The sequence below is a fragment of the Adelges cooleyi genome, unplaced genomic scaffold (genome assembly GCF_023614345.1).
Source record: "Adelges cooleyi isolate 19-005CV unplaced genomic scaffold, UGA_ACOO_1.1 ACOO_flye_CR_arks_rails_tigmint_CR_PRNA_307, whole genome shotgun sequence".
In the NCBI taxonomy this organism is placed as follows: domain Eukaryota; kingdom Metazoa; phylum Arthropoda; class Insecta; order Hemiptera; family Adelgidae; genus Adelges; species Adelges cooleyi.
In genome coordinates this window covers 2,748,439-2,820,527 of record NW_026095978.1, presented here as the reverse complement: position 1 = coordinate 2,820,527, position 72,089 = coordinate 2,748,439, and the positions used below count along the sequence as shown (strand labels likewise).

Genomic DNA, 72,089 nt, shown 5'->3' with positions numbered 1-72,089 from the left:
ACCGCGATTCTGCGTATTATTTACATTAATTAAGTAATATTATTTTACGCTTATGCAAACATTTTCCAATGTGGACTGGAGTTATGGTTCAATTATTCAATCTCCATACACAGTGCTTCTTCAGCTCCTGTTGAAAGAGACATTTGTGATTAGAAACACGTATTCTGCGTTTTGAAACGAGACCAATGACTGCCGATCGGTTTGTGGCAAAACATTTTAAATCAATTAAAGGAAATGCCATACTATTTCGAAGTAAACATCTTAGACATGATTTTGATGATCATCTACTGTCTAGCGTTTCAGTCATCGATGCAGACTCACAGGATCGGACTGAAGAATATGTCAAAACCAATGAAACACTAATTTATTATAATTCTATTCAGATAAATTCAGTCAGAATCTAATGAAGAATCAATTCTAGATATTTGTTCAAGCTTTGAACTAGAAGAAAATACAGAACAGGCCTAAGTACCAAACATGAACAAGTTAGATTAGTGACAAATATTTCACCAGTGTTAAAACAAAAATCAAGAATATCATCAGATAATGGAATGAATGAAAATAACGATTTAAAAGGAATAAAACCTCTTTGTAGTGATGAAAGTTCAACTTTTAATTCTTTAGATGCCTGTGAAAAATTTAAGCCTATGTAAGTGTATTATTTTTATTTGATTAAACTTATTTAAGTTAGTTCAAATGTCTGCTTTCAGTTTAGTTATTTTTTACAATGATTTAACCCATATATTGTGTGTCTGACATACATTACAGATATTTTATCATAAAATTTTAGCTATAACTGACACAGGTATTTGGCTATCAAAGTTAAATTTTATATCAAATGTATTAATATACAATAATTCTCTCTTTAAAAAGTTGTAATTCTATTAATTTGTATTTAATGAATTCAGTTAATCAAGTAAATTATTTATTTGAACTTGCCTAAGATAATTCTTCTAGTTAATTTTATTTATTGAATTTTGATTTTGTTAGATTTGTATAATTACCAACGATTGTTAAAAGAAATAAATTAAATCAGTATTATAGAAGTTGAACAATTTCAAATGTATAGATATTGTTTTTGTTTAATATTTTTGATTGAATATTTTTAAAAATAGTAACATTTGTAATTTTTTAATTTATTGTTGTATTAATAGTTAGTTTATGAATATTTTATTAGTTAAATACTTATATTATCAGACAAAAGAGTATTATTGTTCTTTAAATGTTATACTATACTATATATTTGTTGTTGAAATTTATCAATACAACTGTTTTACTATGTGTTATCAATGTTTAAATTTTGTAAAGTACTCAGTAAAAATTAATGAAAATTGTTTTTTAACTCTTTAAAGTAGGCGAATTGTCGCATACGCATTACAGCAAAATTCTTTTAACCATTATTTGCATCATTAAAGGTAAACAAATATTATTTTTAACAACTATGCATTATAAGTCAGTATAATTGATTTTATAATTATTTGTATTTATACATAAAAATAAGTGTATAAAATCAAACAAACTTATCGCGTACAAATTCCCTAAAATTTAAATCCTTAAAAATGTGTTTTATTACAGAATAATTGTTAAATTTAGAGACTAAAATTTAGCAAAGGCTATTTTTGATTTGATATTGCCACTTTTACATAATCTTAGTAAAACGTACCTATTATAATAGTTTAATAATGTCAATACTTTAATTTTTATAGAAAATAAGGAAATATCAAATAATGGTTTTCTTTTTAAACAACTAAAATCTATTAAGCTTTTAATTTTCTAGACATTAAATAGTGAAGAAAATAATAAAAATAAGAAAGTACTGATTATACATGAAATAAAAAAAAAGCGGATTCAACTGTAAAAGAATTAACTTTTCAATTTGAAATTTTTGTAGCAGACATATTTTTTTATAAAGGCTTTAGAATCACTATTATTATAACATTATATATCTTATAAGTTATAATAATAAATAGTAAGTACTAATAAAAAGATTAGAAACATGTAAACCATTTAATTTAATAGTTATTAATAAAATAAAAAAGACAAGTTCAGATCATTTAATGTTTGCGTGACACAAACACCAACTTTATTTCTGAAGTTTGAGTATAATTGTGTGATTTTGTGTAATTGAGTCACATCCTATAGATCCATATTTTAACTAACCGGATCTCGATAATAAACAACTTGACTTGAAAAAAATGAAATATCAATGATGTTGAAAAATTTACCGTTACAGAAAAATCAAATCTGTTTTGCCAACAGGATAGGGAAAACAGAAAAAATATTTTTTAAAAGTATTTTGAATCACAGTTTGGAACTACCGACTTAAATTAAGTCGATAATTAATACAATTTCAAACTAAACTGTGATTTTGTTGTAGGTTCCTTTATCACTGTTTACATATATCTAGTCTTTAGACAACTTAATCATTTAAACACAGTCCACTTTATTGTATTATTTTATATTAATAAAGTTGTTTATATAAATAAAAAAAAGTTAAGTTATAAATGTAAAATAGGCAACATTTTAAATATTTACTGTAGAATTAAAATAGTAAGCAAATTAAATCCAAAATTCCTTATTTAGTGTAAATTGTTTAAAACAATTATTTGAGCACAGAGCATATTTTGAATAAATTTAACATGACCAGACAAATAACAGTAACGCTTCGCGACGCTTGTCCATTCAATGTATCCACTTATGAAATTGTCAGCCAAATTTTAAAGCTATTGTTTACTACCTATAAAAACTATAAAAATTATAATTTTTATAATGCATAATAATAATCTGTTGCACTGTGCTGTTACTTGTTGAATGTAGAACCACAGGCTATATGAAAACAGATAGCTCACTCGGCATGTAAACAAAAACCAAGACGGCACGTGACCATAAATTAAGTCAGTGTGACCACTGATTTAAGCATAAATTGTCGTTTTTTATATCTAATTTATTTTTTTTAATTTTAATATAATATATATTTTAAGTATTATTACTACTTTAAATTCGATTAAAAATAAACATTAAAAATCACGTGTTACTGGTATATAGTTATTTTATCCTATAAATGGCGAACACATGATATTTTGCTTAGGAAATCAAAGCAAAATCATGTACGGCAAACTACAATTGTTCAATTTTTTTTAAGTAGATCTAAAGTCTCATTCTTTGATCGCTATCAAGATGATGTATTAGGTTGCTGAAATTATGAGAGACTTGAAGTGTTTAATATGTAATTCACAGCATTGAGCAAAATTATTTGTTAGCGGGGGAAAAAAGAGTGTTTAAATGAAAATGTCAAATGTACATAATTTATAATTCTTGTGTAGGGACAATGTATAATGTATAAATTGCGAGAAAATGTTTCGTTAAGAATTTGTACCTAAATATTTGTCTGTACCTTCCCAATGTATAACGTTTATCGAATTCAACATATTGCAGTCGGGTGCACCTCTATTGTGTTAAAGTACAATAGGCTGTTTACCTAGAAATGAATGAAGGTTCTAGTATAGGTATATACAGCTATTCATCCCCATTTCTCCCTCGCATTCCTTTAGGTGGCCTCTTTAGCGTTTTTCACATTATTGTTGATGTCATTTGACTCTTTCTGGTTTTCTAGTACCCACGTGTCTACAGTTCTGTGCGATTTGGCGCTTGACTTGGTGACTATTTTAATTTAGAAGTGATTGAATTATATAGTGATTTTTTAGTACAGTATTAAGTATTTAGTGTTAATTTATTCGCCATTTAAAAATGGAGAGCAGAAAAACTGGATGGCGTTGTTCTGTGCAATTTTGCAAAAGTAGAGCAAGCTCCAGAAATTCAAGTTTTTTCCAATATCCAAAAGACGAACGACTAGTGATATGGATGCAAAATTGTGAGACTGAACACCTGGCTGAAGCACTTGCATTGAAAAACAGTTATAAAGTTTGTGGGGAACATTTTGAAAACAAAATGTTTTTGAATGCTACAACCAAAAACAGACTCGTATTCAATGCTATCCCAACGAAGTTTAATGGTAAGTACTATTTAATTAATAATAACATTATATAGAAATATAAAATGTAAAATATAACGCGCATTCAATTATTACAAATTAGTATATTATTTAAATTTACTTAACAATCATATTATTATTAATACAATATTTAGTATTGAAATACTCTGGAAAAAACATTTCCAAATGATCTTGACTTAGTTTATAGGTTAACAAAAAGTCAAGATCATTTGTTATGAGAGTATCTATAAATATGTTTTTTATACTTTTTGAGGTAATAATTAAACCGACAAAGCCAGTCTTCCGAGTAGACTTTAAGATAGAAATTGTTTGTATTTCATTATTTATATGCTTCATAGTATTACATTTTAGGGATTGTAAATAATTAATTGAGTCATCAATAAAATTAAACACCTCAATTTCATTTTGTTTACAAAGTAGTTTTTTGAACTGCGCTTTGCTCAAAAAATTTCTTGTATTTAAAAAAATCAAAGATATTGTTAATCCTATTACAAAATATAATGGTTGCTTCACATTTTTCGAAAGACTTTAATTTTAAACGTTCAGAACAATACTGTAGAGCGTCTTCCACGCTTGAACTGAAAGTTTGAGCCGCTAAACGCACTTTCATTTTTTCTTTATGGTATTGAATATGCCTACTACGAAGTTTAGTGCCTGCATGAAGGCCAATCTCTTCCTGTATTCTCACTAAGTTTTCAAAAAATAACCACTTTACAGGTTCAAGTTTTTCGGTATATAATACCTTTAAATCGCCTAATGTATTGCGACATAATTTCAACATATGGGCAGCATCCAGTATTATATGGACAACCATCCCTGACTCTTCGTGCTTAAAAATGGCTAAGTATTTGGCATTGATAAATCTGCTCCTAAACACTTAGCCATAGAAAAATTTGATGCAGTTCCATCAAAAGTTAAAGTTTTAACTTGAGCTCCAGTTTGATTTACAAATCCAATACATAAATTAATCAAATTGGCATTTTCAGTTGCCCCTATGCCGTTAATGAGAAAATAGCCAACTGGTACTTTCCACTTTGAATTAATGGCAATAAGCATAAAAACAAGTGCTTGAGTTGCTTTCGGTAAGCTATCGCAATTGTCAGTACCAGTTCCATAACACTGGTCTGCAACAAAATCCTCCTTCAAAAAATTTTGTCATAAATATGAAGATTTTGATGCTCTGAATCTGTTCCCGGTGGTCGATTTTTTCTATCACGTCTAGATTTTTCGATATGAATTTTCGTAATACAAAAGCTGATAACTATCGACAAATCATTCGAGAGCTTCTTTCTGCTTATAAAGCTTTAGGGTGCAATATGTCACTCAAAATTCATTTTTTGGACTCTCATGTAGATTTCTTTTCGGAAAATCTTGGTGCCGTATCAGATGAGCATGGTGAAAGGTTTCATCAGGATATTATGCATATTGAAAGACGCTACAATGGAAAATGGTCAGCCGCAATGCTTGCTGATTTTTGATGGTCGATTCGCCGAGAAATATCGATGGAAACGATGAAAAGGAAAAAACTACAAAATAATTTGAATTATATTACCATAATGAGATAAAATATATACTGATATTTCTATAACTTATGACTGTAAAATTAGCATTTTTCACTGTAAAACTTAGACCGTAGTCTTTTTTCACTTTTTTATATTTGTTGTTACTTTGATGATATTGTTTTTTGATTAAATAGACATGATATTCAAAATCTATGTGCTGTATTTATTTGTATGTTAAATTCCGTGTTTAGAGCACCAAATATATTGTTATCATGCGTGAAAATAATAAGGAGAAAAAAAAAATTTTTTTTGCAGACCAGTGTAATTAACATATCCCGATAACCTATTCCCTTTAAAACTAATGCCTTTCTTAATGTACATTTCATCCATTAATAGTGCACACACATGTTTTTTCCCTTTACTTTCCATTTCTTTTTGTTTTATTTCTACAGCTTTTAACGACTCCGCAGTAAAACCTGGTGTGCCATCAATTGATGAATACCGTTTTCGAAGGGTACTTGGGGCGGGTAGTGCATTTTGGAATGTCTGTCGTACATAATTATATGCAGCTGGCGAGTAAAAATGTAATGTCAGAGCAAAAGTACGTAACTCAGGAGAGTATGCACCAGACTCGTGATGAATTTGTCGCATAATTAAAGCAGTTTCTGCATTAGGTAGACTATCCTTAAAAAAAACATATATATATATATATATTCTTTAGGGTATAATTTTACAAATAAACAAAAGTAAGAACTATACTGTAACCATAAAAATTAATAGACATAACACAACAATTTTATTATTTTTATCACCAATAGTATATTTTTTATTTAAAAAATATAAACATATAAACACAAAGCCCCAACATTATTTTGATTTCACTAAAAAATTCAAAGAAGTTATGCTATTCATACATTATTAAAACGAGTAAAGAAATATTATATTTAGAAAAATGTTCTTCAACGCTAAATAAAATTGTATTACGAGTGAAACTGTTAACAATACACAACGGTCCATTTTGTTTTGTTCCTCAATGAAACTGTTCATAGATATTTAAATATATCTATAAAAGCCATGGATATGACATCACATTTTACTGAAAAATAACAAATTAATACACACAGTCATTGCAATAATGATAAAAATGTTTGAGATAGAATCAGTTTTAATATCAATGGTTCTTATTAGAAATATGTTAGGTAGATAAAAATTGACAATTAAGACGTACAATGAAATTTTTAAAAATTATTTTGTGAAGAACATATAAAATATATAGTAGTTAACCATGTAATGTAAAAAGATAAAGGAGGAGAATATTTTTTGTGATGAGCCATTAATATTACAGTAAAAGGATACAGATCAACGATACTTAAATTCATGATTGGATGTCAGGATTGCATAAAATCCGAGCCCTGTCTTTGGTAACAAATCCATAGAACACTGAACACTGAACGTAACCTTATCAACCAAGCCATTTAACACATACAGCAATAACTATAAAAATTAAATTAAATTAATTTTTTTATACAAAAAATGCGTTTTTTTAACATATATTTGACATTATTATAATATATTTACCTTGAGTAATGAAAAACAATTTTCATTAATTTTCTTTTCATCTTTCAGGTGATCAATCAGCTGATCCAAATTTTTTATTTTTTTATTTAAACGATAATTTTGCTGTCTTAGATTTTGAATTTTACGTTGATGAGTTGTTATTGTCTTTTTAGAGGCAAGCCAATACTTCAAACGAGAATTTGGACTCTCCAATTCTTCAACTGATTTAAAGTCACCAACATAAGTTTTACGTTTCCTGGGGGAAAAAACACTTAAATAAAAACTACAATAATTGTGTAAGAACAGAATACATACTTAGGTTTAGGGGGTGTTATGAATGAGTGACTTGTGCTAGGTTCATTTGGCACAACCTCATCACCAGTTTCAGTAACTACCATTTTACATAAGTCAGATTTTTTAATATCTTCTTCATCTACTAAAATAAAAAAAAACATTAGAAGTTGCTTTATTTTGAGATTTATAAAAAATAAAATACAAAATATTTTCTAAATTACTTGGCATTTCTAGTAAATTTCTTCCTTCTTCATCATCAAAGACTTCGACCATTTCAACATTGAATAATTTCTTACATACTTCTATAATATATTGTTTGAAATTAAATAATAAGTAAATAAGATAAGATAAGAAAAGTAAAATTTAATTAACAAATTACTCTAAAAAAAATTACTTCCATATAGGTACCTACTATTACATAACATTAACAAAATGTGTATACAGTATTATATTTATAAAAAAAATACATAAATTTCAGATTCTATAAAATGACTACTGCATATTTTTGTATGCGTCGTCGGAGTAAAATCTGGTTGAAACATACGTATCGCATTTGCCCATTTTAAAAGCATTTCATGATTTCTAGGCCAGCTTTGAAACAAGTTATAATATTATTAAAATCATTGATTATATGTTATTAGTATATTACTATTAGTAATATACCTATGATCAATATTCAAATGTATAAAAATATAATATAAGGAAATAATGTCTCAACTTACCGATGCATGATGCAATCTTTATTTGATTTTGTTTTGCATGAACGAATGACACATTGAAATACAATTATAAGAAATTAAACGAAATTCAATAATTTAATTACTAACAAGATTAATTAAAATATTTTAATATAAAAATTTCGTTATCGGGTATTATCATATTACTAATTCTCCATGATAATATTATTTCTTCCATGATCAACCTAACAACTCTCTGTCTCTTTTTAACGATGTCGATATTCGGACCTCTCTCTCTACTATCAGTCCATTTCTTTATAGGTCTATGGTCTACACTCATGCTATTTAGCAGTCCTTATCAGCCTTTTTGAAAATTTCCTTTGTTTTCGGCCGAGTGAGCTATCTGTTTTCATATAGTCTGTGGTAGAAAATAGATAGTAGAAAAATATGATAACTAGATTAATGATAATAATATTATGTATTATCATCATAGCAGCAGTTATCAACCAATTGTACCACGGTTTTTGATTGTTGTGGTTAAATAGCCATTCGTTAGCCGCTGTCAATATAGGTCTGTCAACCTATCTGTCATGACGGTATGTTAGAAAACTCGGTGATCTGTAAATATGAATCGCTAGTCAACCAAAATATCACAAAACATTTTATTGTGTTTGGTTATCTGTGTACCTATCGGACAATGCGACCATAAATAAGTATTTTATTGGCTCCCGGTCTTTGGAAAACCAAAGAAATATAACAATATTTAAGAGAAAATGTAATATCTTTACAAAGTCATAGCTCACGACTAGATGGATGAAAATTAAAAATTCAAACGAAAACATATTTTAAAATGTTTCGACTGCAAATGTATGGAATTAAAAACATATGTTGCCATTTGAAAACGCGAACTTAGAACCTTTTTATCGTATAAGGGATGGAGGTAAAAATTTTCAAAGTATTGAAAAATATAGAAAAACTTATATACCTAAAAAAATAGAAAAAAAATAATTTTCAAAATATTCACATTTTCCGAGAAAATGAGTGTCTTACGTTAGTTGGATCACCCTGTATATATATATATTTATTTATTGGCTTCGAGGTTTTTACATTTGAAGAGACGAAAGATAATAACATTAATTATTAAAGCTTGTACCATTATTGAACAAAGCGCATTTTCGGGGAGGTAGTTAACTGGTAAAAAGCGTTACTGTGGTCTTAAAACCTAACCTAGCCGTAACAGTGTTAGGTTAGGTTAACTTACCATAAGTCGGAGTGCTATTATATGTATTTTTCTAATAAATACCTTTATATTATACATTGCGCACATCAAAACTGTATTAGTTTAATTTTTAGATCGTACGCCAGAAAATTAGGCCTAAAAAGTGTAGGGTGTGAGAATTAAACCCGTTCTGAAATTCTACAGACTAGACCTAATAGAGCATGAGCTAATATAATTATTTCGCCTTTGTATATCAAAAACATGTCAATGTGTCATTTTTAATATTATTGGGTATAACAAACACCACCACCTTACCACTAGGAGTAATAGTATCGACACCGATAAAGCCGTAAAAATGATACAAGATTTTCCATCAATTATAGAATTTCAAAAATGTGACTCTTGTTCTTTTCGTCGATCAATTATTAAGCACGGCGTATTTTTAAAACTGTCAAAAACAACATTGAGAACCTAAATGAACTTTTATCAGCAACACTTGCTCCTGATGAAATATTGACGTTTACGACTGTCCTGAAATAAATTGTCAAACATTTATTACCAATACTGTAGAGTTTCCACATCCTTATATTTTTATTGATTTAATTCCGAATTATGAGTTCACAAAATCTTACAATTCTGATATAGGATCTTTTGTGCAAGTTCCACTATATAAATTTCTTACATCAATAAAATAAAAGATTACTGACTATCATTTACGTGATTGTATTTGATTTACGGTTGGTGACAATCCACAATTGTCAACTATTGGTCATTATATTGCAATGTGCCGACGGATTAATAATATGTGGGATAATATTTATAACATCATGCAATCGAAGACCATCGCATGCAACATAAACACGCGTGTTAATGTAAATATAATTATGTACTCTAAAAAACACTTTGTACAAATGTATAATTTTATTTTAATTTAGTTATCAAAAAAATCTTTCAATTGATATAAATTTTTTTTTAGGTTATATCTTAAATAAAACAGTCCTATTTTTATTTGATTTAAGTATTATTTTAGTTGTGTGTATATTATGACATAATCGGTTTTTTTTATTTGTACTAAAATATGATAAATGTTTTCAATTATGAATCAGACTTTTTTTTTTAATACTTTGGTATGAAAATGAAAATAATGAAAATTATTATTACAAAGCACCTGTTTCTTTTACCTATAAATGTACTATTACTGTTATACGTATCTATCGTTTGATGGCCTCCCTTTTGAAAACGGTATAACTTTGGAACGGGGGGAGCACTAACGATGGAGTTTTCGGCACAAACCAGCACTAACGTAGCACAATGCGATGATGTTTAAAGAAATACAAATTTTCGATGTGGGGGCCAACTTAATGGAGCCTAGAGATTAAATACTGATAAATAATTTTTAATGTTCTGGCCAATTAGTTTTTCAGACAGTATATTATATATAACATAATCATAGTGGACATAAGACATTCATACATGTATCCGCTTGTAGTGTGGATACTCAATTTTTTCGTTTTAATTTTTAAGATAAAGCAATTATTTTTAGAACTAATCAAGGTAACCAATTGTTATATACTACTATTACTTTACACAGATACTTGTATACCGCTATAATAAGTTAAAAGGCAAATTTGGGAAATTTTCCCAGCAAAAGCCGATTGTTGATTTGAATAGCAGCGGCGACCGACGGCCGGCTATCAAATTAGCAACCGCGAATGGTGTTGTTATTTCAGAGAAGGAGACGTCTTTTAGACAATCCGGCAACGGGAATCGATGTAGGCGCTAGGGTTACCCTGCGGTTGGTTATTAAGGCCCTTAAGACCACTCCAAGACCGACTTATCGACGGACTTAAAATTTATTTTGTGTGGCCAAAAACAAACCATATTATATTTTATTTTTTTGCTTTAGTGTTAAAACTTTTTTCAATACATGCGTATTGCAAATCTTGTGTAACACCAGACGTTTTATTTTTTCATAGCATCACATAGTCGATAAAAGTTATTGAAGTTTAAAACCGTTTAAAAAGAAAACGAGTACAAATGAATTTGGGACACGTAGACTTTGGCAGAATATTGTACTCAGGATTGAAGGCCCAACTCTGTCATCATGATGGTTTCTTGACGAATTCGCTAACCGGGACAGTCATGACAGTTAAAAAAAAAAGATTGAATCGACTGTGTATACGAAGTATACAAATCCTAAAAACGTATATTTGACTAGAGAATAATTTAAAAGCAGTATGTAAAAAAATGTGACAAATATGCACAGGGCGATTTTTTTATCATGGGCCACTCAACATCGCTCTGGGATTAACTAATAATTACATTTTTTTTTTTTAGTGTTTTCATATAATGTGACCACAATTTTCCAATAAAGTTTATGTTTAACCTACCCCCTTTCAAACTGATTATTTTCATACCATAATTTTGACTGGTCGAAGTTGCTATAAAAAAAAATAAATTTGAAAGGTGGTGAGAACATGACAAAATTTGTGGAAAATTGAGATCACATATAAAAATACAATAAAAAAAAATTATTAAATTATTGATTAAACACAGCGAGATTTAGAGTTGCCCACCATAAAAAAATCACCCTGTACACGTTATTATTTTAAAAATAAATAGAGTTGCTTTTTGTTTACCTTTAATGATGCAAATAATGGTTAAAAGAATTTTTGCTGTAATATTAGTATTTAACTAATAAAATATTCATAAACTAACTATTAATACAACAATAAATTTAAAAATTACAAATGTTACTATTTTTAAAAATATTCAATCAATATATTAAACAAAAACAATATCTATACATTTGAAATTGTTCAACTTCTATAATACTGATTTAATTTATTTCTTTTAACAATCGTTGGTAATTATACAAATCTAACAAAATCAAAATTCAATAAATAAAATTAACTATAAGAATTATCTTAGGCAAGTTCAAAAAAATAATTTACTTGATTTACTGAATTCATTAAATACAAATTAATAGAATTACAACTTTTCAAAGAGAGAATTATTGTATATTAATAAATTTGATATAAAATTTAACTTTGATAGCCAAATACCTGTGTCAGTTATAGCTAAAACTTTATGATCAAATATCCGTAATGTATGTTTAACACACAATATATGGGTTAGCTCATTGTAAGAAATAACTAAACTGAAAGTAGACATTTCAACTACCATAGATAAGTTTAATCAAATAAAAATAATATACTTACATAGGCTCAAAATAAAATAAAAAACAATAATAGTATTATCAAGAAGTGTTCTCTGTATGTAGTAATATGAAATGCATACCTTAATTACTGATATTTTTAAAAATAAATGAAACTGGTATGTGAGTATTATCAACCCACATACCCACATACCATTTTAAGTTAATCACAACACAACACACTTTTCATTCAAATTTCTTAGTATTGATATTATACATTCACATGAAAAAATGTCACATTAGAAATAAATGTTTTATACTTATAATTTAATTTACACCTTGATACATAATTGTAAGGTCTTGGGTCCAATTGGAAAGACATTCCCATAGCAATTGATATGTCATACTCAAAACCAATTTTACATGATATCCTTGGTTTTTAAAAGATGAAATATTTTCAGTAAAAAGCATTCAACCTAAATTTAAAAAGCTAATTGAAATCGTATTGTATTAAATTTACCCATTAAACTTAATAAACTTACCTATTAAATTAATACTTTTTTTTTATAATTTACACATTGATATAAAAATGTAAGGTCTTGGGTCCAATTGAAATGTAATTTCCATAGTAATTGGTATAGCCCATTCTCAACGCCATTGATATTTCTGACGTGATAACATTGGTTTTTAAATGATAAAATATTTTCGGAAATAAAGCATTCAACCTAAAATAAAAAAGCTAATTGAATTCGTTTTGTATTAAATTATCTATTTAACTTTAATACACTTACCTATTAAATTAATGGTGTGTCCAAGAATATAAAGTCGAGAACAAATATAATCAATTGATATATTTATGCAAATATTTCAAAAACTATCAAATAACGAGTTATGACATAACTACAATGAGCATGCTATCGTATTTACTATAAAGCAAAATGTAAATTTACTAACATTTTTTAATTAAGTTTGTAATTTCTCATTTCATGGAAAATGTGTGAACTGTGAAAATTTGTTAGCGAAAGATGTTATGTACAAATAATAAAATATATTATGAGTACTAGTCACTCGATTATTCCGTGGTAACTGATGCATAGTTTAGATACTAGATTGTTATCCGAGATAACCAGCTAATGACTAGCTCCAGCTAGATTAGGTTAAAGTGTAAAGTCCGTTATCCGTAATAGTCTACCTTTCGTCAAATAATGTGTGGTTATTTATTATATCTGATTATGATAGGAATGCGTTAACATCAAATTATTATTATATTTGATGTGATGACCGTCGTAATAAAACTACTTGTCTTTGTCGAATCGAATGAAATTATTAAGAAATATAGACAAAAATTCAAATCTATACAAAGTCATAAACAGCGAACAAATGGATGAAAGTTAAAAAATTCAAACGCTAACATTTTTTTAGATTTTTTGTCTTTATATTTATGGAATTTAAAACATATGTTCCCATTTGAAAAAACGAGGTTCGTACTTCTTTAACGTATAAGGGTTGAAGATAAAATTTTTCTAAATATTGAAAAATGTAGTTAAAAATGTACCTAAAATTTTAGGAAAAAAAAATTCGCAAAATATTCATACTTTCAGAGAAAATGAGTGTCTTACGTTAGTTGGATTACCCTGTATAGACTAATCAAAAATGTATTATTAAAATGTATTATGAAAATATTAGTACAATAAAACCATAAAAATCATAATCATAGTATGGTGGTAGTACAACCAATATTAATTTAAATGTTTTATTATTTTTATGTCATACAAACTATGTAGTAAGTTTTATACGCCATAAGATAAGTAAAATAAACCAGAGGTATATACTTAATTCAATGAGGTAATACTTAATGTAACTTGAAATTTTTACAGGATTTATTTATAAAAAAAAATAATTTAAATTCTTCCAAATTACCATGATAAAGTTAAGGTTTTTTTAAGATATTTTATTATTTTTTATCATACTGAAATCTAGATATTTCACTAGTATGTCATAATGCTGAATTTAGTTTCTAAAAATTATGTTGTATCTTTAATATAATTGCTGTGCTGTCTTTTCACAAATGAGCTTCTCACAATAGTTATAGTATGAACATATCCGGGTAATCCGTAATTATTAAAATTGTTATCAGCCAACCAACAACGTATTTTGTGGGTTGAGATAAATATTACGTTTAATTACAAACATACAAGTACCAACATTGTAGGTTTTAACAATAATACAGGGTGTCCCATTTTAAAATACTAATCGATTTTTCTCTAAAAATACTAATCCAATCAAAAAGTTGCTTATTAGAGACTTTTAGAGTACAAAGGGGGACATTATAAAAATTTAAAAAATAGGGTCCAAAATTCAAAATGGCTGACTTACGGTCAAAAATGTTTTTTTTAAATGGAAACCATGCATTTTTTGTTAACCAAAGAAATGTTCTTATCAAAACTAACAACTTTTGTAGGAAAATTTTTTCGTTAAAACCCATAATTTAAATGGTAAAACCCATAATTTGTTAATTAAGTATCTTTAGCTATTTTTAGTTTTGTTATTTTATTTTAATGCATATGGTAACCTTGTCATGTGTAGTACCCTTAACTCTGTAAGTAACCTTGGTAAGTGTGGTAACCTTGGTTTGTGTGGTAACCATGGTATTTTTAGTAACTTTGGTATGTGTGGTAACCATGGTTTTTGTCTTTGTGATACACAGAAAAGAGGATAACCTTAACGATAAAGATAATGATAAACATACCACGGTTACCACACATACCATGGTTACCACACAAACCAAGGTTACCACACATACCAAAGTTACTAAAAATACCATGGTAGGTTAGGTATGCATTAAGCATATGGTAACCATGGTATTTTTAGTACCTTTGGTATGTGTGGTAACCTCGGTTTGTGTGGTAATCATGATATGTGTTGTAACCATGGTATGTGTGGTAACCGTAGTATGTTTATCATTATCTTTATCGTTAAGGCGGTATCACAGCTACGTCGTCTGTCGTGTCGTGTGCCTTATATCGCCTTCTGATTGGCCGTTATAATCACGGTATCATTGAGTAACCACGACCTACCGGGTTATTGCTAGAGTTGAGCTGAGCTCAACTTTTGTACCATGTGGTATAGGTGGTTAAAGTATGGTAACCGCGGTCGTCAGACACGGTGCGGTAGGCTCTGATTACACGTAGGGCTACTCGACGTTGGACTTTGATACACGCCTTCCTATTTTTTGCCGTCTTGAATGCAAGTTTCGCCCATCTTTTTTTGTTTATGCCTACCTAAACAGGTTTAGATGTAAAAAAAATGTTTTAAATTGCTATCGAGGATGCTGTGATATTAAATATTAAAAAACATAGGATAGAAAACGATTTACTGTAAAAACTTTTTATAAGTTACATAAAAAAAATGTAGGTAACAAACAGGGGTTCGGAATTCGTTCCTATTTGACTCATTTCTCTTTTATGTTCCGGAACAAATACCCGGAACTCGTTCCTCAGGATATTCGTTCCGGAGCAAATACTCGGAACTCGTTCCTCGAGATATTCGTTCCGAACCAAATACCCGGAACTCGTTCCTCAAGATATTCGTTCCGGAACAAATACCCGGAACTCGTTCCTTTGATATTTGTTCCGGAACAAATAAAATGTAATTGTTCCTTGTCATTATTAATAATTTATTGATGGAGCGAAATGTATTTGTTCTACGTATTACCATTGAGTATATATTGTATATATACAATATATACTCAATGGTATTATGTTGTTTCGTTCGAGTTTATTGAAGGTGCCCATTTTTTTTGTTACTTTAGCCTTTGTGTGTGGTATTTTAGAAACAATAGACACATTAATGTAAGTTAAATATTAATTAATTTAAGTTAAATGTTAATTAATTTACCAAAAGATTATAGTTAATGCATTTAATAAAACAATTAATGTTATTTTCAGTGTACATAAATGTATATAGTATATACATGGTGAAAGTTAACAGAGTTATTATAATATATTTTTACATACTGAGAAAAATGTATGCAACTAATCCATCAAAACCATCAGTCCTTTAATCATAAATTAAACTCAACTAATTAGCCAAAAAAATATTAAATTAATATAAATTAAGTGTTTTTTAACTTTGCAAGTTTAATTTATGATTAAAGGACTGATGGTTTTGATGGATTAGTTGCATACATTTTTCTCAGTATGTAAAAATATATTATAATAACTCTGTTAACTTTCACCATGTATATACTATATACATTTATGTACACTGAAAATAACATTAATTGTTTTATTAAATGCATTAACTATAATCTTTTGGTAAATTAATTAACATTTAACTTAAATTAATTAATATTTAACTTACATTAATGTGTCTATTGTTTCTAAAATACCACACACAAAGGCTAAAGTAACAAAAAAAATGGGCACCTTCAATAAACTCGAACGAAACAACATAATACGTAGAACAAATACATTTTGCTCCATCAATAAATTATTAATTATGACAAGGAACAATTACATTTTATTTGTTCCGGAACAAATATCAAAGGAACGAGTTCCGGGTATTTGTTCCGGACCGAATATCTCGAGGAACGAGTTCCGAGTATTTGCTCCGGAACGAATATCTCGAAGAACGAGTTCCGAGTATTTGCTCCGGAACGAATATCTCAGGGAACGAGTTCCGGGTATTTGTCCCGGAACGAATATTTTGTGGAACGAGTTCCGGGTATTTGTTCCGGAACGAATATCTTGAGAAACGAGTTCCGGGTATTTGCTCCGGAACGAATATTTTGAGGAACGAGTTCCGGGTATTTGTTCCGGAACGATTACAATAGGCAGTTATGAAGGAACATGTTCCGGAATAAGTTCCGAACCTCTGGTTACAAATTTTACAATTTGCCCATTGTATATATTTTCACCAAAGACGTATAATTTTTTATGTGTGCATTGTCAGCCATCACAGCTGTTGCAAAAAAAAAAAGAAGACTATCGCTAAAAGTATAGTTTATTAACCGTTAACTAACGTCATCGATTGTTTGACTGCGTTTATAAAAAAATTTACTATTTTTCTCAACTTTTTTCATTTAATATGTTATGGTTACGTATGAGTTCTAACTACTGGCAAATTTTTAACTTAAAGGTCTTAAAATTACGGCTAAAAACCCCAAAAAAATAAAAAAACGTGTACCCCCCTAGAGGGGTGGCAAATGGGTATAAATTAAATTTGATACAACTGACGTATGCGGGCAAACCAAATAAATTTCAACTCGATCCGACACTTTTTCTCGAAATTATAGCCAGTAAAATCTCGTACGGTTTTTTTCAAAATTCGACTGTGAAGATGTAAACTTTTTGAACTTTTACACACCCCCCCCCCCCAAATACCAACGAGATGAAATTTGTGATTTATAGTGTTGCTACTCGAAGGAATTGGTCCAGTATTAAAAAAGTTACAGTGTATACAGATAAAAAAAAAGCCCACATCAGAGTAAATCCAATACCTTCGCCGCTCTGCATCGAAGCTAAACATTGTGAAAAGAATAAAAATATCAATTTTTATTAGAAATCGCTCTTACACGAGCTTAACAGTAAAAATATTATGTACCAAGAGATACAACAAAGAATCGGGCTTATTTCTCCTCAATAGTAAGTCTATTTTAATCAAAACTACTCTCTAGAGAATCAAAAGTAAGACTGTACATAGCATATATAAGACCTATCATAAATTATGGGTGCGAGGCATGAGCTATGACCAAAAGGGACGACAAGAATTTTATAACGTTCGCAAGAAGTCTTAAGAAGAATATATGGCCTATATTACAACACTTCTACACAACAATACGATATTAACATAACGAAGATTTAAGGAATCTATTCAGACATCCCAATGTTATTGCCTTTATCAAAAGTAAGCGGCGGATACAGTGGCTTGGACATGTCTGGAGAGCAGAGGGTAGTGACTTAAAGGAAGTACTATATAAGAAATTATATAGAAAAAGACCACGAAGAAGACCAAGGCAAATATGATTTTGTGATGTGATATAATATAGTATTACTAAAGAAAGCATATGTGTAGAATATACGAACCCCGTTATCTCGTCGGCATGTAATATCTGCAACGTGGCAGTGTCGTGTTCTTTATAAACATACTTAAACAAATATTGAACACTTTTCATAGTAGTGCATATTTCAACGTTTTTATGAGCATTATACTTAGCAAGCAAGTACGGATTGTGAGGTACTACGTAATCATTACCGATCTCTGCGTTCCGAACGAAAATCGTCCTGCCATTGTCAGGTCGGCAGAAATCAAGGATAATCTCGCTATTCGCTCGGGAGGAGCTACGGACAGACCGGATTTAGTGTCAAGGGTATTTCATGCCAAATTAAAGGCGCTCATGAGTGACATCACGGTAAATAAAATATTTGGTAATGTCGATGCATTTGTGTACACTGTTGAGTTTCAGAAACTAGGTTTACCACATGCCCATATATTAGTTATTCTGCAAGAAGATCAGACTGACGCGTACGGATATAGTTCAGGTTATTGGCTTCCATCCGATTATACTGATCGCACACATATTGCTGCAACAAAAAACGTCCTGCATGAATTAAACTTAACTTATTGTGTCGATGGTCGTTGTTTCCGTTGTATCGAACGGCCAAACGGTAACACGCAAAATCTCTGATAGTTATCCTCGTGCGGATGGCGTTCTGCCGTTGGCCTATTTGTCTTGTATTATAATTCCAGCCTCTTTCGCCGTAGGGGAAAAACAATGGGTAGACCATTGGATCGGCGTGCATCGAGCCAATGGGCAGAGTCCGCGACAGGTACCCTCGAGGATTATGACAATCGGATGACCCCTATCGTAGACTACAAAAGTAACTCTGTCTGGCGGTATGCCATCATCTCCAACAAAGACGACTGCCACTTCATTTGCTGCCGGCGCGTTGTTTCGTCGTAAATCCATAGTAGAATCAGTGACAAATTGCATAGTCACGGCTCTAGGTTGTCGCAATGGGTCAGCTGCGGCTTCTCTACGCTCATTTTGCCACACTTCTTTCATGTTACTGCAACATTTACGGTTTAGATATAAATACATACATATATTTATGTTAGTATAATTTATAATAATTACACTGAATGATTCACCCAAATTTCAGAAATAGTTCCTGTTTTTTTTTTTTTGTAAATCATGTTATGTTGCTTTGAGGTTTTTGACATTTTCATGTCTTAGCTCTGGCACATAACCGAAAAAAAGTGTTACCAAAAAAGCGTTACGCTGTTACGCGCCGCAATATAACAAAAACTACGAAGCGACGACGAAAGACAATTATCGGAATGACCATTTCGGATCTATTTCGAATGTTAATCTGTTACGCTGGTATCTGATTTGAGATAAGAGATATGTTGTACGTTCAACGTTCAAATTAGAACTAAATAATAAATTCAAAACAGTTTAAGGGCCCAATTTCTCTATGAATTGTTTTAAGCCAGATAATAAACACTACAATTTTAGCCAGAAACTTGACGTTTTATTATACTAGCTTGTTACCGCTCGTTAAGCGGCCCATAGACGTACAATAATATTGTACAATATTGGGATTTGTGCAATAATATTGAACGTGTGGTTCTGATATTGAATGATGGCGCAATATATTGTACGAAATTAAAAAAATTAGATATTTATTGTGCAATGTGGAAAAATATTGCATCATCTATGGGTGATATTGTGCAATGTGACGTCAGTTGGTGTCAAACACGTGTTCCGAACGCGTCACGATGGCTTCTAAAAATGCCGATAGGCAATTTATGCTCGAGTTTATAGAAGTTTATCATTCACTCCCGGCTTTGTGGGACATAAAGTGCAAAGATTATACTAACCGGGGGAAAAAAATGAACAGTACGACGTGCTAATTGAAAAATACCGGGAAAACTTTCCTGACGCCGACAAACAGGAAGTTATAAAAAAAAGTAAATTCTTTGCGGACAAACTTCCGCAAAGAACTGAAAAGGATGCTGAAAAAAGTGGTGCTGGTGCAGAGGACGTCGAACCTTCACTGTGGTACTTCGAGGAAATGAGGTTTCTTCAGAACCTGGAAACACCTACCACTTCGATGAGTACGATGAACGACTCTGGACACTCTCCTTGTGATAACCCAGGAAACGAAAATAGTGACGAGATTAATGTAAGTACTTCTTGATTTCTAATTAGCATCAAATTAAATTTTTTCGTTCGTAATTACTTATAGTACAAACATAGTTCATTTTACGTAGCTATATTATAGGTAGGTATATAAAAGGTAAACTACAATTATTATTATTTATTAGAATAAAAACAAAATTATTATTATAAAATAGAATTATTATTATTATTAATTAGAATAAAAATCATCTGGTAAAAGTAGTTGCTACGGGTCACTTTACTTCATGATACAGCTTTCAATTGCCAAGATACCTGGCCTTCATTGTTGAAGAAATCTGAATAGGGATCTCTCACAGTCTTGCGCTGGATGGTGCATTTCTGGAGACAGAAGCCTGAAGAGGTGTTCCCCCATTGGTAGGCGTTTCTCTCCATGCTCCTGTTGTGAGAGTGCCGGCTTGTAAGTCCTCATCATCTACATCATTCCTAGTAATGTAGGTTCGTGGCTGGCGTTTTCGTAAATAGTTATGCAAATAACAACATGCCAAGACTATTATTTGAGCCTTTTCTGGAGACAGAGGTATTTGTTTCTGAAATATACCAAACCTACTAACCAAAATACCAAAGGCATTTTCTACAACACGACTTAATCGATAATTGAAAATTTTTCTAGCCAAAGATAATCCTGCTTGAGGGTAGGGTTTCATGAAATTATCCGTCATTGTAAAAGCGTCGTCACCCAACAAAACGAATGGCAAACGTTTTTCACTGTTCGGCAATTGTATAGGTTCCGGGATTTTGAGTAATTTATTTGAGAATGCTCTCCCAAAGTCTGTGTAGCTGAATACACCACCGTCTGATATTCGTCCATTGATTCCTACATCAACCATAATAAACTCATAGTTTGCATTCACTACTGCCATCATCACAATACTACAGAACTTCTTGAAGTTGAAGTAAAGCGATCCTGAGTTCGGTGGTTTCTTTATTGCAACGTGTTTACCGTCCACTGCCCCCAGGCAGTTCGGAAAATTCCACCGATCATAGAAGTCTCGCGCGATTTCTTTCCATTCTTCTTCTTTTGTCGGGACCTGAAAATAAAAGAACGAATTGAATGATATGTTAATGCATTTTTCGTTTTTGCAGGCTAAACGGGAACCTCCTAAAAAGAAAAAGAAGAATGAAGATGTATCTGATGAGCTCGTGGAATTGGCCTTCAAAAACCACCTGATGAATACGAAACAATTACAGCTGCTTGGGCAGTGGAACTAAAAAAATGGAGCCATTTCAGCAGATGTTAGCAAAAAAGGCTATAAATGATATATTATTGGAGGGCCAAATGGGGACATTACACCGTGACTCGGTGGTTATTAATAACCCTTCACGTACATCCACTCCGTTCACTGTTCACTCATTCCCTTCATACAGCAACCAAGATTCAGAAATGGGTACGCAGAACACAAGATCCTATTTTTCAAATTTTCAATAAGGTTAATAGTTAATCTGATTTTTCAAGAGTATGAGCCATTTTGTGATTAAATAAAAATATATTAAAATATTTGTAAAAATATTATAAATAAAAAAATATTAAGATTATGTGTACATTTTTGATTAATAAATTAATATAAGAAGAAAGTTATTCTCTCAAATGTTTATGTGCTATTTGCTTTTTTTCTATTATGGTATATTGTATAATAAGGTATTTTGTTAAAAGTACTTACCTTTATGTATTCCTTGAGGCTGTCAATCAGAGCTGCGCACGTTTCTATAACAATGTGGCCAATTGACTGAGGTGAAACAGCAGCTGTAAACTTCATATCTTCGAAGTTATTTCCTGTTGCGAGATAACGTAATGTTATCGACAAACGTTGACTCGCAGGAATAGCATCTCGCATAATAGTATCTCTTCTCTGAATCTGAGGAGTAACCAAAGCTAGGAATTCATCGAACATTTCAGCTTGCATGTGGAGAAAGTTTCGGAAATCATTCGGCTCAGCCAATCTCAGCTCGTTAAGTAAAACTTCATGAGTGTACTTCTCTCGGTCCAAGAACCACTGTTTGGCCCACTTCCGACGATTTCGTGTTTTCTTTTTTTGAAGGCTTTTGCTCACGGCGATCAAAACACAACACAGTTCGGTGTCACTCAACATGTTCACTCAAAAAGATTCACAAACGGACTGGCAAAATATTGAAAGTCTGTACCCACCCAACTTTCCACAACCTTCAATATCATCTTCACACGATTCAATATCATTGCACAAACTCGATAATTTTGCAATATTATTGTACGTCTATGGGCCGCTTAAATCTACTATATCATTATCTATAATTCCACCACTACTCTAAATTTATTCGGTACTTCAACAAGACATGAAAATGATCTTTTGTGGTTGCAGACTCGGCATGGAAATAATTTTTGACGGTGGTGTCATTTTCCTCCAGTCGACGCCCGCGGAAACAACGTAAGTACCAGCCACATATTCTCCGTTATAAATATGCACGTGTTATGTTATTTTACTCGAAAATTAATTAACTAAAAACTAACTAAATTAACTAAAAATATGTTAATTTTTCAATTTATATTGCATTTAAATTTTTTTTCTTAGTCAAATATGAAACCTACCAGAGTTGTAAACATATTTAAGAAGGTAGGGACCTACCACAACGGTCTCCTACAGTATAGTGCCCGGCGTGGGGGCAAACGTAAGTAGTATTTTAAAAAGCTATAATAATGTAATACTAATGTTTAACAACGTATATTTCGGATATACAAATGGGGCATCATGAGTCAAACCACGCGGTCATCGGCCTGACCTCCTCAAATTTTTTTTTAATCTTCTTTTGGTCTTATGTAAGACTTTTATTTTTTTGAAATTTGATCACTAATTTTTTGCCCCAAGAATAGAGGTTCCTTATGTTAATTTTCAACAAAAAAATGGATTTCGACCAGTTTTAAATTTCTGAATTTTTATCATAAAATCAGAGACTTACTCAGAGACTCACGGATGGGTGGCCATCCGGAAAAATTTTCATTATAAAAAAAAAAACAGAAATAAATCTCGGCCCACTCCCGTTATTAGACGAAAAGATTTGATATAAGACTGTAAAATTTCAGAAATGGTCATCGGTCCGCCCTCCTCAAATATATTTTTTTTTTTTGAAATCATTACCGCTCAATATATACCGATAAAATAGAGGATTTTTAAATACATGTATTGTAATTAAAAAATTATTTGTTTTCCAAGTAACATCGGTATCATCTAATTACACGAAAGGTGGTCGGTGTGGGCTGATTATATAATATATAATATATATACTATCGAATTTTTTGTTCCAGGTTGCTGGGTGTGTCGCAGGACGGGCCACCTGGCCCGTTTTTGTAGTAAGTACCGAACGTACATGGTGCATACTTTATGCAGTGATTAACGCACACACCTATTTAAAAATTAAATTACAATTGTTTTTCAGAAAAAAACCGTCAGGCTGCCGCTGTCGTCCCGCCAGCAGCGCCACCCCGACCGCCGACCCCTCAGGCAGCGGAATTTCCGGCAACTATTAGCATTGTAGACCCGCCGGAAGGTAAATAAATATATATCAAAAAATGTATATTTTTTTATTAAATTTTTAAAGTTAACTGAGAGTACCTTATTTCCCTACTAAAATGTAATTTATTTTTAAGATTAAGATTATGAATAGGCACAATTAATTTAATCACCTAAAGAAATAAAAACATTTTTTTTTGGTTACATCAGGTTCAAGCACTATCTATATCTATATGTACCTATTTAAACGTTTAAAAATCACATATTTTTTTAAAATAAGCCACAATGAGGCATAAAATTAAAAAAAATTCCAGTTGTGGACAATTTTTTAATAAATAGGTAATACTTAAATGTATGAAAAAAAAGTTGTGATCATTCCATCTTAATAATAAATAAACATATTAATCATTTAAATCACATGACAAATTGGACTTCTTATACTATTAAACTACATGTTCATTTGGCATGTTTGGCCTATTCTATATGACTGAAAAGTAATATTTTCCTTTTAATTTAATTAATGAGGTAGGTTAACATTATTTCTATATACAGCTTTTCCTTTGTGCTCAATTTGGATACTTATATTACATTATATTATATATATACATAACATAAATGTAATCTTAGAAATATTAAAATGTTAGCAAAATTGTCAAAAAATAGCAAAAATCACTTTAACTTTTATTTTGTTTCAGAACCCGAAATAGAAGAGATGGGTAAACAAAATGTCATAAGTAACATAATAAATAAATAATATAATGACTATGTCCTCTTGTTTTTTTAGGTGAGATGGTTGTTGACAACCATATTCAGTAATAAAAAAGTTAATTATGTAAATTGGTGTTAATTTTTTTAAACTCAATTTAACATTCCATGTTTAAACTTTAAAAGCTTAAAATATATTTTAAATATTAAACACTTGAGAATTATTTATGTCATTAGTTCAATCTTTAGTTTACTATGGATTGCCCTTTTGGGGTGGTACCTATAAATATTATTTGACTCCTTTAAATACAACTATTAATAGTTTAATACAAGTTATTATCTCGAAGCCATTTCTACATCCAACAAATCAACAGTTATACATTGACTTTAATGTAAAACGTGTACCCATGTTATATTATAAATCTTTGCTTTTACTTGTAAATAAATATATACATTGTTTGAATACCATAGAGCATAATTATAATACTAGAAATAAATGTCATTCTAATCTTAATTCTATTAAATGCTATAAGACTGTAACCTCTCAGAGTCCTATTTACAAATGTATATTGTTGTGTCATAAATTAAATTTAAATCTTTTTAACTTCAATAATATTAACTCTTTAAAATTATATATTAAGCTTAACCAGTTTGATTATGTTACACTTAATTATGATTTATACATTTTTCCTTTTCTTTTTAATAAGACTATATGTTGTTTATTAAATTTTAAGTCATTTCAGTTATATATTATAATGTTATAAGAAACTCTTACTTCTTGGCACAAGCTTTAAGCTTTTTAGAAGTGAGTCAATATAATTTTATTTCTTATTTTGTACTATATGACTTTTTTGTTGTACCAAAAATTGTATATTGGCAAAATAAACTTATTATTATTATTATTCTAATAATCTGTGATTAACCAGTCAAAGTTAAAAGAGTATTTGTCAATTTACTAAGTACACAGAAGTAGACAATGTTTCATGTCCGGTCTTTGCAATACCCGATGTCAACGATAAAGTAATTACGTTTATTCCTTATAGCGTGGTTCAGCTTTTGTTCTTACAGTTTGGTTGGCCTGCGGTCGGTAAGTGGTTTGACAACGATAGAGCGTAGTGTTTAGAAGAGTGGCTTCTAAATACTGAATAAATATTTATAAATTGACCGCAGAGAACAGAATTAATGCACTTCATTAACAATATTTTATTTTCAAATCAAGTTTGTTTTTTAAGTTTAACGATATTAAAAGCATCCATAGCATTTAAAGCGTTGTTACAAACACTAATACATTAAGTGAAATCCAATGGCAGTATGGTCTTTAGGAAAGTTAGTATTTTTTTTTTTTTAAATATTCTCATAGGTACTCTTTTTGCTTTAAATTTTATATAATGGTACCTTAATTGATTTAGCACAGTTACTTTTAACAATACTTGTAACTCATGTAGAGCTTTCAACATAAATAATACTATCGTAAGACTGTGCAACATTTTGAGTTTTGCCAATCGCAATACACATACGTTTACTGCTACCCATTGAAATAATGTACGTTATTTATACAAAGCACAGAAATTGAATACTTTTATTTTTAAAGTACCATTCATCTAAGTTGTAGTAGTCTTTAACTGTGTACTAATATAAAATTATTTTGTTTTGTAATAACAAGCGACCGTATCTCTGTTACACCACCTTAACAAGTACCTACTTGGTTATTACATATCGAACAGTCGCTCAAATAAAATTAATTTGTCAACAATATATTTTTATCGTTTAAACAACAAGTACGATTTAAACCATTTTTTGTTAAAAAAAAAAAATACGACCATGACCAACAAAGTAGTAACACATAACGCGTTATATAATTACTCGTATTATTGTAATACAGACCAAGTCAATAGCATTCATAAATATCGACAACTCCAATTGAAAGAAATCGAATATTTTGTTCTAGTCGTGTTTACAATTATATAATAGGTTAATTATGTACATTAAACAGAGCGAACCAAGACAGACAGTTAATCGGAGCTTTACAATAAACCATTAGCAGTACGACAATAATTGTGTACAATGGCGTATACTCATAACTAATAAACGATTTGGCCAGGCTTAAGTATGTAAATTAAAAACATATCAAAATGCGCTGCAGCCATCGACGTCATAACCAACCAACACACATTTTTATTCGCCGTCGACATAAAATGTTTCTCCTGTAACAACGACAATACTGCTATTAGCAATAATAATCTACACTACATTTTCGATTTAATCGAACAAATCGCAAAACCTCTTCGTTAACACACAGACGACAACGCAGAATAACAATTATTTTGAGCAACAAAAAACACTACATACCTACGCCAACGGACGACGGCCAGAAAATTGAGAAATGAGTAATGACTACACTACCTAAAGAGGGCACAGGGCAGTTGGCCGAAAAATGATAAGCGATTTTATCACCGACATCATGCACGAGCACCAACGTCACAAAAAAAAATATTCGAATATTTAAAATCCTTATCAATAGACTTAAAATGTATTGCATTTGTATTGATGATAAAGAATTTGTATTGCTGATAGACAATAGTGAATGATATTATACAACTGTACCTAAATAATTGTATTATTAAAAATTAATTTATACTTTTATGTTTTAACTATATTATAGCTATTAATTATTATTAACATGACAAAACAGTAAACAGCTTAATTTGTTGTACTTATAATTTAATAAGTCAAAAATAAGTATAACTCCCTTAATTATTTATTAGTAATTAAATTTAAGTGATACAATAAATGTAGAAATTTTCAAGAGTATTCATTGATATTTTCTATGTCACACAATACCACGTACAATCCAACTATACAGAGTTTAACTGAATAAGGTATAAAACAATTAAACATTATTCTTGTACAGATTCTTGGTAATTTAAATTTACTTAATGTAATTTATATTAAGACATGCTATTTCGTCAGAGGCGGCTTGAAAATGTACAGTTCACAAAAAAAATTCAGCCCTTATAGAAGCGCAATATTAAATAAAAAACAATGTTTAATTCACTAACAAACGTTACAACTAATGTAGGTAGTATGACATCCAAAATCTTTATTAAGACACACCTAAATAAACAAGCTGTATCTATAATATTTAAGTACATGATTTACTTAGTGTTAACATTACATAGTGAACTTTGCGATCTATGTGAAACTTATAGTAATTACATTATTTATTATTTAATATGTATACTTGATAATGTGTTAGGATTTAGCATGAGACGATCATATTGTATAAATTACTGTAGTAGCACAATCCTAAATGTTGTCATACTTGATTTTTTAACACGTTTTATTATTCCTTAACCAATTAAACATTTATGTATTATGAGTATTGATGAACAGTTATCTTTTTTTTCTAGCATCAATTTATGTTGACAAATTATACTCTCTATTAATTAAGTTATCAATCATGGGAATTATGCCCAATCTACAACTTTCTTCATAAATTTACCTAATTATTTTATTTTGTTATTATGGGATGGGTACCACTCTACTGTCCTATTATGTTCTGTATTAGGAAACCACGATAGAAATGTAAAATGTTCTACATTAAGAGTTCCCTGAAATTTTCCTTCATTAGGGGTCTCTAGGCATATGTGCTGTTTATTATTACAAAAAGCTAATTTTATCAATAAAATCACTACATTTAAAAAGGATGTTGAAACTTATAAACCACATATTCGTATACGGATTATAAGTTATTATTCCTGACTTAATTCAACATGTATTATAAGTAATCAAGTATTGATGTACTATTAATGTAGACTGTAGAGGACATTTATTTTTCCAATTCCAATTGAATTGAATTTATTTACAAAATAAAAAAAAGATTCTTATAGCTATTAATTATGTATTCTTTTTGTTATTATAGTAATTTGAAGAGTATATAGATAATCTGCAGAAATTTATATTAAGCCATACCTTCTGATATGTCACCACTATATACCACCGCTATATGATACACATATCATTAATGTTGCAAGACAATTTCTTTGGTTTTATGACATATGATAATAATCATTATTATTGGTGAGTATTGAATTGTGTAAGAGTAATGAAATTTACACTGCTTCTTATAAACTGTTATGATATTGGTTATACTAATAAATGAACCACCAATTGGAAAAGATGAAAAGATTCCAACAGGAGATGCCTGTTGGCCGGATGTTAATATTACTCTATGGATTTTGTAATAATCCATCGACAATTGGTTTGACAACTTCTGATATGGAAAAAAAATTGTGCGTCACAGTGATTTTAACCAGTGTTTGTTTTTTAATTACCTGTTTACGTATTTTTTTGAGATCAGTGCCTATACACCAGCGATACCTGTGCCATTGTAAGTATTAAGTAATTTTAATTAATGACGTCAATCAATTAGTCGTTAGTAAAACTATTACTCTTTAGGAACATTAAACAAAAGTGATGGTGTGTCACTGTGTTAATCATTTTATCGTTGTGTTTTTATTTTACTTAAATACTAACTTCCACCAAGGTATACAACCCTACATCTGAATAAATAATAACGATTATAATTTTCTAATAATATCAACTATAAGTACAATAAATGTAAATTATTTAAATGTATTAATTAAAACAGAAAACTAGCATTCTTGTTTAGATTCTGCAAATGTAGATACTATTGGCTGATATTTTTAATTCCAAAATAAAAGAATTTATCAACTATTCTTCTGGTTCTATAAACAAAGACAAGCCAAAAGAATTTTTGATTGGACACCAAACCATGGAAATAACTGAGACCGGAACGGTCAGGAGAATGACAACGGGAATTTACTATAAAACAAATAGAGTTAGTTTAAAATTTTAAATAGTAATATTACAACTTTGTACATCGTCGTTGCCAAAACAATACTATCATAGATTAAATACATATAGATAGGTCATGCCGTGTAAGTTTTCGGCAACCCCATATTTATCACGAATGGACGCAGCGAAACGCTACGTTGAACGCAGGCGATTATGTTGATAGATATCGTAAATGTCGCGCGTTTCTATTGGTTAAACTTAACGCGGCAATTAAAATTTTTTATTTTTGACTTCATTTATAATATTATGAACATTATTTAATTATATTCATATAATAATGTTATCTATGAAATGTCCATACATTTTGGAGATACGTAGTATTGTTTTGGCAATGACGATATACAGGGTGGCCCACGAAGATTTGACAAATGAAATAACTTTTGTTCTTGTTATTTTAAATAAAATGGCTATCTTGAAAATAGAAAATTATTTTAAAAAGTAACAGCTAAGTGCAATAAAAACCATGGTGCTTATAGTGTATTTATAATGTTTACCGGATGATATATATTATATATATTAAATTATTGTGTTTTTCAGGTTAATGAAATGGATGTCGCCAGTGATGGTTCATCAATGCTCGGTGGCCTGTTTTTACAATCATTAAAAAATTATGTTTTTTCTGTTATTTTGAAAATAAAAACGTCGATAATTCAATATTTTTTTTTGGCTATTGAAATATTTAAAATAAAAATAATATATACTTTTTTAAATTTAAGTCCCTAACGGGTATGATTTATGAAACATAAAAAAAAAATCGAACGTTTTTTTCCTTTAAAGTCTTCAGTTAAATTTACTCAATTTAACTAAATATTACATTTTTTAAATTATAGAGATGTTGAAATGAAATTAATCTATTCGTTATACGTTTATTGTTTAAAAAAAAAAACGACTATGACCAACAAAGTAACACATAACGCGTTACATAATTATTCGTATTATTGTAATACAGACCAAGTCAATAGCATTCATAAATATCGACATTTCAAGAAGACAACAGGTTTCATTTGTTGTAAGGTATGCAAAAGAAGAAAAAGTTTGTGAAAGAGTTATTTCCATCAAAGAATCTGCTCTTACTACTGGAAAAGCGTTATTCAATTAATTTATTTTTAAATGTTATGGAATAAAATCATTTGGATTAAAAAACTTATTTAATCGGCCAGTCATATGACGGAGCTGCCAACATGCAAGGTAAATATAATGGCCTTCTAAATAAAAATTAAATATGTTAACTGTCAAGCAACAATATATATTTGATGATATGCTCACAGACTTTATTTAATTATATCATCTGCAGTTTCCTCTTGTTCTAAAGCTGTTGATCTTTTTGGTGAAATGGAAAAATTATTTGTATTTATCTCATGTAGTAAGAAACGGATTTCAATATATCGTGAAAAAAGAGTTCATCCCAGGTTCACGCATACGGTCATTAATAAAAGTTGAAACAGCCCGATGGATGTTTTAGAAACTTTGGATTCAATTTTTGAAACTTTTTGCAGTCTTTTAGTTATTTGTTGACGGCTATTATTTTAAAAAAAAATGTTTGTATTTATTGAGCCAATTAGTCGTGCGTTGCACGCTCATCACATTGATGTATTAATGACTATTGATATGTTGAAAAAACAGAAAACAATATTAAGTCAATGAGATCTGATCAAATGTTTTTTAATTTGTATGACTCAGCCAAAAAATTAGCTGAAGGTAATAATTTTTCATCAGAGTTAACATTGGCAAACAATAGAAAAAGAAAGGAACAACCAGATGAAATGGCAAAAGATGAACAGATTAATGATCCAGCTAGAGCTTTTAAAGTAAATACTTGATAAATGATAAGATATGATCAGAACTAAATAACAGATTTCATAATAAATCTTTAGAAGTAGTTAAAGATTTATCATTACTTACAATTAGGTATATTTCTAGTATTAATAAAAATGAAAGTAGTGTACCTAACGATGCTTTTACTGCTATTTGTAAAACGTAACACAAAGTATTAAATAAAGAAGATATTGTTAAAGTATCAACAATTTGTAAAATCGAACGTTGATTAAAACAACAAACAGGTGCTAGATTTTTTTTTTTATATATGTAATATTTATTAAATACATGTATGACTGACTCGCAGCCCAAAGACATCTATGATTCAAAGTTTTTCTGTGAAGTGGAAACAATTTATTATTTATAAAAGCTTATTAAAAATAGAAATGTTTTAAGAGATTATTTTGTTGAGCAATCATCCTGTACCCATTTTATTAAATAATTTTACACAAGAAAAAACGCATGATACATTTTATGTATAAAGCAAGACACAAATTAAAAGCACCAACAAATACTTAAAAATGAATTTATGAAGTAAAATTTAAAAGTCCTTAATTGAATTAAAGATGTCTTGAGTTCATATTAAATAGAAAATTAATTACAAATAATTTCAACTTTTGTACCTAGTCTTAACCTAAAGAAAGTAATGTACCTAAACTCTTTTTTATAGGTCACTAATTAAAAATAAGATGTACAAACCTTTTTTTTTTATCATTTTATTACACTATAAAACAATCGACATGCTTCATTTTTTAAAATACAATTTTTTTGAACTGGCTAAGTATTAGGAAAAAATGTTTTTTGTTTACAACCCGTACCTATTTATAACCAATCAGCACTTGTGCATTAAAAAAACAAAAAAAATGAAGCATTAATTATTTTATGAACAAGAGATTTAAAATAGGCTTTGTGAGTTGAATAGAAGAATCATAAACACATAATTTTAGTTAATACGTATTTGTATATCTTTAAACCATCTACAGAATCTCACCAAAGCGTTTTTTTTTATAATTTTCCGTTAACCCGTAAAAGACCAAACTCGCTGGCCAACAACTCTTTTATGAAAAAGGACCGTGTGCAGAAAGAGGCAAGAAAGGAAATGGACTGGCTGGTAGAGAGCTTATGCGTCGCATAGGACATACCACCCAACATCAACAACTTGCAAACGTTTGCGTTGGACTGAAAGCCCAATGCGACGAAAACAGATGTACACAAATGGAAAAAAAAATTACAAATTGTTTTGTTTCTTAATTATGAATTTATAATATATAAATTAATTATTTTAGTTTTCAATGTAAACACGGAGATGGAGCAAGCAAGTATATTAACTACTGATATAATAAAATGGCCAAGTATTGCCAAGTAATTCCAACAAATAAGCCAAAATAAAAAAAATTGTTATTTCAATGTAATTTATGTAAACCACAAAGAAAAGAAATATCTATGTCAATAACACCAAATTTAAACCTTAGAACTCATATAAAAGTAAGTATATATTTAAAAAAAAAGTCATTAAACCAACATGACTATGAGTACCTCCTAAAGTTCTACTTTTAATATTGTTCTACTTGCTTCTCATAGACCATAATACTTGTAATTTTGATATTTTCACATGGTACTAGATATTTACAAGTTTTTTATTAGATAAAAAAAAATTATTCATATATTTTTCATTAAAGATAATATTAATGCTGAATGCATACACAGATTAATAGAAATTAAAAGACTTGTTACAACACTCGTTCAGTTTTTTTAAATTATTAGGAGAGAAAATGTCATATTTTTGGTAGGAAACATTTTAAATGTGGAGATCTCTTATAATGAGATAATTTAGATAATAGTCAATATTTATATATTGGGTATAAACCAATTTTTTTGTTTTTATCAACACAATACATTTTTTTCATGTTGCACTAGTTTTTCCTGTATGTATTTTTGTAGTGTTGGGTTTGTACGAATGTTACACCCAATTTGCCTTTATTCCACTTTATTTTATTAGAATCAAAGTCAGATTTTGCCAAAAGATTAATTTGAACAGTGGTTGCAAAAAGCCCTTTAATAGTAATTACACATTTATCAAAGTATTCCATTAAACGTGAAATATCAGTATAACATCAGTGTAATAATTAAGTTCTTTTATTATTAAAAAAATTGTTTATTGTAATAGTATTTTTTAAAACTATCTATTGACTATATCTATCGACTATCATCTATATTAACTAGTTATAGATATTTTTTTAAATGTATGTTTATATAAATATGCTTTCATCTGTTGACATAAAAGAAGCAGAAAAGGATTTGGCTTATAAAATCATCAGTCGAAAAGTATTTGGTAAATATCAGGCCATTTTTAATAAGCAGAATCAGTCAACATTAAGTGCAGATATTATCTATAAATATATCCGGCTGAAACTTTTAGGATAGCTTACAACTCGAAGACAATACATTATTAATTTACAAGGGGTTGAAAATTCAACCCCTAAGAGGGTTAAAATGGGTTCAATTTCTAATACCAATACATACATGCTTACAGATGAACTCGAAAAACGTAGGGCGCATCTTTCTACCAAGATAATAAAACCTAAGTTTTCATGCTCCTTTAAACATAATGCTGTCGTCTCTCTCTAACGGACCGTATCAGAAAGTTACAGCATGACTTTTAATTGGGAATTTAAGTGCAATTTGAAAAGACTTAATTGCTATCCTTTGTTTTAGGTAGATAGCTTCAAGTTCTTGACTAAGAGAGTTATCAATGAAAAGATAATTATTATTATCTATTATTTAATTATGATTTTAAAATTATTTTACTGTTCATAATATTATATTATTATTTTAATTATTATTATCTATTGAAACGTGTTAAGTAGCAAAGATGCGCCCCACGTTTTTTGAGTTCACCTGTAAGCATGTATAACACATACATGTGTGATATGTGTGTTTTATGTATTTTTTAAATATTACTACAATAGTACGTAATAATATTTTAGAAGCATGCCTAAACATTTTCAAAACAAACTCCTGTCAATACTTTAAGTTTAAATAAAATGTATGTAATTTAATAACGATATAATACGGCCGTTTATTTTTAATTCACTCTATCAAGATCTTATTACACTACAAAAAAATATAAAGTATAAACAAAAATCTGACCTGACATCGAATCAATCCAAGTTGTATCTGCACTTTGTAGAGGTTAATTCCTAGCTTAACAAATACATCCCGTTTCAAATAGTTTATTTCAAGAGTCCAATTCATCACTTTGACCGTGATCTTAAGCAAATAGAATGTCTAAAATAGCGGAGAAATAAAAACAATAATTTTCCTAAAATTTCAAATACAACATTAATGTATGTCAGAAAGCAAACTAAATCCGCTTTCATAACGAATATTTACTAAGGCAACAAATAAGTATATATTGAGAAAAAGCATAGCAACTATAAATTAGATGTATTTACAAAAAAAAAAACAATACTGTACTCGAAATTTATAATTATAGCTTTTATGAGGGTGTCTTTGTTAGTGATTAATGATTATAGCCTAATTAATAAGTATGTATTATTTATAATGTTGTAAAAATAAATTAGAGAACAAGTACAAATAAAAGAAACAAGCCATTTAAATTATTTATTATAAGTGGTTTTATAGGCGATAACAGCGTTAGTCTTTTTGATTATGTTTTAACGCACCGTAGAAAACCCCGTAAAACACATTTGTACAGGTTAGCCAGTAAGTTGGTTCTGGAGGAGAAATATAAAAGTAACGTTTATTGGTTATAACCGAGTGAAGAGATTTCCTTAGCTTTGGTTATTTGAGAAACAACCCACGACTAATGTTTAGAGTTGAAATCACCGCCAACTATGAATGAATGACCTTGGCTATCGAAAAATTGCTGAAAGTCTTCCTCTCGTATATTATGACAAGGGGGACAACAGTAGACAGCGGATATAGTAGTCGGATTAATATTTATTTGAGTTGTCACACTAGTCGCTTGAAACAATGCTTTTAATATGGAATTTTTTCACTGTGTTGATGTAATTTGATAATAAAATGGCAGAGCCAACGTGAGCAGTTCTGTCCGGATGATTTGTTTTGAATAAGGTGTAGTTATAAATGTTAGAGTAAGTGCTATGTCAATTTGTTTGGATACATTAAGTATAGTTTGTAGTTCTTCTTTGTGTTGGTGTAAGTCGTATAGAAGTACTTTGAGAGCATGCAATTGAGAAGAGTTATAATTAATCATTTTTTTAAGGGAATTTTGTTTATTACCGTTGTTAATAGTGATATCAAAGGATCGATTACGGATTTAAGTTCTGTTAGGAATAAGGATATTTGTTTAGTGAGGTCATTAGTGTCTTTGTTGGTCGTCACGAGTTATGCTGTTGAATTACACATGCGTATGTACTATGTTCGTTAGTATTTAGTGACTGGGTGACATGTTACCAATGGGGACTTGTACATTGAAATTTTAAAGAAAATTAAAGTCATTTGATAACGATATAATACGGTAATTTATTAAACAAAAATCTGACCTGACATCAAATCAACCCAAGTTGTATCTGCGCTCTGTAGAGGTTAACTGCTAGATTAACAAATACATCCCGTTTCAATTAGTTTATTTCAAGAGTCCAATTCATCACCTTGACCGTGATCTCAAGCAAATAGAATGTCTAAAATGGCGGAGAAATAAAAATAATAATTTTCTTAAAATATCAAACACAACATTGATGTATGTAAAAAAGCAAACTAAGTAAACAATCTACTTTCATAACGAATATTTACTAAGGTAACAAATATATATTTACAAAATAAAAAAAAACAATCCTGTACTCAAAACAAAAAATCTGCAAATATTTGATTTTTGGGATTTTAAAAGATAGTACAGTTATTACAGATGTTATAGAAAATATTATAATACATAAAATATTATATTACTTAAAAGTAATTTAAACCCTTTAAAAAAACACAAAACTAAGTAGAATCAAAAATATTACATAAGTAACACTAAATGGAGAATGTTGAAATTCGTGTTATTAGGATTTTTATTTTTACTCAATAAAAAAAAAAGTTAATTACAGATTTTTAAAAAGTCCATTTTTAATTTACACTCTTAAAATGGTACCTATACACTAGTTACACAATATACAACTATATTATCTAAACAACATCTTAGACAAACTATTTGAAACTTTTAAGACTAATATTTGGAAAACTACGTCGTCCGCATTTTGTAGTCCAAATATGATTACTTTAGGATATTTTTTATTTTAATTAAAAAATTGTGAGGGGTGGTGTGAATTATTTCAAAATATCAGCAAAATTAAAATAACTTTGATATGCGACATTTCAAATATGTAGACTTACTACATAAAACAATAAAAAATTATTTTAGAAATAGTACCGGACAAGATCGACTCAAATATTTATCATTGATCACAGTCGAAAACAAGGCTGCTTCAAAATTGGATTTAAGAGATAGATCAATTTGCTAATATCAAAGATTGTAAATTTGATTAGAATGATATTGTGAATTATCAATAATAATATAATGTTTATAATAGTTATAATTGTGTTTTAGTAATTAAATGGATTTCCTTTATATTTTGTATGTTTATTAATTATCTGTTTATTATTTAGATTTATGGTATTCTTGTAAGTATTCACATTTAAAATAACATTTTAATGTATAATCTGAATTTTTCATCAACTATGCTTCGACAAGGACAAATAGACAATAGACAAAAAAAAAACATAAAATACTGAGAACCCAATGGCTTTGCGTTTTCCTGCTGCCGCGCCGCAGCTGTGGCCAAGTTATCTGGCAACACTACATAGTTTCTCAATTATGACGCATTTTTAACATTACAGGAACAAGGAGATACACTAAACAAACAAAAACAAAAGTAATAGTCCCGATGATACGGATGATACCAATTATAACACTTTATAATAAATTAAAAAATAAAATTGTTTTTTTTTTATTATCATATCTTTTTATTTGGAGTAACTCATTAGGTAAAGAGGTTTGTCATACTCAAGTTCACTCATAAACATAAATATTAATAATATAAAGAATAAATGCATAAAATACATAGCGTTGCAAAATTGCAACATGTTTTCCACGAGATAAGGTGGGGGGACAATATTCATAATTGTTTATTCAACAAATTCTGAATTTAGTCTTTTTTACTACTAACCTGTATGATTAAGAATTAATACTTTAATTACCTTTTTTTTTTTTTAAACTTAAGAAATTTATTTTTTAGAAGCGCCTCTGGGTGAATGATGAACGGCCAAAGGATCGCGAATTATTGGTAATAGAAAATATAACTAGTCAATCATTGAATTCATCCTTACTATACATAATTATTTCTTTTTAATTTTACATAAGTTTAATAATATAAACAAAATATTCTTAAACAGAACACAAAAAACTGAAAATTGTTTGATTAAATACAGGGTGTTCAAAAAGTGTGAAACCCCTTGATTAATGAGATTTTAATTGCATTAAATGACAGGCCCTGGACTAATGTTATTTACCTGACCTTACATATTTTCATTTTCCTCTAAATTATATTTCTATTTTGATTTGAACACATTAAAAATTTTTATTACGGAACATAGGTTTAATACATCTAACTTCTGACAATCTTAATGAAAAACGATTATGTATTTTGGATTTTACCGATGACGATTCTACAAATTCAACAACAAAAAACGTTTAAAAGAATGATGTGCCTAAATAGTATGGGGCCCAGAACAACATCTAGTATTAAAACAAACAAGCATCATAATTTTTTTCCCAAGTGCCCTGAAACTCTATCGCCTTCAAAACGTTCTTTGTATAAAATTGTAGATAAACTAAAAAACACGATTAAAAATCAAAGAAGACTGTTGAAAAATATACGGGGATCAGTTTCAAAACTCCGTAGTAATCTTTCAACTTACAAATTAAATTATAAAAACGACGGTATTTTTAACTCTTTAAATTATCCATCAAAAGAATCCAAAACTTTAGTTAAAATGCAAGTTTCCAGAAAAAACAAAACTACAAAAAATGGGCTATAGACGAAAAAAAGTCTGGCTTTGAGTATTTTTTATAAATGTCAACGTACAAGTTTTACGTAATTCAAAAAATATAAATCTACCTGCTGAGTCTTCAGTTAAGCGATGGATTGGCAATTCAAAGTTTAAAACCGGTTTTAACCCAATTGCTTCAGACAACTTAAAATGAAAGCTGAACCAATGGTCGAACAAGAACGTTATTCTACCCTTGTTTTTGAAGAAATGAAAATAAAACATTTCTCAGAGTACTCTAAGTACCTTGATTTGGTCGAAGGCTATGAAGACTTAGGTCCACTGGGAAGGTCAAATAAACTAGCTGGCCAAGCAATGGTGTTTTTAATTCGTGGTTTATATGCTTCGTGGAAGTTACGAATTTCATTTTTTTTTACTTCTACATCTGTAAAACATACGTATTTAAGTACTCTACTCATAGATGCCATTGAAAAGTTATTGGACTGTGGATTTATAGTTTCTGCGATGGTATGTGACCAGAGTAAAAATAATGTTGCTAATGTATGTGAAACAAGTTTTACAGCCTTTCGGAGACTCCGACGACACTTCTCATATGGCTCGAATCTTGATAATATGCCTGGGCATACTTCAGGTACAACTGGTGTTTCAATTTACTTGTGTACATTAACTTTATGGTTAAATCATGTATTGATTATTTGCAAAAAAAAAAGAAAAGGTAAATGTATAATTCAGTCCTTACAAAACAACTTTTAAATATTAACACTGTATTTTTAAACAAAGACAAACTCATAAAATTATTATTCCGGTGAAATACAAATATTGTATATAAAAGTCGTAAAGTTTTAGGCATCTACCTCTATTCTAAACATTATAATTATATTTAACTTCTCTTCTTTTACTATTTATTTTATTTTACGGTCATGGATTAGGATATATATATATAAAACAAAGGCTGTGCGATCGCTATTGAATTGGTTGAATTTTGGGGTCGCAAGACTTTGTTATTAACGTCTTCTCTTGGCATGGGAGCAAGCCTATCGGTATTGATGGTTTACTACGTTTTTACAAATTCTTCGGAATTTACTGTCACCAATAACTAGTCATATGTGATATCATACTCTTGTTTCACTTGAAATCACAACCTTAAACGTGAGTATATCATACCATTTGTAAAAAAACATAATACATTTTTTAAATTTTGTTGACTGTAAAATTATTCACACTTACAAACTTGGAAATTGACCACGGTCACAATTGCAATTTTCTTTTTTTTTTTGTAGGTATTTGACTTTTTAGATTTATGAGAACATTGAATATATATCATATTCAATGTCCTCATAAATCCTCTGGCCATCCTCTTCACCAACTGTATGACTACTTCTCGCCCCATATGGCCCCATTTTACATTTATGTTCAGTACAGACTCAAACTTTATTTAATTTTCGGCATTGTTATACAATTTAAAAGATTATGAAATGGGCCACTGGAGTATTCAACGCGTGCGGCCAAATCGTCTTATTTCTGGTGGTGTACTTTTTTTACAACAATCACGCTTTTATGACCAATTGGTTATTCTGTGGATATTCACAGGGGCCTTGTTTGTCAAATTATGCGTTCTCGACACGCGAGGGATGACACTTGAGCAGATTAAAGAAATTCTGGAAAACGATGATCCAACAACTCCTTATTATTTAAAAATTACTAATTAAAGTGTTTAATTAACAAAAATGTACGTAGAAATTCTGTACAATTCATGTTTCTTTTTTTTTAATTTATTGACTATGCACGCCTTTTTTTATTACCACATTCTACAGCATTGCTTAAATTTGAATTACCCTTTTGGGACCAATTCCTAATTGGTATTTGTATGAGAGGTTAGATTGCTTGGTCCAAACCAAACCCAGTATAAACCAGCAAAGTTAGAAAGTATTAAATTGAGGTACTGTATTTACAAATAAGCATCAAAGCGTTAATTTCAAAGTGATTTCATTCAATTTTATCACTTTTATTTATAATAATTCCTACGGCGATATGTGATGATTTGACAGTTTTCTATAAATATTTTTGTGAATTCTTGACATCCGATATACCAACAACTCCTTATTATTTAAAAATTAATAATTTAAGTGTTTAATTAAATTTATTTACAGCTAGTAAACTAATTTGCATTATATACAGATTGATCCACTTATTGTGAACCACTCAATATCTCATAGGGTTTAATAAGAAATTAAAATTTTTTTTTTATCATATTGTTTTTATACAATGTGATCTCAATTTTTCACATTTTTTTTTGTTTTTACCCCCCTCCCAACTTATTCTTGTTCATAGCAACTTTTGAATCTTAAATGGTAACGTATATATTTTGTTAACTTTTTAAATTGAGAATAATGTATTAAACATTTTGACTGGTCGATAACTAGTTTCGGATAACTATTTTTGAAGTTATTGAAGTTTCAAGTTTAGGGCAGGAGGAAAGGAGGAGTGTAGTATTATTTTTATCTGCGCGCATTTCCTAACCACACTTCCCTTACCATCCTAACTTTAAAAATAGTTATCCAAATCTGGTTATCGACTGTCCTTTACTGTGTTCGACACTAATTATAAGTCCTCTGCGGGTTGAACACAAGGACTGTATTGTAAAACCGATACCTTCACTGATTTGCATCGAAGCTTTAAAAATGCATTATTTTTAGTTTAGGTAAGTTTTGATGTTTTAAGATATTTACAAGTGTCTAACTATTAATTGCTAAAATTTAACTTTTAAGATAAACCAGGTTTACATTCTAAATAAATTTCCAAAAAATTTTGCTCGATAGAATTATCTTGAGGCCAAATTGTGTAATACGTTTTTAATCTATTAACTTTTTGCTATTTGCTGTGGCGTAAGAGAAACGTAAAAATTAATTTTAAAATTAATTTCATAATTTATAATGTATTTTAATAACATCGAGTATGACAACTGATTGTATTAATGACAACATTACAGTAACTATAGAAATGTTGTAGTTCCCATCTATTTAAGATTGCCATTTTTGAAATAGTACTTGTAAGTTTACCGAGTACATTTTCTTGGGAAAACCGATGCGTGCTGTACAGTAAATTCGGCGTTGAGATGAGTAACTGGACAAAGAGCTGTAACACCTCGGACTGCAAATCTGGATACATCTGGTCGAGTCGCATGTTACCTCAATTATCTTATTCTATAATGAGTAAGGCCAAATCCCCGTTGGGCTCTATTTAATTATATTACCTAACCTAACCGGTGACACCCGTTGCTTTACTGTTTATTGTTATATCATTAGGCGGTATGGCAGGCATGGGAATAGGTGCTTCGATAGGATTGAACACAATAGTGGCCAGCCGAATAATCCACTTTGACGGTAAAAGTAGTAGTCTCAGCGGTGACATTGTGGAGAATACTGTAGGATGGATAGCGGCGTTCTACTGTTTAGGAGCGACCGTTGGCGGTTTTCTCCAAACGCCTTTGGTCGAATGGGTCGGCTTCAAGTGGTCGATGGCCATCTACGACGTTTTCATTTCCGCGGGTTGGCTGATTCTCACCCAATTCGATCCGATCGTGTGCGAAACCCGATACATGGTATGGGTGGGCCGACTGGTGCAAGGTGTAGGCTGTGGCGGGTTAACCTTGCTAATACCTATGTACATAACGCAGATAACGGATTCTGAAATTAAAGGTAAAAACTTACTCGAAATATTATTACAAAGCACCGGTCGAAAAATTTACCTTTTCATAGTAAAAAAAAAAATTCTTTTTTATTAACATGGTTATGTTATGGCCTAGTAGGGATTGGGGATCATAATTATTGTCAACGTCACAAAGTCTCTATTTTGATTTAGGTACGTGTTTGTAGTTTAGTAACCTAGTAACTGGATACGGAAATCTGATATTCAGGAAAGAAAGGGAGGGTTAGAGAGACAAGAAGAGCAAGAAAAAAAGGGTTAGTTATCAAATTTTTGAACATATCCATAATTCAATGTTGTTCTTGCGGAGTAGAGAAATTGTACGAGCTTTGCGGATTTATGTTTTTATATAATTTAACACGTTTTTTCTCCGACATCATTACTGGGGAAAAAATCTACACTAATAACTGACTAACGTCCGAAATCCGATTTGCGCAGCTAGGATGCTGACGATGCATCAAATGTATATTTGTTTGGGAATGTTTACTGTGTTAACATTTGGAGTGATCAACATCAGCTATAATAATACGATCATTGTTAATCGATATTGGTCCACATTGCATTTATTCTTGGTTTATTTCATACCCGAATCGCCGTACTTCATATTTGACTACCAAGAACCCGAAAATGTAAAACGTGTCATGCGCCAAATCAAAGGTCTGGAGTTCAACGCAGACGCGTGCTATACTGGTCTCCAAGTAAAGTCAGCTGTTGACCATTGTGTTACCACCAGGACGTTATTTTAACTGGAATTATACTACTGTAGAAATTCATGAGAAAGTTCCAGGATACCAAGTGTTCGTTGTCAGAAATTTTACTCCGAAAACACACTCAACGGGTTACCGTCATCGGGTTGGGACTGATGGTTTTTCAACAACTGTGTGGCGTCAATTTGTTAATAATGTACATGGAACAAACTATGCTACCGATCGGTGACCTTAACGAGAGTTCTCCTATACCACGAGTAATGATGATATGCTTGGGTATCCTTCAGGTAAGAACTAGATGCTTTCTGCGTGTTTTCTGAGTAGGAAGTCTAACGATGGCTTTTTCCTGACATATTAGCAATAATAATATTTTGCTTGGCTGGTGGCTATCGTTACTTCCAAACCAAACCTATGAAGTCTAATTATTTTTGATAGCACCCGGGTCTGATCCCTCGTTATAAATATAATATTACAATAATTAGAGAAGAGGGAGTGACACGTCTCGCACCGGTGGACAGGATTCGAATCCACCTACATAAGTCCGTTTTCTCTTAAACACTCGGCAACACAAATTTCACTAACTGCAGTCAAATCTCTAATTGGACAACTGCGATTGTCCTACTGTATAATTTGTCGATGGAGTGACAATGTTTACTATATCAGTAATGTTATGATAAATAGGCACTCCTGCAACTTGAGTTTTGGGTCACTTATACTTGATGTTAGGAATATTTTATACTCTATTCTTTGAAAAAAAAAACTTCTGCAAACAACTTTCAATTTAACAATTTACTTAGACATACCATTCATTTTTAGGTCATACTTTGTATGATAGTTATTGAATTGGTTGAGTTTTGTGGAAGAAGAACCTTGTTGATGATCTCTTCGTTCGGCATGGGAACAAGTCTATTGATGTTAATAGCCTATCACGTTTCGTCGAGCAGCTTGCCGGAATATATGATCATGGAGTACGCACCGTTTTTTTTTATATCATCGTATGCTAGTTTCTACTTCATCGGCTGGGGCCCTATCGTTATGATAATTTTCTCGGAAATCACCACCTTAAATGTAAGTATGGATTCTGTCAAAACTTTTACAATCCAATATAACAAACCAGATTAAGATAGGTATTGTGTTTCTAACATTTCCTATAACTACTTAAATAAAAAATTAAACAAACTTAAAATTAATTTGTATAGTCATTTACATGGTATTATCAAATCATATGAACCCACTGACTTGCTATTTATATCATTACCCAATTGCAACGTATAAGGTTAAACACTCGAAGGAAAATAACAATAACTTTGAATTTTACAGGTAATGAAATGGGCAGCAGGACTTTTCTACACGTGCGGCAAAATCGCCATGTTTCTGGTGCTGTGCGTTTTTTACAACGATCAAGCTTACTCGTCTAATTCGGCGATCTTGTGGATGTTCACTTTAGCTTGTATCATTAGCGGCTTCTTTGTAAAGATATACGTACCCGAAACACGAGGAATGAAGATCAATCAGATTGAAGAAATGTTGGCAGACGAATGTTTATAATGACTCACATTTTTCTCGTGCAGTTGATTCTTTATAGAAAACATAATTAATTTTTTTTTACTACACATACAAATAATTTTCAAAAACAGCTCAAAACACTAAACAAGAATTATTCACATAACTTTTGTTGGAAATTAACAGTTTTCTAGGTTTTATACTTAAATTATCATATAACAAAAATCATCAAAAATCGTTTAAGAACCACGACTTCTCAGGACCGCTTAGAACAATTAATGATTATTTCCTGCGAGTCTGATATTGATGTGGATTATAATGAGGTTATAGATGAGTTTGCCAGTACTACATCTGTATTATCAAAACATCTAACCTAATTTTAGACTAGTAAGTAAAAAATGTTAATACACAAATGACAAATATGTAAACGTTTTTAATGATATTTATAAAAAAAATGTACCTAATACTTTTCTAGGATCAAATAATAATTTCACCAACTCTTGGTTATTGTACTTAAAATCACAATTGTTCAATTGTTTTAATGCAATATTTTATGTGATTTTAAGTACAATAACCAAGAGTTGGTGAAATTATTAATTGCCATATTTAGTCCTAGAAAAGTATTAGGTACATTTTTTTTATAAATATCATTAAAAACGTTTACATATATTTTGTCATTTGTGTATTATCATTTTTTACTTTACTAGTCTAAAATTAGGTGAGGTGCTTTGATAATACTTGTAAGTTGTATATAATAAATACTAAATAGTAAATTGGTAAAACTACCATTGATTCAATATTAAATATTATTATCATTCTATCAATGATAACTACTATTACTATTTTTTTATACTGTATTAATGTACATATTAATTTATACATATTAATTGTTATCAACATTTTTGTGAACAATGACTAATATTGAAATAGATATATGTAATAAAATAAAAAATATTTGATAAACAAATGTGTTGCAAGATGTAAGAGTCGTGTGGCTCGCGAGCGGCTTTGTGTTGTGTGACCTTTTAAAGTTTGTTTTAAAATTTTTTTATTATGAATTGGGTGGGTGGGTGGTTCTCGGTTAGAATTGAACCACCTTTTTTACCTTGACTCGGCGCCACTGATTAAATGAGTGGGTTTCCTTAATTATTCAATTGAATTATATCAATTTAAAACTAAATAATAAATGTCTTGAATCATGTAAAGATGACGACCCAGGGACATGCCCAGAAAACAGAATAAAAAAAAGCTAAATTTTTTTGAGATCAAATATAATTAAAAAGTTTATTTGTGAACAAAAAAATACCGAAGTTATGTTGAAATACTAATTAACGTAAGCAAATAATAATAAAATATGGTTTATTTATTTTAATTTTTAACATTTTCCGAGGAGGTAAGACTTATGTGGTACTTTTAACAATAAAAGTCAATTTTAAAACAAAAATGTTAAATTATGTAAAATAAACAATCAGTTACTTTTTTTCAAAATAAATTTTTGGATCAATTTAGGAGAATATTATCTGTGAAAATATTTACTACAAGATGTGAAAATTTAAGTCATAATATTATTATACAAACATGTATCTTTACTTTGATGTTCGAAATCAATTATAATGTAACGTGTTTGTTATTAAATGTTTTTATTTTCTATACTGTATAATACATAAATTAATTAATACATTTTCTCACATTACGATTAACAGTGAAAGTGTACATTAAAACAAATAAACAGTTATATTTTACAAAGATTAGTCGTGTTCGATGACTCGAGCAGACAAAAGACTGTGGAAGAAAAATAACACACTAGCCGTGTTATTGACGTGAGATTTTACATTCGGCAAAGATCGTCACACAAAAAGTCTAATAAACATTGTGCGTAATGTTTTTGTGAAAATACATTTACGTTGACATGTTTACAAAGAAATTCGGGTTTCATCCATGACAGTTCTTTCAGAGCGTCTAAAAACAACAATAACAAATATCATAATTTTCTACAAAATAAAATACAATATTTAATAACTATTGTAGTATCGTAATAATACGTATCGTATTATCTCGTACCGAGTATCGGCTGTTGTATGTTCTCGTCGTCTAAGAATATCACCATGGTCTTGTAAAGTTGTGTCACGTGTCCTTCGTAGTGCAGCAAGTAGTCTGTCGGAAGTGGTTTAGTGTAGACGGCTTTCAGTAACATAATGGCTTTGAACCTGGTGATTCCCGGATTGTCGTTTAAACGGGCCAGCGCAACTGAAATAAAGTACATTAAAATATAATATCGATGGCTAAGAGCCCAAATGTTGTAAATACAATTATTTTTCTCAAAATCGTTTAAAAAGTTCAGTGGGTAAATCTGGATAAACAATAGACATAAAATCAATATTTTATTATGATCTAAACATTAAGCGGATAAACCCAGGACTTGTTTTTTTGTCGAAAAATTTTTTTGTTAGTTTTGGACGTACAATGTTTTAGGTATATTCAACACTTTCCTAAAGATACCTGTTATTATTATTATTAAGAAAAAAAATTATTGTTTTTATCAAACAAATTAATAATATTAAAATTATTAATTAATAATATATTATAAGTTGAGTAGCCTTAGGAAACTCACTCAGTGCGCTTGTAATAATAATAGTATCGTTACAATTTATTTGAAATAGACGATAAGAGTATTTAAATAATTATTATATCAATGTATCGTATATTGTGTCAAATATTAATTTTTAATTCATGCATATTAATACTTATTGAACAACTTTTTTATTTGAAAAATTAAAACTATTCATAGTTCAATTTAAGTATAGTTTAACTGATGAAAAATGTACGATACTAAATGTACTAAAAAAAAAAAAGACATTAATAAGTTTAGTTTAGTATGTTGTACTATGAGTAAGTGAAAATCTTTTTTAACTTGTTATTATTGACATCTGATCAAGGTATTATTATTATGAGTAGTATTTAAAAAAGATTTCACTTTTAACACGAGATAGAGGTTTTTTTATTTTACTTAAAATTAAAATTTTAGTTTTCATAGTGAATAAAAAATCAGTTAACGATATTATTTTTATGTTTTTAATCTTTTTACAAAAGTAATATTTATTTTAATATTGTAAATAGATAAAATAAATTAGTTTATTGAATTTTATTCTTTATTATATTATTAACAATTATTTATACATGTTCATTGTCCGTTAGAAATTGTATGCCCGTGGTAAAAATAATTGCCCCTTATGACAAATCCTATTTTACTTTCAGAGAAATATTTGCGTTAAAACAATTTGTAACATAGTATAATATTATAACGCAATATACACAACAATTTACAAACAAATCAGTTTTAACACTAAAAAAAAAAAAAACTATAACACGAGAAACTTGGTTTAAAAAAATATGAAAAACTTATAACTCCTATCCCGCATAAAATGTTTCCTTTGTGACTTACAAATGATGCCATCTTAGCCATTAATATTAAGTTTTTTTTCAGACATATTTTTTACCTCTGGTTACGTTGTTAATTTTATCGGCGTCGATAACATTCATTTTTTTAGCCGCTGTCACAAAATACTGTAAACAGTCCAAAGCGTACGCACGAGTTTTACTGTGGTTATCGTCAGCGAGTGCCAAAAATATTGGAAAACTCTGTAGAAATATAACAAAAAAAAAAAATATCAATTAAACAGTTTACAGTAACTGACAATTGGACAACGAATATAACATAAATAATTGAAGTACTTGGTTTAAAATGTCTTCGGTAAACATAGTAAACTTGTCAACAATTTTCTCAGCACACAGACAAGCCGCGGCACGCAACGTTTCGGCCGATCGACCAGGTCTCCACGTAAGAGCGGGAAATACAATGTCTGCAACAAGTAGTGGAATGAAAAAAATCATACGAATCTATCGCGTCCACTGACTCGAATTACCCGATAAAATTTGCCACAGTTGACTGTCGTCGAAGATATTTTTATCCACACAAATACTGATGTTGATTAAAATTTTCATTGTGAATTGAGAGTCTTTCTCCAAGTTTTGAAGAGTTTTGGATAATATTTGTCGATACGTTTCATAGTAGTTGGATATGACGTAATCTATGCGAAACAGCCAAGATTTTATTAATAAATTATTATCTGTGATAAGACCATTACGCGTAACTGCATACCGGCATCTGTCGCTATTTTATCGAGTACTTCTCGCCCTGGCGAATGCACTACCCACGAGTCACAGGTATCGTTGAGTTCGTTCAATAGTTTTTCACCGTGCAATCTAAACAGCTGTTCCTTGTTATTCGGCTGACACATGTTTACCAGTTCTTTAAATACACCTAAAAAATAGAAAAAAAAAACCATAACAAGTAAATCAATTAAAAAGGCCAACAAAAAAAGTTGTAAAGAAAAGGTCATAAGACTTTGGGAATTATTATAATCAAAAGTGATAAAAAGGTTTGATGCAAAACCGTAGAAAATAAAACCTATGAAATTTACATATAATAATTTTTTAGACACTTCATTTATGGTAATGTTAAATTTTCTTGCAATAAAAAAAGTCGCTATACATTTTGGAAATTTGTTTAATAACCGGTAATTTGTGTATTTGATTAACTTTTAAGTTGAGCATCATTTGTTAAAAATTTTGACTGATTGAACAAAAATGTTATTAAAAAAAAATAATCAACCATACTATTATATCAGTCCTTATTACTGGATTATTATAACAGTAAAATAAAATAAATATCAGCAAGTATTAGATAAATCTCAGAGAAATTATTGTATTTTTAATCAAGTTTTTAATTTCTTGTTTTTTTTGTGATTAAATTTGATCCAAGATCACTCGACCACAAGACTTATATAGTTTTTTATTATTTTAAAAAGTAATTTTATTTGGTAAATACATTTTATAAATTATTATTTATAAAAAAAATGTATATTAATTAGTTGTTAAAAAACTATTTATTATTTATTGTTCGATATAAATGTTTTTAACAATGTCAGCCTAACTATATACTTTGGAGCTACAGACTATTTTTTAAACTTAAATAAAACTTACAGTGATCCTCAAAGTTTTCCAAAGTGGAAGATTGTACCGTAATGTAAATTTTGAACAGTTCGTAGAAATGTTTTTGGCATTCCAATTTACAAATGCTCAACATGTATTCGATTACTTGTAATAAATATGTTTTGAACAACGGGTCGTGTATTTCACATATTTCTGGCAAAACCAAAGTGGTGGCTAAGTTTTCAATGTGTTTGGCGAGATCATTGGGCAAGCTGTTTTTCAACAGACCGGCTAAGATAACCATGTGGCCTGTGTGCGTATCACTTTCCGTCAACAATGGCAATATAAATTTTAAATACACATCTGGCGATACAAAATAACTCATAATTTCCACCGCACTCCTGACCTGAGTACACAGTAAAAAAAAGTTTTAAAAAGAATAATGAAAAAACATAACTGATTTTGACATACGTGACTCGACGCTACATGGTTTGTTTCACGGCAACATTTTATCATAGCTGTTAAAAGCTGATTGAAATGTTGAATGATCGATTCTTCAGCATTCAAAGCGACCACACAAAGTAGCTGGCCCGATTTGATACAAATATCCTCTTTCTAAAAGTTAAAGCTCGGTAAAATATTTTATCAGGGTGAGATTACAATTTAAAATGTTTTAAATATACCCAGTCGTCTAATTCACGTATTATAACAGGCAACAATTTTAGTACTTCTCGAGCTACTAACGTGCGACAACCCAAATTTGGTCTTTTAACTACAATGAAAACAAAGCCATACAAAGTTAAACAACTATGGAAAATAATTTTAAAAAAACATTTTTTCATACAAAATTACCATTAGGGGGATAATGGTCCAGCTTCTCTGGTAAAAAGTCCATTTTGTCTTTGAGTTTTTCTTCGTTTTCACTTAAATACAAATTTCCAATTTCGTCCCAAAAGCGTTCAGCCTCCTCACGATTGGGTTTATGGTCATCGACTTGACTGTAAAATAAATACTTGTATTGTATTAACGTAAAGTTATACTATTTAGGAGAGATTATCGAAATGTTGAGCTTACGCAGACAGTATTAAAGGAACGAGTTTTGGAAAAAAAGAATATCTGTCGGGTAAACGTAACATCCAGTTGGATACGACCCGGCAAAGAGTGAGTCGCACTGTGACGTTCTGATCGAAAAGTCTATCGGCGAGACCATTACAAATGTCGGCAACTTGTTTTCCATTACTGTACATAACAACGTCGTCTGAAAATCAAAGTCAGATTGCGTTATTTAATAAAACCGTATAAGTATCGTGTACATTATATTGCGCTGTTACCCAACGATTCGATCGCAGTGATCCTAATTGCTGATTGATGGTACTTGGTCGCCTTCAACATGGGCTCGATCAGCGTTTCGGCTACCATGTGAAATTTCCTTTTGGCCGTGCGAGCGAATTCGGCAGCACACAAACAGCATTCTTTTTTCACAGCCGGACAAGTGTCCAACACTCCTCGAACCAAAACTGCCACTATCTCGTCTAAATACGACTCGACAGGTTCGCCGTAATTTCGTATGATGTCCCTGAGCAGCTGGACGTAGAGCAGTTTCAGTTCTTCCGAATTCTCCGTCGTGCTCACGCCGGCAATACGCTTGTGCACTATGACCACGATGGACGCGACGTCGTTGTCGCATCTAAGGCACACCAAACGTTTCACCAGCTGTACGGCCGACTCGCGACAGCTTTCAGAATCATCGCTCAGACGAGGGTACACGTGAGTCTTGACGTCGGTCAGAAAGGCGGACGTCGACACGACGGTGTTGTCCGCGTCGACCAGTTCTATTAGTTTATCCAGATTTTGTTTTCTCACCCTTCTGTTCTCGCTTTGCAACAGTTTGAAGTACTTGCCGCACGTATCGCCGCAGCCGTTTTCCATTTTCGGTTCAAAAACGCTTCCGACGAGTTCACCACAACTGCAGCAACGATTAACGAAACAAAGTGAAATGGAAAACCTAACTTATTACTACTACAACAACATTCGATCAAACACAATATTAATATTGTTATTCGAATCGACCGAACGCGCACGTTAGCGCCATAGTAACGTTATCATCACAAATATTATACTGTATAGTATAGCCGGTATCACGGTGGCCGATATCAATGCAAAATAACCAGAAGGGAAACTTTAAGAAAAATATATACGGGGGCACATGGCAGTTAGCCGAAAAATGATAAGCGATTTTATCATCAACATCACGCACGAGCACCAACGTCACAAAAAAAAATATTTGAATATTTAAAATCCTTATCAATAGCCTTAAAATGTATTGCATTTGTATTGATGATAATGAATTTGTATTGCTGATAGACGATAGTGAATGACATACAACGGTGGTACCTAAATTGTATTATTAATAAGTTAATTTATACTTTTATGTTTTAACTATATTATAGCTATTAATTATTATTAACATGACAAAACAGTAAACAGCTTAATTTGTTGTACTAATAAGTAAAAAATAAGAATAACTTCCTTAATTATTAGTAATTAAACTTAAGCCATACGATAAATGTAGAAATTTTTAGGAGTGTTGATTGATATTTTCTATGTCACACTATACCACGTACAATCCAACTATATAGAATTTAACTCAATAAGGTATAAAACAATTAAACATTATTCTTGTATAGATTCTTAAAAATTTTAATTTACCTAATGTAATTTATATTAAGACATCATGCTATTTTGTCAGAGGCAGCTTGAAAATGTACAGTTCACAAAAACAATTCAGCCCATATAGAAGTGCAATATTAATTAAAAAACAATGTTTAGTTAATTAACAAAGTTTTAACTAATGTAGGTAGTATGACATCCAAAATCTTTATTAAGACACACCTTAATAAATACAAGCCGCATCTATAATATTTAATATTTGATTTACTTAGTATTAACATTACATAGTGAACCTTGTGACCTATGTGAAACTTATAGTATTTACTTTATTTGTTATTTGATACGTATACTTGATAATGTGTTGGGATTTAGCATGAGACAATCATTTTGTATAAATTACATGTTAGACTGTAGTAGCACAATTCTAAAGGTTATTATACTTGATTTTTTAACATACGTTTTATTATTCCTTAACCAATTAAACATTTATGTATTATGATTTATGAGTATTGATGAACAGTTATCTTTTTTTTCTAGCATCAATTTATGTTGACAAATTATACTCTCTATTAATTAAGTTATCAATCATGGGAATTATGCCCAATCTACAACTTTCTTCATAAATTTACTTAATTATTTTATTTTGTTATTATGGGATGGGTACCACTCTACTGTCCTATTATGGTCTGTATTGGGAATCCACGATAGAAATGTAAAATGTTCCACATTAAGATTTCCCTGAAATTTTCCTTTATTTTTATTATTAAAAAAAGCTAATTTTGTCAATAAAATTACTACATTTAAAAAGGTAGTTGGAACTTATAAGGATTATAAGTTAATATTCCTGATTTAAATCAACATGTATTATAAATAATCAAGTATTAATGTACTATTTATGTAGACTGTAGAGGACATTTATATTGCCAATTCCAATTATATTGAATTTATTTACAAAATAAAAAAATTAATGAAAAGATTCTTATAGCTATTAATTATGTATTATTTTTGTTATTATAGTAATTTGAAGAGTATATAGATAATTCTGATATGTCACCACCAAAATGTATCGGAGCACTTCAATCCCGTTTTGCTATATGATACACATTTCATTAATGTTGCAAGACAATTTCTTTGGTTTTATGACATATGATAATAACCATTATTATTGGTGAGTATTGAATTGTGTAAGGGTAATGAAATTTACACTGCTTCTTATAAACTCATATGATATTGGTTATACCATGGGTTACACTGATAAATGAACCACCAATTCGAAAAAATAAATAATTTCTTATCTTTGCGAAATGGATAATCAAACTTAATTTACGAATATATAAATAAACACATAACACTGAAGAACAAAAAAAAACTGTCTGCGGCAAAAAATGTGTCTATTGTTTTAGTGTACACCTTAATTACACATTTGATATTCAATTACTTTGTTTAGATTGACTCTGGTTCTCTAGATAAACTATTTGTCATAAATATCATATTTTTTGCAATCTACCCTCTTTAAGTTGTATTATTCTAAGTATACCCAACCAAAGGTTTTTTTTATTGAATGTACTAACTTTTTGCAGTCTTACTAATCAGATACAGTGGTTTCTCGATTATCCGGCCATGTGATAATTATGCGACATGTCCTCATGTCAAAAGCTAGAATTATTCAAAATCGACTCCTATATGACATGATGCAAAATCACTGAAACCCAGTGTAATACAACTCACAACTCTCAGCAACAATTAGTTTCAAAGAAAAATATTTATTTATTCGTTAATGCTTATGACCCAAAATAAGACATTTTGTACATTTTAGACAATATTATTAAATTTATTTTTTTTTAGATTATAAAAAATTATGCATATTTAGTTTGTATACTCATATAGGTGTATTAAATATAATTTTTATTATAAAACTTATTTCAGAAAATTTACACCAGGAGAAGTGGAGAATAAATGAGAATTTTAGAAAAGCTGCAGAGTGGATAAATGTACAAAAGCAAAGGATCACTTAACTAACATTTGGGAAAACCATAATAAAATATTATTTGAGAGTAATATTTTTCTATTAACTATTATATAATGATTCTCAAAGATTTTTCTAATGTATTCCGTTGTATAAATTAAAATAATTATATGTTTACAAAATAGTTAAATATCATGGCTTAATAGTTAAAATTGAGAAAACCATATTTGTTAATATCTAAAATAATATTCTGAGTTTTAACTGATTTATGTTGATTAAATGTTGATTCTATAGTTGATATCTTTTTAGTTAATGATAGTTTTTCAAATTAATATTTTTGGTATTAAGGCTTATTTCAACAATATTTCTAATAAAACATTGTAGCTTTAATGGGATTGTTAAATAATTATTTTAGTATTATTGAATTATGTAAAACCTGGCTTCTAAATTATTTTTTATTTAAATAAATGGCTATAAAACTATTAACTCTTTAGAAGCATTAAACAAAAGTGATGGTGTGTCACTGTGTTAATTATATTATCGTGTTTTTATTTCTACTTAAATACTAACTTCCGCCAAGGTATACAACCCTATATCTGAATAAATAATAATTATGATTTTTTAAAAAAAAATAAAGTAGAATGTGCATTTCACCGGACCTACCTACGGGTACGTATTTTGGTGCGCTGAATCCGAATTCAAGGTCAGTTTGACCCCTACACCCTCGAAATTTCGAGAAAACTTCGAAAAACCGCAAAAATGATGAAAATCGGCAGTTTTAATGATAAAAAAATTTTTTGGAACTAAACTAAGCGTGGTTTTTATGTATTTCGATCCGCTGAATATGAATCGAAACTTTATTGAGACCACGAGCCGTTTTAAATGTAAAAAAATCACACAAACCCTCCAAAATTCCGAAAAAAGTAATTTTTTTTCTTTTTTCACTCTTGTTTCTGACTTTTGAAGACTAAATTGCTTGTGCCTGTAACCAGGGCACCTCCACGTGGTGACGGTGGGCAACAGAACCATCTGGCAGAGTCCCTGGGTTAACGGCGTGTGTGCCGTCATGGCAGGTACAAGTGATAAGTACTTTACGATGCAGGGAGTCGGAAACCCAGTATCGGCGTCTGGTCAGGGTGAGGAAGCAGGCCCGCAGGCGTCGTCATCCAGCGACTGCAGCTCTTCAGAAGTGGGAAACTTGGCTACTGGAGAGTATACTATTACAAGAAGTAATTCTCATATGTGTAATAAAAGTCCTGATTCATTTTGTTACATTTGTGGAGAATTCAATTTAGAAAGGAATCGAAGATCGTTTTCTGATAAGATCAAACAAATTTATGAAGAATGTTTTCGTCTCCAAATTACTAATTTGGATTCAGCATGGGTTCCACATACGATTTGTAGTCGATGTAACATAATGTTAACCCGGTGGAAAAAAAACAAGAAACAGGACAACTTGAAATTCACAATACCAATGATACGGTCTTCACCAACTGGTTTACAGAATTGTTATTTCTGTATGACAGATACTACCGGGTTCACCCGGAATACAAAAAACAAAATTGTATACGCCAATGTTATATCAGCTATTAAGCCACAAAAAATAGAAGTTGTCGAGGAAATTAATACGGTTGAAGAAATGGATGTAGAAGAAGACGATACGCTAGTTGAAGAAAGTTCGGAAGAAGAATATTCAGAAGATGAAGAGTACTTACCTGGCGGACAAACAAAAGACCCTGAAACGTTTAGCCGAGAAGAACTTAATGATCTGGTTCGAGACTTGGCTTTACCGAAAGATGGAGCTGAATTACTTGCGTCAAGGTTGAAAGAAAAACATTTGTTGGCTAAAGGTGTATCAGTGACATTCTATCGAAATAGGGAAAAGAAATTCCGGAAATTTTTTATGAACGACGATCAAAATTCGGTGGTTTACTGTTCAGATGTTAGAGCTTTAGTTGATGAATTGAAACCGAACACGTATAAGGACGATGAGTGGAGACTTTTTATCGATTCATCGAAACGAAGTCTTAAAGCTGTTTTGCTTCATATTGGGAATGAATTTGCGCCGATTCCAATAGCTCATTCGACAAAACTGAAAGAAACTTATGAAAATTTACAGATCGTATTGGGAAAAATAAAATATTCAGAGCATAACTGGAAAATTTGTGGAGATCTCAAAATTGCAACACTTCTTTTAGGTCAGCAATCGGGATTCACCAAATATCCTTGCTATCTATGTTTGTTTGATAGCAGAGACCGGAAAAATCACTATGTCAAAAAAGAATGGCCATCAAGATCTGCATTAAATCCAGGTTCCCATAACGTTATACGACCACCCTTAATTCAGCCTTCCAAATATTTGCTGCCACCACTACATATCAAGTTGGGACTCATAAAACAGTACGTGAAAGCTCTGAATAAAGATGGTGATTGTTTTGCGTACTTGAGAGGAAAGTTCCCTGCAATAAGTGATGCGAAATTGAAAGAGGGAATTTTTGATGGACCCCAAATACGATCTTTATTTCAGGATGCAAATTTTGAAGGAACAATGAACGATACAGAAAAAGCAGCTTGGGTAAGCTTCAAAAATGTTTCACAAAACTTTTTGGGAAATAACAAAAGTGAGGATTACAGCACTTTAGTTGACGCATTGCTGGAAAACTACAAAAATTTGGGTTGTTTAATGAATCTCAAATTACACTTTTTAGATTCTCATCTCGACCACTTCCCTGACAATTGTGGAGACTATAGTGAAGAACAGGGAGAACGTTTTCACCAAGATATCAGTGAAATGGAGAGTAGATACCAAGGAAATTGGAGTGTTAACATGATGGCAGATTTTTATTGGATGTTAGAAAGAGAAGTACCCGAAGAAAATCGTAAATGAAAGAGGAATCCACTACGAAGATCATTTGAGGATAAAAGAGTGCGATACAAACGAAGGAAAGTTTAGGATTCGTAAAAATCATTTCTTTCTATCTTTTTATGTCTTGTGTTTTTCACAGATTTCAAGTTATTTGATTTATCTACGTTATAGAGTTTTTATTTTAGCATTAAATCATGTTCAATCAATTTTTTTTCTGTTATGAATGGTCTTTTTTACAATTTTTTTGAATTTTTCCAGCTCTAGAGGGTGAGTAGACTAAAAAAATTAAGATGCGAATTGAAGACATCAAAAGATATAAAATTTTATTTGAATTGGACCAGAAGAAGTTTTTTTTATCATGAAAACTATATTTTTTCGGAATTTTCGAGAGTTTTGTGTGATTTTTTCACATTTAAAACGGCTCGTGGTCTCAATAAAGTTTCGATTCATATTCAGCGGATCGAAATACATGAAAATCACGCTTAGTTTAGTTCCAAAAAATTTTTTTATCATTAAAACTGCCGATTTTCATCATTTTTGCGGTTTTTCGAAGTTTTCTCGAAATTTCGAGGGTGTAGGGGTCAAACTGACCTTGAATTCGGATTCAGCGCACCAAAATACGTACCCGTAGGTAGGTCCGGTGAAATGCACATTCTACTTTATTTTTTTTGTGTGCCGGTGTAATGGTTATAATTTTTCTAATAATATTAACTATAAGTTCGATAAATGTATTAATTAAAACAGAAAACTAACATTCTTGTTTAGATTCTGCAAATGTATATCATATGGTTCATATTTTCAATTCCAAAATAAAAGAATTTATTAACTATACTTCTGACTTTATAAACAAAGAAAAGCCAAACAAATTATTAAATTTAAAAGAGTGAATCACAACTGGAATTATTACTTCTATCAGAAATAGAGAAAACCTATTTTCTTATCTGAGTTATAGGCCTCTTGATTTTTATTTTAAAAAATTTTACAGCGTAGATATCTAGAAATATGTTGAACATATTGATTAAAAAGTCAAAAAATATATACTACAAAAAAACTTAAACGAGCTAAATCTGACAGTATACTGACTTGAAGTATTATTGATAAGATCACAGGAAAACCAAGCAAATATAAAAATAAAATTAATAAGATTAAAAATTAAGGTGGTATTCTTACTGAATCTAAAACTGTAATTTGTAATGAATTAAATGACTAATGTGGAAAATCATTTAGAATTAGAGCTTATAAATTCAGATATTTTACAATTTAAACATGTTAATAATAACATAGATAGTATATTTCTTAATCCAAATGAACAATGAAGAAATTAGTAAGCTTATAAGATTAAAAAATATAATTATTTTTATAAAAATGATTTGAAAAATTACATACTTAAAGAAATTCCCAAATCCATTATCAATTATTTTAAATAAATCTTTATTAATTGGCCATAATACTTTAGCTTTAGAAAAATTATCGTAACCCCATTATTTAAATTGGTCATAAATTTGCATGTGGTAATTACCGACCGATCTCACTATCATTAACTTTATCAAACAATTTTGAAAAATGTATCACAACAGCACTTAATTTTTTTAAACATAAAATCTTTCCTTTCAAATTCAAAGTTTGGTTTCAGAACTTTGTAGATTGTCAACAACTGATGCACTGGTGCACTTTTTAGGGTTGATAACTTCTTTTACAAAAATATTGATAAAAATTATAAAGTTATTATGTGTATTTTTCTGGATGTACAAAAGACTTGATTGCGTTAATCACGAGTGATTACTTAAATAGTTAGAATATTCGGGTTAGGTAAAGTCAATAACCTGTTAAAATCTTTTTTACGTGATAGAACTTAAAAAGTTAAAATTGATGATTGTTCTAGTGAAACTCGAGGCATAACTTCTGGAGTACCACAGGAAACAGGATAATACTGTTGTGTTAGATCCTTTATTATTTATAATTTTTCAAATGATCTGAATAAAAACAAACATAGACACACAATTACTAAGCTTTGCGGATGATACTGCTATTTTATTATCTAAACCAACAATTGGCAATTTATACTAGGAGTCAAATAAGATTTTAAATAATGTGTACGCTTGGTTTTGTAAGAATAGGTTATCTGTAATTAAATATACATACTAAAATTTTATATGCTTTGTTAAATAGTCATTTTCAATTAAAATTTCTTGGTCTAATCATAGATTATAGACTTAAATGGGGTAGTTGTATCGATATTACATTAATAGTACCAATTTGAAGGACATTTGTCTACATATTTAATGAATCTTGTAAAAGAGTTATTTCGTGAAATCAATTTTTTCTTATAGTATATCCCTTTGGGGATGAACTTTTATCAATCTGAAAATTTTAAATCATTTAAAAAATATATTAAAAACTTAGATTTATCTGAGGTCAAAAATGTATAAGAAGATATATCATTGTTCTAATAAAAAAATATGTATGTATTGTTTTATATTATGTATAATATAATTTATAAGAACTCGCTCCCCAACAAAAGTTTAGTATTAGGGAGTGCGGAAATATTGTTATCTAATTATTAAAATTATGTATATTTTGTATTGTACTATGTCAATAAATGTATATTATTATTATGTATTAAGTAAATAAGTCATTAGCTGATCGTAATGTACTTACAAGCTCGGAGCTATTCCTTAAGGAGAATTACATAGCTGAATCTGTATTTTTTTTTAATATTCCAAATTTAAAATGACCAATCTCAATATCTAATCAGACATCGCCTAATAACTCAATGTGTAGTAGTAATTAGCAGTAAGCAATAGCTATAAATTTAAAGCCCTATGCTTTAAAAAAAAAAAATCATTAATCGATATCGTCCACCGTCAGACGGCAGGACTAATGTACAAAAATGTTTATATTAAAACAAATCTCCAATGCTGATACATATAATATTAGTTATTAACACAAGGGTACCCCACCTTTAGAGGACGGAGAAGTACGATTAATGAGTAGAATTTTCTTTAACTTATTAAATGTTGTGGCACCTAACGATATGCAGCGCAAGCTATAATTCTTTACATATTTTTCACACTCCCGCTAACGTATAAGTATTATTTCATAAGCACGGCTACAGCTATACTTATTCATAGATTATGTATTTAATTAATTACGTGTTTTTATTTGATCTGTATATGCAAGATATATTAATAAAATACACGTAGAGTCTGTAATGCAAATAGTATAACAGCGCGACCTGTCGGCCAGTGCAAATTGTCGGACGTGCGGATGTGTCATGTGCCGTGATCGCGGAGAACGGTTGACACCGGAGCCGGTGCGCGAGGACCGAAGCAGTGCCGGCGCTAGGGGAGGACAAATGGGACAAATGTCCAGGGCCCCGCGCTTGTTTTGATTTTAATGGGCCCCGCGGTTTTTAATGATCATCTTAATACAGTGAAATACATTGACATTAAATAAAAAATATAAATCTATTCTATTATTTGTTTATTATCTGTTCTATTATTCTATACTATAAATGTATAATATTAATATGATTCAATGATTTTTATGAAGTGTTATGACAAAATATTATGTATAGATACCTAAACAGTTATTTAGAAAACAATATCTAAATTTAGCCATAGTACAAAATAAATCGTTGTTACCACGATTCAAGAGTGTACCTGACGGCCGCTGAGAGCGGTCGTCACCTGGGCCGGTGCCAGTGGACCAAGGTAAAAGAACGTGTGCAGCTGACCGACTGGTGACCCGAGGTGCGGACATGCCGTGACTGCGGAGAGCGGACGCAACCGGGGCTAGTGGCCGTGAAACGAAGGTTAGGACCTGTGACCGAGGCAACGCGCATCCGCATTTACGAGTGCGGTGTGTGACGGCTGTAGGTAGAATTCCCGGGCTGTCTTGGAGAGACGGCCGTGGTCGGACGGCTGCGATCATCGTTCTTAAAAACTAAGAAAAAAATCGCCCTCCTTCTAAAATTTTTTAAATCTTACTGAATACATTATTGGGATATTTTATTCTTCTTCCGATTATAATATTTTATATTTTGAATTGTAGGATATGATTTATTTTTTAGCAATGGAGGTATATTAATTAAAAGGTACTATTATTTAATGGGATGTTATTTTGATTAAATCATTTATGATTTATAAATGAGGTGTTATCATTTTTAATTTAGTTATTCATTAATAGATAACAATTAATTTTCATCTATTTTAGATACTTAAAACATATTTTTTAAATATTTTATTGATTATATATTTGTGACAACTGTGAATAAGTGTATAAGTCGATTTCAGGGGAGCAATTTTAAACTTTGACCGACTACCATAAATCCCTACTTAGCCAATAACTCACATCTCTCTTAAGGTTTTCTTGTTGGATCAACGAATTTTCAAGACGTGCCAGACGCCTCGGACTACATCCTAGCGTACTAAGTCAATTTTAACCAAAATTCGACTTACATACTTATTCACAGTTGTTACAGATTTATGCTGGAACCTTATTTAGTTTAAAATAAAGTTAAAGTTATAACGCTTTACTTGTAATATAATCATTTTTTATTTTTATGCAATTACTTATTTAAATAGGTACTTGAAACAATTATTTCATTTTTATTAAAATACAAATATGTGTAATAATATTATTTAAATGAAAATATATTCATATAGTAATTAAATATTAATGCTATTTTTAGAAAGCATTATATAATACAGTATTTGAATATTAATTTTTAAAGTGCTGGTTGTAACTTGAAACTTTTATAACTTTTCAGCAATAATATAATTAGTTAGAAATCATGACTTTCTAACATTAAACTTTGAACAGCTTTTTCGCGGTTTTCAAGATCCAATAAAAACGCATCCTTTATTTTGGATTTTTTTAACCTAACCTGTAAAACGGTTATTGCTTTGTTTATACTTTTATAGCATAACCTAAAATATTACAAAATTTGAATTAACGTTGAGGTTATTCGGACACGAATTAAAACTACATACGATTATACTAATTTTCTGTTTTTAATATATGTTTGTTGATATTTTTAAGAGTAAAGTACTTTCCTACTTTAAAGTTTTACCAATAATGTTTCCTATATCCGCCAAGCTTAGATATAGGAACATATTTAGCATGACTCTTAACGGTATTAATATTGAAAATTCAAAGTTCCTAGCTTTTAAACTACAGATGGTAATTGGAATACATACAGGTAATAATTATAGCTTAATCTTATACAATTTCTCAGAAATGTGTATTAGCATATTTTTGTAAAATCCTGATTTGTCTATACAACATAACTTATAGTAATAGACACAAACAATCTCAGTGGCCACAAACACGTGTTTATTAAACTTGTAGTTCGCTTTTCAAAATTCTCAAGCCCTCGTGGATACCGAGTTAAAATGGTGACCACTGAGATAACTATACTCTACACTTTTCCTGTTTTTAAAGGCAGTCGTACAAATTTACAATTTATGTTATTTTTGACAACACCCTCACTATTATTAAAGTTGTTTATTTTCTAGGTATTTTCCAAAGGTGTTTTCTAAAATGGTGGATATTGGTATTATATCAAGAATTGCCAGCACAAACTTAACCTCAAGGTTCATTGCAAAACTACTAACAGTCTTAAGATGGAGAAGTACCAAATCTCCAGTATCCTTTAAAGCAAACTTTGGGCTAAAATTTAAATAAAAAGGAATGCGTGAATTAATCCTTAAAGAATATAGTATAGTGTAACTATGATCCTTTTATTTAGGGGATAAGATTTAAATTTAATAAAAAAAGGGAGATGTTATGCTATTAACTTATGATGTAAAATTGTTACTGAAATTTGTTGCTATTGTTATGTTGAGTTCAAAGTAAAATGAAAACATCATAGGGCCTCCAAATATTTGTCCATATAGTTTGTATATGCATTCAGCTCTAGTTACACTATTATTGTATTCTAATATTATTTAAAAGCTATTTTTAATATTGTGTTCATTGATGATATTAACTTTTCCTAATGTGTTAAGGAAAAAAAACAAACAAATCTCCAATGCATCCAATGTGCACAAAGCGTGGATACACCAAAATCACATAGCATCAATATTGTTTGTGCACAAATGGACTGAAAACAAATCTATTCATTACAATATTTTTGGATGTAAATTTGTAGTTAACTATAATGTATGGTGTTTTTATTTGTTTCAGCTTACTGTGCTTGTTGTATTTTGCAAATTTTGCTTTTGTTCACCTGCAACTTACCAAAGAAAACCAAACAGCATTTTTAAAAGCTACCTTTATTCTTGATCCAAAAATTAATAATCCTGCAGTACCTGCTTATATTGAATATTTTGCTTTTGTTCATCTGTGACTAATCATAGTAAACCCAATATCATTTTTAATAAAGCCTTTTTAAAGGCTTCTTTATTCTTTGTATAAACATTAATCATCTTGCTTACCTATATTATTTATATTAATATTTAAACATTTGCATATTAATTTTTAACTGCTTTTTTTGGAAATTGAGATTGAATTTTTTTAGATTTATTTTTCCATACTATAATATTTTTTACTAATTATGGCCAACAACAATGTCAATGGAATTGAAGAAATTAATGCTGTGGTTCCAGCTGTGATGATAGATCATGACTATGCACTACCAGGTATTATTTCTAAAAATTTATAATTTTTGTTCAAATTACATTTTAATTGTTCTCTCACAAAGTTCCAAGATTGGACCAAGTTGCAGAACAACAGCAAGTTCAACAAAATCTAAGGCCTGTCACATACACATTGATTCCTGGAGTACACCGAAGAGAGGAATTAGTGAAAGACAATCTTGGATTTTATTACTTTAGAAATAAATCAACAGAGGAAAAAATGTAAGTTGCTTAATCAATAATCACTATATGAAGTGAAATGTTTTATATTAATAATAATACATTTAGAAAATTGTATGCAAACAACATTTAGGGAAGGAAGTTAAATAATAAATTGTTAAAATATTATGTTATAATGAATTAATTAATGTTTAAACATCACGGTATGTAATTTAGATTTTTGAGATGCAAAGAGCATAATACTAATGGATGTCGATCTACTGCATGGATACACACAGATGCAAATGACAATAGGTTTACCTTAAGGAAAGCTCAAAACCACCAAAGAAGACATGACGACACATAGAAGAGGGAATTAAGGAACAGGCTTGGTAATCAATGTGTTGATCATAATCCTAGACCATATTCATTCAGCTCGATTTCTGTACATGGTAGCCATTGCTGAGTAAGTGAAAAATGTATAATAAGTATATCACTGTCCAAACAGTTAACTAATAAAATTGTTTACTAAAAATAGTACTCATAATAGGATATGGAAATGTGAGGGAATTAGAACTATTATTCTGATTTAATATTGTTAATTGTTCTTGACTTTCAGCTATCAAGAAGGAGCCGGCGACTACACTTTTTTGCAAGCAGCAGATAGGATGCGAAGGATCAGGAAACAAGTTTTCCCGCCTACACCGAGAAATCTTTTGCACTTACATCAGCTACTACAACTTGAAGAAAACCAGGAATTCAGTTTAACATTTCAAACACCACCCAATTTGTGAGTAAAAGAAAGTTAATTATTATTTGTTTAATTGTTATGTGATAAAATTGAGTTTATTATTATTACTATTATTCATACAGATTTTATCAAGGACCGCTTATGGCGAATGGAGTCTTTGCGGGACTACTATTTTACAACACAGCCTACTTGGAAGAAATTGTGGAAGAACTCACAAATGTATGACAAAAATATTGCCTACATTACTTAACTTTTTTTTGATTTTATATTTTTTAATTTTCCTAGGTAACAGTAGCTGGATGTGATGGAACATTTAAAACTACACCAAAAACCACAGATAACGATTGCTACCAACTTTTTACATTCCAAGTCGTGTATAAAATGTGGTGTGTAAACTATGTAATAATGTTAAAGTAAACATAATTAATATAATTTGTATACTTCCTGTTAATAAAAGTATATTATACTTCACTTATGCACAAAGGTTACATATGTAGATATAATATTGGTCACAAATAGTACAATTTTAAATAAACAAATCTTATCTAACTAGTTGGTAGTAATTTTACCAAAGTAGTTACAAAAACTGTATTTTTTTTTTTTACTTTCAGAGTTTTCCACTTGTCTATGCGCTGTTGACTGGGAAGACAGAAGAAATTTACAGAGAGCTGCTCTTCAGGTACATACGGAACACTGTTCCTTTGCAATATGAGAATGTCACCATTATCACGGATTACGAGAGGGCACTAATAAATGCAATTGGTGACCGCCCGTTTAAGCCCTTCGGGCGATATATTAAGTTTTAAAAGGGACTTTAAGGTTATTACGTGTAGCACACGGCTTAGCCAACCGTTTCCCGTGCCAGGGATCCACGTCCTTAGCCTTATCGCCGACCACTGCACTTAACCAGACAGTAGGTACGTTACACTCTTATATAAAAACATTGAAAAAAAAAATAAGATTACTAAAGGAAAATATTAAACTAACGCTAGATAGCGTGCACAGCTCTTTATTTAAAATACAACACAACCGTAAAAAATAATATAACGTAGCAAAGGTTAAACTAAAGCATATACATTTACACAATAATAATACAAAAGTATATTCCTCATTAATGCGGCAATATAAGCATAACATAAATATTCACTACAAAGTAACCAAAAAAGAGGTGTACATCTTGGTACAAGTACCACGTTAAGGTGGAACAAACATGCATAATCACCACTACTTATATTGGCCACTCTTAAAAAGTAAGTTTTTAAACTTAATATATAGAGTTGGTTTGATCATATTCGCAAACCAATTTTTGAAAGCCGTCCTAACTGATGTTAACACCCGCCCGCTTTAATCCCGATAATATTGTAGTAATAATAATAACCTGTAGCTACATTTTGATATAACTAAATGATAATAAGTAATAACATAATCCATGTAGTTCACTAAACGACTAGATATTATCGTGGAAACCTTATATTATTATTAAATATATATATAATAAATAATATATATATATGTATATAATATATTATTAAATTGCGATAAAAAGCCGGTTTGGTCACCGGTGGTAAAAGTTTGGTTAAGTTAGTAGCGGACTCAAGTCGTTTTTTCTTTCAGTAGTGTGCAAAAGGTGCAATCAATTGGACGGCTCCAAAAAGTAAGTTATCTAAAATACATACTTTGCATTAGTTTTTCGATAAAATAAGTTTCAAATAGCGGTGAGAACAAATGTTAAATTCTGTTCAGCTCGTATTATTAATAAACTATGTAGTACGTAATTATTTGAACTTATTTCATTATTTTGGTTATTTTTCCCAGTTTTTTTTTTCAAATTTTCCCCTAATTTTTAAGCATTTTTTGAGAGTACTCAATTTGAAACTTACACACATTTGTAAAATTTTCTCAGCTTTATAAAAAAAATTTTTTTATTATTTATGTTTTGGGCAACGCGAATAATTGTTATGAAAATGAAATATAGCTTGGAAGTTATATTAAATTTTACACATATTTATGTTGACAGATCGTAAATTTTATTTTCCACACGTACGAGGGTCGGCGTGGCGGTGGTGGCGGAAGGGGAGGTCGTGGTAGAAAAAGAGGCGGCGGCGGCGGCACCGGTGTCCCGAAAGCCTTTCGAGGGCGTAATTTGTTACTATATCGGTTAACCGATTTTCTCATATTATGTATAAACTCAACTAACCTTATAATATATTTCAGGTTGTAATCTGTGCAACGTCAGAGGCCACCGGGCAGCGGAATGCCCCAAGAAGAAGGGGCAGGACGGGGGTACTCAAAAGACCTCTCCTGCCCAAAACCCGCTGCAGCCGCCGCCGCCAAAGAGACGGCCGAGGACCCACCTCCCCAAGCCGCCGAGGAAGAAACCACCGCCACCGCCATCCAAAAAGAGCCGTCCAATTAGGGGGGGGGGGGGTAAGGTATTACATTTTTTTTTGGTAAGCTGAATGCATAATATCTCAAGAATATTGTGTCAAAATTTCAAGTCGATCGGAACAAAATTGACGACGTTATGAGTTGTCGGAATTTAGCTGGCAGAATATTCTTTATCAGACTAACCGTATAAACACCTGACCACTACACTGATATCTCATTTGCCTAAATACTTTGAATTTTCAACTACATTAAAACAAAATTAAGATTGTTAATTTTTTTTTTTTATACTTGTATCATATTGTACAAAATTAATATTGATTGAATATTTTTTACACTAATACAAGTATCTTATAATATTCTAGACTTAAAACTATAGTAATATAGGATACTTTTAGTTATCGTTATTATTTACGTGTCTTTTTTCATTTTCTTTTATGTCTTAAATCAACTTTTATGCATTGTCATTTTCTCTCATGTCTTAAATCAACTTTTATGCATTGTTATTTTCTCTTATGTCTTAAATCAAATTTTATGCATTGTCATTCATCGTTCATGTTAATAAAACATTTTCTGTCACTGCGACAACTAGAGCGTTATTAAAACCTACCTAGTTACTAACATACACTATCACCTACAACCTACAATCCTAAACATATATATTACATATTTTTTATTATATATGCCATAAAAAAGAATTTGTTATTTTTACACGCCTTTAGTGGTTGTGACACAGTATCAAGTTTTTTTCAGTATGGAAAATTAAAGCATATTAAACTATTACATAAAAGAGAAGATATTAGCAGCATAATATCAGTGTTTTATGATGAAAATGCTACGTCTGATTCTATTGCCAAAGCAGGACAGATTTATATTTTAGCGTTATATGGAGCGCCAGAAAAAGAAACTTCTTTAAATGAATACAGATATAAATGTTTTACTAGAAGTACGACAAAAAATAAATCAAATATGTCAAGACTGCCACCAACTGAAAATGCAGCTAATTATCATTTGTATCGCGCATACTCCCAAGTACAACATTGGATCATCGTTGAAAAAAATGCAGAAGACGTAAGTTACATTTATAAATATTGGAAACATTTTCTTTTCTGCATTTAATTTGATCGATGTTTTAGGTTGTTACCAGTATGGGGACCATAGCCACCTCGCCAGGGACTGCTCGTCATCAGGTCCGTTGGCGACTCATTCTAGCAGTCCTACACCAAGTTCTTATATATTTGATGTCACCATCGTCGTCACTGAACGATTACTCGGACCTGCCGACCAAAGTGACCCATCTGGATATTAACAATCAGACAGGAAGTTCAGATGGGGCAGACAATCCCCAACGGGAAGTCTAGTTGGAGGACAGCAATCAAAATGATTTGTCTTTAACGGTAATGCCTCTAGCGGGTAGCGGCGGCCTCGTCCTTTGTCCGGGGGCTGGGTGCCCTGCGGCGATATGGGGTCAGCTTCCGGGGAACGTCAGGTTCTCCGAGGGCGCAATGTGCAGACCCGCTTCAGCGGGCCTTGCTTCGCGGCGTCCGTTCGTGCCCGTCACGACGGCTAACGAGGATCCAGTCTCACGCCCTCGAGGTGAAGGGCTCTTGGCCGGGTTCGATCCTCTTTGGCGGAGTTCGATCGGGTATCCGTATTACGTTGTTGCTGGTTTGGTCTACCGTTGGGCCCCGCCGGGATCGACGGAACTTAGCGCCTTGCGGCCGCTGATGGCGACTTATGTTGGCCCCCATGTGTTAACACCTTGGGTGCGAATTCGCGCGTGACGGAAGGTTCACGGCCTTTCTGGCGGCGCGTGCGCCCGGCAGTCGCGGGTCTGGCGTACACCGGGCTCCCGGCTTGTCCGCGCGTTGCCGCCACGGGAGGACGGGGTCTAGTACGGGCCGCACCGGTCTCATTAGCCGGCGAGTCGGCGGGCACAAAGTTTGCCCGCCCAGCGGTTCCGTGCGGGCTTCGTCCAGGTCGCACTGGAAGTCTAATTTGTCTCCGGTCCGGCGGCGCCCCATGTGGCACGGGTTCGAAGGTGCGTCCATGGGTCGAAAGTATAACGCGTAGTGTCTCGCCTTAATTGACCGGGCACGGGTCTAGCGCTAAGCGTTCAAAGGCTGGAGCTGCCTTCACAACCGGCCAACTGGTCTTAACCGATTGGTGCCCGGGAGTCGTCATTCGGCGTCCGTGAGAGCTAATGGGGGTCGCAGCTCGAGCTGCGACCGTACGGATACCTTGCGTGCTGCCCCTGGGTACCTGAATTACGCCCAGGCGGTGGCCTAAAAACCCGCGAAGTGAATGAAGCCTCATTCAAAGCCCTAGTCTGCCCACGTGGAGCGGGGTCGGTCTGAGTCAAGACCGGCACATGACGGGACGAATCCTCGGTTAGTACGGCGGTGCCACCCGTCATGCTAGCCATTTTACCAACATGTCACAACAATTAAGACAGCCTCGGATAGGGAACCGATCCTCAAATATGGCGGTCCCCGACAGTGTTGGGGCGGCGCAACCCGGGTCAAGTACTTGTCCCGCGGCGGCCGCATTTAGGTGTGCTGAATGTGGTAGGGAGTTTACCACCAAAATCGGTCTAGGAGTGCACGTGAGTACAGCACACAGAGTTGTGGCTAATAGCCAAATAGTAACAGGCCGGACCAGAAGGGTCTGGTCTGATGAGGAGAAACGCGTGTTCGCGAAGCTGGAGAAGGACGAAATCATCTCCGGCACCGCCGCTGCTGGCCTTGTTAAGGCGCTTTTCGCAAAGCATTTTTTTGGTCGAACCCGTGATGCCGTAATCGGCCGGTGGAAGCAACCCGAGCACCGGCGCCTTGTGGCGTCGATGGTCGCGGAATTCCACCGCACGGGGGAGATCGCAAGCGCGAGCACCGGCGGCCAGCCGCAGGAACCGGCTCGCGAGGCCGACGCGTCACCCGTCGCAGGCCCTTCGAGGTCTCGACGCGTGCGCTTTGCTTCGCCAGCCGCGTTAGATGAGTCCGCGGCCGATTCGAACGCCGCATGCTACGATGGGAGCCGGAGCCATGGCCACGGGGATTCTACGGAACCCGGGAAGGCAGCGACGGTGCTTTTAGCTGCCCAGAAGGCCGTTGAGCAACTAGCCACGGTTACGGGCCATGGCGTCGAGCGGTTACTGAACGCCGCGCGCTCCCTAGCAGAACACGGCGATGATCCCTCAGATGCGACAACCAGTTGGTATCGCGAATATAACAAAGTTAGCCCGATCGGAAGGGCGGTGGCCAATGATGGTACGACGACTAGTAGTGTCCGAACGCGTCGTACCGGAGGCCCCCGCACCGGAACGACCCCTCACGCGGCCGCGAGTTCCAATACCGCGAGTCCCCGTGCAGCGAGCAGTGGCGATAGTAATAAAAGAGCCGGCCCGTTCAGAAGGCCGGAAGTCGATAAAGGCGCGGCGCGGTCCACCACGCGAAAACGCCCCGCCTCAGACTCCCAGACCGGAATGACCCCTGACGCGGCCGCGGGTAACACCGCGCGGCCTCGTCCAGCGCGTTGCGGCAAAAAGATGTTGAGTTCCGCGCTATACCGGAGGAATGTTTCAGAATGGAGGACCAGACCGGAGAGCGTCGTACAGCGAGTTCTAGGAGGCGAGACCACGGGGGAGATGCCCCCGCTAAGGTTATGTTCGATTACTGGAGACCGATCGTCGGTTCGCTGGCGGAAGAACCGTGTCTCAGATTTAGCCTCGGGCCGGGTGAAAGCGTTAACCCGACCCTTGTCCTGTACGACATCTTCGCGACGGCGATCTTGCCCGAAGAGGTAACCAAATCCTTTCCGGGTGCCAAAATTGCGCCGGGCCCTGATGGGTTCACGGCCCGACGTGAGCGGAAACTTCCTTCCGTGTTGGTGGCTGGAGATTTCAACTTGTTTATCGCGTGCGGTAAACTGCCAGATTATCTGGTAGCTTCCCGCACTGTCTTTGTACCGAAAAAGGGCGACGGTGGTGACCCAGGTAACTACAGGCCGATTTCGATCGCGTCTATAGCCCTGAGACACTACCACAGAATATTGGTTAGGCGTCTGGAGGCAATGTCGTTGGTCGACATTTTTTCAGGCGAAGGGCCAGTGTTCGAGTCAATTCTCGGTACACGAAGGCGTGAGACAGGAGGACCCACTTTCCCCGCTTCTATTCAACCTGGTAGTTGACATCGGACTATAGTCGCTACCTAATACAGTCGGATCCCGCATGGGAGAGACCCTCGTTAACGCTCTGGCCTATGCCGACGACGTCATCCTGGTGGCAGAAACGTCAATGGGACTGAGTCGGGCGTGCGATACGTTCACGGGTCAAATGGGGGATGCTGGCATGCGACTCTGACCCTAGTGCCTTCGGGTCGGGAACAGAAAGTCAAGGTAGTTCGCGAGGTTTACTCCGTTGCGGGGTCGAACCTCCCGGCACTTGACGTGAACGACCTATGGCAATATCTGGGCGTCAGTTTCGCAAGCGGGCGCCTCGTCGAATACAATGGCCTGGCATATGCAACGGCCATCGAGAGAGTGTCTAACGCCCCGATGAAGCCCCAAATGCGTCTGGCTTTGGTATAAGATTATCTCATTCCGAAGTACGTTCACGTACTGACGTTTGCGGAGGTCTCGGGCGGTAAGTTGCGGAGAATGTCACATGTCACAAGATTGGCCATCCGCCGCTGGATAAACCTGCCCTCTTCGTCTCTTCGTGTCCCAATTCGTTCATCCACGCGCAAACATCGGCGGGTGGCTTGATCTTGAGTTTTTATCGTTCGTTCCCAAAAAATCGCTTCAACAGGTTGGTAAGACTTGATAACTCGACGGTTTCGGCCGTGCGCGAGTCGTTCGCCCGCCATGGCGCACGAGCGCTCGCGGGCGTCTGGCGTTTAGTCAAACAAGACCAACTCAAGCCCACCTATGCCCGCAGTCTCCATGAGTCGGTCGACGGGTGCGAGCTCAAACTATGCTCGGAGGCCGCCGAGTCGGTAGCGTATTTGCGGAGTCCCCACGGTATACCCGGCAAGGACTTCAAAGATTACGCCCGGCTTCGGATCAACGGTCTCCCGAGCCGCAAGCGCTGTAGCCGCGGGCGCAACGGCCCCACCGGGTGTCGGCATCCCGTCGGAGACACTTGCGCATATAGTTCAAAGCTGCCCGCGTACAGATGTAGGCCGGCTGCTCCGCCACGACACGGTCGTCAGG

General features: G+C 31.8%; 2 protein-coding genes and 1 long non-coding RNA gene across 3 annotated transcripts; 2 read left to right on the top strand and 1 right to left on the bottom strand.

The window, feature by feature from the left end:
* Positions 1-46,002: 46,002 nt before the first annotated feature.
* LOC126839661 (dynein axonemal assembly factor 5) lies at positions 46,003-51,561 on the bottom strand. The gene is made up of 12 exons (XM_050575071.1): positions 50,775-51,561; positions 50,518-50,701; positions 50,296-50,441; positions 50,127-50,215; positions 49,915-50,058; positions 49,495-49,849; positions 48,611-48,772; positions 48,375-48,539; positions 48,184-48,311; positions 47,949-48,090; positions 46,513-46,698; positions 46,003-46,410 (listed from the first exon to the last, which is right to left on the bottom strand). Exons 1-12 carry the CDS (start codon positions 51,370-51,372, stop codon positions 46,280-46,282), a joined length of 2,430 nt encoding a protein of 809 aa, XP_050431028.1. The 5' UTR covers positions 51,373-51,561; the 3' UTR covers positions 46,003-46,279.
* Positions 51,562-51,842: 281 nt separating this feature from the next.
* On the top strand, positions 51,843-54,295 carry LOC126839703 (uncharacterized). The gene is made up of 3 exons (XR_007685961.1): positions 51,843-52,098; positions 53,131-53,281; positions 54,040-54,295. It is a non-coding gene; the product is annotated as an uncharacterized LOC126839703 (long non-coding RNA).
* Positions 54,296-64,413: 10,118 nt separating this feature from the next.
* On the top strand, positions 64,414-68,190 carry LOC126839776 (uncharacterized). Its single transcript, XM_050575185.1, has 5 exons — positions 64,414-64,535; positions 64,619-64,715; positions 64,782-64,895; positions 65,108-65,258; positions 68,018-68,190. The coding sequence occupies exons 1-5, from the start codon at positions 64,414-64,416 to the stop codon at positions 68,188-68,190; spliced, it is 657 nt and encodes a 218-aa protein (XP_050431142.1).
* Positions 68,191-72,089: the final 3,899 nt, after the last annotated feature.

Bases quoted from the DNA above. Each gene is read 5' to 3' on its own strand.
- LOC126839661 (XM_050575071.1), bottom strand. From the start codon at position 51,372: ATGGAAAACGGCTGCGGCGATACGTGCGGCAAGTACTTCAAACTGTTG. The intron at 50,059-50,126 runs GTATATTTAAAA...TTTAACTTTTAG, and splicing joins TACGTGAATTAGACGACTGG to AAAGAGGATATTTGTATCAA. The intron at 46,411-46,512 runs GTACGAGATAAT...TGTTGTTTTTAG, and splicing joins CATACAACAGCCGATACTCG to ACGCTCTGAAAGAACTGTCA.
- LOC126839776 (XM_050575185.1), top strand. From the start codon at position 64,414: ATGCGAAGGATCAGGAAACAAGTTTTCCCGCCTACACCGAGAAATCTT. The intron at 64,896-65,107 runs GTAATAATGTTA...TTTTACTTTCAG, and splicing joins AAATGTGGTGTGTAAACTAT to AGTTTTCCACTTGTCTATGC. The intron at 65,259-68,017 runs GTGACCGCCCGT...TCGATGTTTTAG, and splicing joins GGCACTAATAAATGCAATTG to GTTGTTACCAGTATGGGGAC.